A 72,089-nucleotide genomic window follows, 5' to 3' on the forward strand; every position below is an offset into this window, starting at 1 on the left:
ACACATACAGTTTTTCTGAATTGCTAGAACATATTTCTCGAAACCATAACCCACTTTGTCGAAACGTTAAACACAAAACAAAATCTTCAAACTACATTTAGAGAACATCTGACTCTTCTGGCAAAATCTAACAATTGCCTCAAAACCATTTTATCTGTGCTCAAAATCAAACAATGCTCTCAGATCATACACACAGCGAGTCAAAATTATAAACACTGACTACAGATCGTTCATTAGACACTACATCAAAAAATGGAGAACGCAGAATCCAAAGCATGCAGTTACAGAAAAAAAGTATATTGTAACAAAGCAAACATTTTGCAATTACGTAAAAAAGTATATAGTATGACAACTTACAGTAGAAAAGTGAATAAACTGTATACTGTATGCACTGCAAGTATAGTATTGTACTGAATATTGTATAGTATTGAATGTCTGTATACTTGCACTTGCATACTGTGAAAAGACAGTGACCCAGCTGCAAAAGCCAAAAAGGTTACAGTAACAAACTCTAAATGAAAAGCATGTTACAGTCACTCAGAAGAGTTGTGCAACTGCAGAATCAAGGTGAGAGAGAGAGATTGGTTCTGCTTCAGCATCATGTCTTCATGTTGGTCCGGCCGGAGGAGTTTCTCCACGTCTCAGACAAAATCATCTCTGCAGGCAAAGGGAAAACCCCTAAAGCAGATCCAGTCTTGACAACATTCTCCACACCTTGCTCTTCCTCGTCCTCCTCCTCTTACACACATACTTTTCCTCCTCTCCCTCTTATATTGTTTCCATCCATTGTTGGTATCAACATTTAGTGCAACATTTTGAGTCAATTTTGGGACTCTGAACTGACTTGCATTGTGTACAGTTGGTTTGACCACATAATTAGAAATAAGTGTGAACAATTTTGAGACGTTGTGTGTAAACGATGACAACTGTGTTGTAACTTGTGTTTAATTTTTGCCTGTCTGTGTTTAGCGTTTTGAAACATAAGTGCATCACACAGTGCAAATGTGTTTATAGTGAGAATATGTTTAGAGTTTTGAAAAAAGAGTGCATGAGATTTGCAAACAGTGTTTTAACTACCTGAACTTGTTTAATGTGTTACAGAAAGAGTGATTTAATCTACAAATTGGTTTAAGCTATTGAGAATTTGGTTCACAGAATGGGATTTAGTGTTTCAGCAATTCAGAAAAAAACTGTAATAGCCTACACTTCGGCTATTCCAGAAGAACATGTCGTTACATCAAATAGGCTACCAGCACTAGCCAACCGACAATCCCGTGCTTATAACACCCTCTAGTGGTGAATAGGTGAAGCGCTTCATAATGTTGTCTAAAACTCGTCTCACTCATCTAAAAACAGGCTTTAACCTCACGTGTTGCATAGTTACATTTAAAGAGGACTTACTGTTAAATTCAGCTGCCAATACACGAGCTCGACCTTATTTAATCCTGCAAATGTCAACACATCTTTCACGAAATGAGACAAATCTCCACAAAAAGAAACAAAACACTCCATGAGGGCAGTAGAGTATGTTCATTAGCAAAAGTGTCATTGTGTGCACTAAATGAGAACGTTTAATAGATGTTTTACAATTAAATCTTACCGTTTGTTTGGTAAAATGAGTTGCTTGAGTCGAGCAGCCGAGCTGGCGTGCGGCTTGATTGACGATGTCATAAAATGGAGACCTTCTATTAACGCGCTAAAAGTTTCCGCCAAAATGGCATATTTACCAGTTAATACGACAAAACGGTGGAAAACCAATATCAAAAAAATAATTGCCGGTACATAAAAATCACAAATTTGCTAAAGCTTCTTTAACTGACTGAGATCATCTCATTATCCGAAATTAATTGATTATGTTTTTTATCATGCAGCATGACGTATCGAATATATTTTGATTTGTTTTCTATTCTATCAGGTTCTCCGAACTGTCCTCCTGATTAATTGGGTGTTTAAAAATCGATTAAAAAAATTAAAAATGTTGATTCTGCTATTTGCTGCCTTTTGAACTATTTCAACCTGTAGCCTACTAGGCTACAATAGATGAGAACAGTCAGTGTGTCACTTCAACAATCGCAAAATAGGCTACTCCTATGTTCACAATAAGAATAATCTTAAACTTGCACTTTGCTCACAAAAAAAAAAAAAAAGAAAAAAAAGCTAGGCCTATAAGGTAAGATAATAGCCGTTTCTCAATACCAAGTACGCAAAGTTCGAACTTGAGTCCTTGGTAGTTCGGACTTGACAAGTTCGACTCAGGAGAACGAACTCCCGAGGACGGGAGGGCGCAAGTCCGATAATTCTGAAATGGAACAGAACAGCGGTGTAGGCTACTTGATAGTGTCACTCGGCTCGCTCTGGCTACTCCGGTTATCTCTTTATGTAGGCTATATCTAGGCTACGAATAAAACAAAATATATTATAAACCACCACTCTGCCTCTTTTCATTTTCATTAAAAAAAATCTTAAACATAATGGCCACACAAATGTGGTTCAGGCAACGCAATTGATTATCTTCACTGCATATTTATAACATCACGAAATATAAAACACAACCCTGACTCTTTTTGTTTTCATTTTAAAAATATGATGAATAAAAAAAAACATTATAATATTGATCATTAAAACTAACATTTAGCAAAAAGAGACAGGGTTGTGTCATTTAATTTTATTATACAATGAAGAGAATGTAGGCAACATGTAGGCTATAATAAAATATTTTATATGTTTTAAATATATAAAATAAAATGACATAACCTTTTTTTGTTAAATGTCAGTTTTAATGATTAATAATAGCCATTCTAAAAGTATAAGTAGCCTAAAAGGTATAAGAAGCTATACAATAATAAAGCCAACGATTCAGTCAAACATAAGTCAGCTCTCTAGGCTACAACGTTAAGTTAAATAGACTAACGTTAAATAAAGCTATGAAACTTCACTTTGCCCTCAGCTAAAATGTTTTGCCAGGGAACAAATTATAGATTAATGATACAAATAAAATAAATAAATCGCCCGTTAGATATACACAAGACGATTTATATCTCATGTTAAACCACTAGACTAGAGACATCCGAGCCAGCAGCAAGTCAGCAGCACTAGCCGAGGAAAGGCTGTTTTCAGCGGGGTACGAGCGCCGAGCGTCCGATTGCCTGGTTCTCACAACTCCGAAAACGTCAGATCAAATTTTCAAATAGGCGCTATCTTTATAAATAAACCAAAGATTTGATCTTTAAACAACTACATTCTCGCCTGAAATACTCTTAAAACTACATTTCGTGACACAATTATAGCAGTATTTTTAAATTACGCGGGGTTTCTCCTCTGCTATTGACACTTGCTGGTTGGTGTGAGATGCATTCTGGGATACCTGGCTGTCTCAAGTTCGCACAAGTCACCTCTCAATGCATCCTCGGTAAAAGAGGCGGGTCAAGAACACATCCGGGGATTTGAACTGGACTTGGCTAGATGTGAACTTTGAATTGGAACAGTACTAGGGCAGCAACTGATGACGTTTCACAAGTCCACAAGAACACAAGTACAGACAAGAACGCATATTGAGAAACGGCTATTGTCTCTCTTTGTTATGACAGTCTTAAATTAATAATAAAAAAAAAACACTTAACAAATAAACTGGCCACTTTATTAGGTACACCTAGCTAGTATTGGATTGGACCCCCTTTTGACTTTAGAACTGCCTTAATTATTGTGGCATAGATTCAACAAGAAACATTCCTCAGAGATTTTGGTCCATATTGACATGATAGCATCAACCAATTGTTGCATATTTGTTGGCTGCACATCCAACACTATCTCACGACCAATTCGTACGAGTGATAAAAAAGTGGCTAATTCGTACAAATTCGTATGACCTCACTCGTACGAATTTGTACGATTTGTCTAAACCCACGTGATGGGTAGGTTTAGGGGTGGGGTCAGGGGTAGGTCATTCGTATGAATTCATACGAATTGGGCAATTCGTAAAATATGTACGATTTAGCAAAAATCGTACGAATTCGTACGAGTGAGGTCGTATGAATTCGTACGAATTAGCCACCTCGTAGAATTCGTACGAATTGCCGTGAGATCAGGCTGGCACATCCATGATGCGAATCTCCTGTTCCACCACATCCCAAAGGTGCTCTATTGGATTGAGATCTGGAGACTGTGGAGGCCATTTGGGTAACCAGTTTAAAGAAACCAGTTTGAGATGATTTGTGCTTTATGACGGTGTGTTATCTTGCTGGAAGTAGCCATCAGAAGATGTGTACACTGTGGTCATAAAGGGATGGACATGGATAGCAACAATACTCAGTTCAATACTGGCTGTGGCGCTTAAATGATGCTCAGTGTGTCCTAAGAGGCCCAAAGTGTGTCCTAAGAGGCCCAAAGTGTGCCAAGAAAATATCCTCACACCATTATACCACCACCAGCAGCCGGAACCATTGATGCAAGGCAGGATGGATTCATGCTTTCAAATGGATGAATGTTGCAGCAGAAACTGAGACTCAGACCACGCAACGTTTTTCCAATCTTCTATTGTCCAATTTTGGTGAGCCTGTGTGAATTGTAGCTTCCATTTCCTGTTCTTAGCTGACAGGAGTGGCACCAGTGTGTTCTTCTGCTGTAGCCCATCTGCTTCAAGGTTTAATGTGTTGTGTGTTGTTCAGAGATGCTCCTCTGCAGACCTCGGTTGTAACAAGGTTGTTTTCTATCAGCTGGAATCAGTCTGCCCATTCTCCTCTGAAACAAGGCAGTTGCGCCTACATAACTGCTGCTCACTGGATATTTTCTCTTTTTTGGACCATTCTCTGTAAACCCTAGAGATGGTTGTGTGTGAAAATCCCTGTAGATCAACAGTTTCTGAAATACTCAGACCAGCCCGTCTGACACCAACAACCATGCTATACATTCAGAATCAGTTAAATAACATTTCTTCTCCAATTTGATGCTTATTTTCAGCTTCACAAAAGCAGCAACTTTTTCATTACCCTAAGACAGCTCTGGTGAATATAATCTATGGGGAAGGATTTGATCATGTCAATCGGGAGGACAGAGAAGGGTGAGATATGCTCTTCTTGATGGTGTTCAGGTTGCCAGCACTCCTTGAATGATTCATCTGTCCTCATGGTCAGGTTATATGTTTCAGGATATATCATCCGACCATCCCAGGATCCCCTCTGGTTGCATCTATCACACCCAGTATCCAGAAAACTGCTTTACACACTTGACCATAGCTTTTGCTGGAGCATCTCAGGTAACACATCTTACTTGGATGTTTAAGAGTCTGCCTCCTCAGGTCGGACCATCCTGGATTAGTCTTTCAGAGCTGATCTGCCACAATAAACTTTACACTCTCAACACCATCTTTGGTAAAAAGTTTATAGTGGTTCTCGTTTCCAAAGAGTGTCCTTGCAGTATGGAAGTTCTTCATGTCCATGTTATTTAAGGATGTTTAAGAGAGCATTCACAGCATTATGTTTACTTTGAAACACACATGCCCATTCTGTAAGTTGTTCTCTGATCATGGGTGTACTGTCTTGATCGCTCTCAGAACTTGATGGGGCTGGATCTGAAAACGAAAGATTTTCCTCCTCAAAGAGTTGGTTGTGACTAAGACTGTCAGTTTCAAGAATGCTGGCCATCTCAACTGAACTGATAGTTTCTTTGTTGGCTGCCTCTTTTGTGCCCTTGACACTCTAGCCCAGGGTGGCCTCCTACGCTCTTTGGATGTCATCAAGCTATACTGTACTTGTGTCTCTGCCAATAATCCAATAAATTATGTTTTTCAGTGTACTTGTAGATTTAATCTTGATTTAGGCTTGAATCAATGGTCTGCACATTCTTCACCTAACTGTGACGCTAGGAATAAGTTCATGAAGTGAACCACATCATTCTACAAACAAGAAGGTGAATTATTATTGTGATTTGGCCCAAAAGCTATTGCACTGGGGCGCCTGTTGTTTTTACATTTGCACAGTATTCAACCCTAGACCTCATTTTAATTAAACGTCGTTCTCCAGCAACGAAACCCAGTACACTAATAAAGGATCTTGCCAGGACGTCGCCAGTTTTACTATACAAAAGTTGGTGTTTTGAGGTGTAAACGACATGCCAGATAGTTGTTGTGCAATTGGATGCACTAACCGCAGATGAGATAAGCAACCTTCACAGTATACACGTCTGTGCAAATTACCATCAAAGGTAATTTCAACATTTGTTTGAATACAATGGGTGTATGATCATGTAATTAATCGTGTCTTTAAGTTACTGTAGTTTTGTCAATCAACACCACCAGTATTCACCAGCTGGTTCGGCAAGTCAGCTCAGCTGTTTGTGTTATGAGTCTAACTGTACGTTCACACCGCCGCCGGCGAGAGCGGTAAAATTCATTGAAAATGAATGATTTCCAGGCACTTTGACGCTCTCGCCGGTGGCGGTGTGAACGCACAGTAACAGCTGTCGTCTTTTGCTAACAATAACAGAAGTGTGTGATAGGTTGTTTTGAGGTTTGCGATATCTATGGTTTTCAATGAGAACCAGAGATGACCCAACAGTAGAGCTAACGTTAGATTATTTACGGAGGAATTATTACTGCTCGATTATCTTTAAAAAAAAAAACTTGTCTGCTTTACACAATTTAGCTACCTTGGAGTTAATCCTAGTCCATAGTTATGCAGCTAGCTCGCTAACAGACTTGATAGCTACTAGAAAGTCCTGGAACTACAGGACTCAACGTTGAAAATACCCGCTTGTTGCCCGCCAGGTATCCGTGGTAGTCACGTGACTGCAAAGTATGAATACGTGAACTAAGCAACTGCTAGGGGGCCCCCAAACGGGACTCACGGGACACTGCACTTATTCACAATCACAAAAGTTTATTATTTGCATTTGCTTTAAAGCCTTGCCAGTTAAACATTTCATTCGCGTGCTGTTCTGACATGTGTTTTTTTTTTTCTGAGCACCGAGCGCACGCACACTAAAAACCTGTCAAACAGCGCCCGATTACTGGACTTAAATTGCGTCTGATTGTGCAAATACATGTCAAATACACACAGGGTTTACATAGTTGGTTATGTCTAAAGTGAAAGTTATCAGTTGCGTCTGTCACTTTGTTAGAAGCGGAACAGGAGCCTATAGTATATGGATAGTTAAAGGGATAGTTCACCCCAAAATTCTGCCATTATTTACTCACTCTCCATGTATCAATTTCGTTCTTCTGCTGAACACAAAATAGGATATTTTGAAGAATGTAACCAAACAGTTGCTGGTCCCCATTGACTTCTGTGGTGGATTTTAATTAATCAACTTTAAATTAATCTAACTAATCTAAAATTAACTAACATTTGTTTTTCTTGCAGGAATAACATTCATATGCTTTTAATGTTTCCAAACTCTTTGGGGAAAAACTTGTGACTTTGAGTGTATGTCTATGGGTATTAATACAGAAAGGGGAACTGAAACTAGACATGACTAGTTCGCAAAAACCTTGTGATAAGTAATCAGAGTTTGCTTATGCCAGTGACAGAGGGAAAAGGTTGGGGCTTTTGAACCAATTGAACCAATCATATTGAAGGTGACATGTTAGTCTTATTTGTTTTCTTGATTCTATACAAACTGTTGTATATGTGTTTTTCGGTGGGATTCTCAATGGAATTTGTCTGAGATCCTCCGGCCTTGCTTCTTGGGAGAGATTCCCTGAGAACTGCTCGGGAAGATCTCCTGGCCGTGATTAAAGCATTTAAAGGACATTTGCAGGTCTGTTTGTCGATTTATTCCTGCGCAGGAAGCTAGTTTAGGGAAGCAAGTTAGTTAGAAACTCGGCCAGTTGTCGACTGAAGACGCAAGAGCCAGAGAGTTAAGGTATTGGTGTCGAGAGCAGACGCCAGAGAGTTTAAGGTATTGGTGTCGAGAGCAGACGCCAGAGAGTTTAAGGTATTGGTGTCGAGTGTAGACGCCAGAGATATTAAGATCAGGTGGGTGTCGAGTGCAGACGCCCCAGGAGTTAGGTTTAGGGAAAATATCCACGACACTTCCATATAGGAAAAAAATAAATACTATGGAAATCAATGGGGTCCATCAACTGTTTGGTTACACATTCGTCAAAATATCTTCTTTTGTGTTCAGCAGAAGAAATAAATTGATACATGGAGAGTAAATAATGAGAGAATTTTCATGGGTGAACCCTTTAATGTTAATACATTTATTATTGTTATCTTGTTACAGGGCCATATGATCTGTTCATTTTATGTATTAATTAAGTATTTAATTTAATATTGTCCGTTTTGTAATGAAATTATTTTTTATATACAATAAGATACTGTTTATTTAAAGTTATTTAGTTAATTGTTCTGCACATTTGCTCGTATTTTTTTTATTTTATTTTTATTTTTACCAAAAGCAATTTAAGTGGTTAACTAGTTTACAGTAAATGCATTGTTTGCTGGTTTATTTAGTACACCACATTGAGTATACCACTTAATACTGTAAGACTTTGAATATTAAAGTGCAAATTTAGACCTGGCCACTCTTGTGGGTTTGCTACTGTTACAATTGAAACCGTAGAAGGGTAAAAACATGCCAGCTGCCAGACATGATGTAAGCAACACAGCTACAACTAATAAAATTGATAATGGGTGTGTTTTGTAGTCTGTGAATAATCAAGCACTGACAATAGTCAGTCATATTGGTGACACCATGGGCCCCCACATAAAATTCTGCTTAGAGTCCCATAAAGGCTTAGGCCGGCCATGACTATAGCCTTTGGATAGCTATAACATGGTCATTTAAAAATGGGCATGGCATAATATACCCAAAAAACGTATAAATCTTAAACGAAAACTAAAAACTTCACGAAATCAGATGAACATATGCAACATGATTCTACACAAGCATGCAAACTTTTATGGAGATCTGACAATAGGTGGCATTATAGGCTAACTGTCAAAAAGCTTTAAAAAACAGATGTTCCATAGTAAATTGCCTGTATTGGCTATAAATGACATTTTCCATCTCTAGGTGGTTACAGGCTTGCTAAATAAAACATAATACCTTTTTTATGCATATGCTTTTAAAGGCCTTAAAGAATGCTTGAACCCTGATAATTGATACGTGTAGCTATATTTATTTTTAAATTTGTATCATTAGATATTCGAATAACTTGAAACCCAGTAGTCTACTTGCATTTAAAAAGTGTAATCCGGCAATTTCACTCCAAAAAAAATCCTGTTGTTACTAGCATGCAATGAATTCATGGGGTTTGCAAGGCTGCGAAGGATCCAACTGTTGTATCCTTTATTGCTCGGGAAACAAAGGATGCATTTCACGGCCGCATTTGAAGGAGCCTTCAACGCGCTGCTGTGACGCAATCGGCTTTGAATACGGCCTTCGAAGGATGCGATTCATGCTGAAAGAAACGATCAAAATCAAATATTTTAGCTCTATTTGTCAACATACAGTATATTGTGCATATATTTTTTATTTTTCAGCCACATACAAACCCATTATTTTAGTTGTCCTATCAGCGGGGATGCACTATGCTCTTTGGTTTTAGTTTTGGTTTGTTTGATTATATAGGTCCATGCCTTTCAGCTAACAATTATATCCTGTATTTGTATTTTGCACCCCTGCCTGTCAGTGGTAGCCTACAATGCTGCTATTGCTAATAAAACTAAAATCCCTTACATTCTTTTTCCCCCTCTGCAATGCAAACTAGATATTGATGGAAAAACTCAGACAACATTCTCCAACCAGTCAAACCTTCACCTTCTTGCATCATGTCACATATATATATATATAAACACTGAGAATAGCTCACTTCCTGAAAAAAGCAAGAGAATTGAAACCACAAAAGAGTAGAGATGTCTCTCTTAGACCACATAAACAGGTCACGAACCTAAGGAAATAAGCAACAACATTTGAGTTCAACACTCAAATTAAAAGGAATTAGAGGTCACTGATGTGAAACAAGTGGAAAATAATAATACTTTTTTTAGGTTTTAGTGTTTAAACCTTTTTAATTCACCATTTAAAAACACGAATGACATGAAACTGCGTGCATAAGAGTCAAACCAAACCTGCTGGTTAACCGAGGATGCTCGATGCTGCAGCTTATAAGCGCGGTAAAGACAGTTGTCAGACTTAGCAGCCGTTTGGGCGGATGACACCTATTGGTCCAGCAGCATAACGCCATGGGGGGCGGATTCTCATTGGGTGAACGCTGCTTAATCCGAAAGCTGAACATTCTATAACATCTTCAACCTAAACGTTTTTTCGTGGATTTACGGAGAGACAAACTAATGCTCGCGAACGTGAAATGCATTGACAGATCTGTCTGAAATGGAGAAGTCGTCTAAATCCTCAGTAGCGTGACAACGTGAGTAGCTTTCATGACATTTCCATGTTGAGACAGGGATGAATGAAGAACACCATGTGAGATTAACTATAACTGGGTATAGGATACAGTAAAGCAGCACTGGCCAGACAGTATACCAAACCACAGCGAGCCATATGGCTGATAAAACGCTCAGACATTAGTGCAGTGCAGACGACAAAGACTCATAAATGAGTCTGGACTGCGTATTTCCTCCACATGTCTCCAGTATGCCAGTGCGGAGGCACATGATCATAAACACAAACCGCACTTCATGAGGCATGGGCATCCTAAAATATAGCTATTATTGTTATAGCGTTTAACAGTATCTTTTTTTGCAATCGACCAGCGGTGATTTGTGAAGTGTTATGTCACGAAACCTACAGTGAATGGCAAATTGTCTATGTTAACAGCGTGATGTTTAATGATCAACAAGCTTTACCAAGGGAGCGCCACTATACAGTGTATTTCTAACCGTTTGTTCCTCTGAACAGCGCAACCATGTTCAGATATTTGAGGACAAAATTGTGCGATGTCCGAATCACGAACAAAACGTTATTTTATGTCGAATCTTGGCTCGTTTAAACTGGACTATGTTGGTGACGCATAGAACCGTTAAATCGTTTTTGAAACGAACTGTTCGAAAGAATCGATTCGCCGAGATGAGCCGGAATTCCCATCACTATCCACTAAAATAATTCTGCTTTCTTGTGTTCTCGAACAACGATGCAACGTGAAAACATCCGTGTTATGGGTCATATTGTTCGTATGTGGTATTTAAACGACATAACAGTACTGTGTAACATGAATGACTGGTAATTGGGATTAAGTATTCAAATCCACTTATTTTCCAGTCCTGGAAATCACATGGAAAATGAAAAAACTACCGGTAGTTTGGTACCAAGTCGATGCTGAATTTTTTTTTTTTTTTTTTTTTTTTTTTGTACAATAACCAATTTTTCTTCAGAAGTAGGCCTAGTCATTTTTTAAAGGCTACATGATAATATTTTAATGTATTATATACTTATATATATAATAATTCATTGACTTTATTTAATATTTTTATTTTCATATTATAGTTAAATAAACTAGCCTATTTAAATGGCTCATATTAATTGATTTTATAGTTAATGGTTAATAATAGTAATGGCCATAAACTGTATGTCTTTTAAATATTTAATGGAGAGAGGGAATATATATGGCAATCCTTGTCTTTTATTCCCAACGTAGTGAAATTGAAAATGTCCTGGAAAAGTCTTGGAAAATGATTCCTCAAGTTGTTTTAAACATGAATGAGTTTCTTTTTTCTGTTGAACACAAAATAAGATTCTCATTCACAGTTCCATCCTGGTGGAATGATCTTCCCACCCTCATCCGGAATGCAGTATCCCTGATAACATTCAAAAGACAACTGAAAACTCATCTCTTCTGTGAGCACTTAACCTCATTAAAAAACAAAAACAAAATTCTTTCCTTTTCCTTTAATTCTCCCTTGTCTGGCTAATGCTACTCTGAACAATGCCTGAACTTTGTATCTTGAGCACTTCTTGAGTTGTTTTTGTCTCTTCAAGATGACTCGCTTAATTTAGTCCTCATTTGTAAGTCGCTTTGGACAAAGGCGTCTGCTAAATGAGTAAATGTAAATGTAAGATATTTTGAAGAATATATTGGTAACCAAACAGTTTGTTCCCCCATTGACTTCCATAGTATTTTTTTCTAACCAGCAACTGAACAAAGAATCTCATACATGTTTAAGTAAATGATGACAGAATTTTAATTTTGGGGTAAACTATCCTCTTATTATTTGGTCATTTTTGGGAAACCAAAATAATAACATTCTAAGAATTAGGGCTGGCTATTGCAAACAATTTGGCGATTCGGTTCGATTCTTATTTATATAGTTTCGATTCGATTTCGATTCGATTCAATATCGATTAGTTTTCAGTATTTTATTTAAAATGTTAATTTTGTAGACATGGAATCCATATTTCAATATAAATGCTGATAACTGAAACCCTCCTTCTTAGCTATATACTGAAATACACATTTGCATTAACAGGGCCCACACAATTATGTTTAATTCATTTTTACTTTTACTTTGAGTAACAAACATTGTAACAGATTTAAATAATAAATATGCACATACAATGAATGCACACAATGTAGGCACAAACTGTCCAGTGCACATTACTGTAAAAAAAAAACAATTTTGTAAATGTGCAACATTGAAAAAACAGCTCATAAAGCCCTTGTCTCTGGACATTGCGTATACATACTAACTGAATACATAACTAACAGTTCTTTAACAAGAATTCATAAATATGCACATACAGTGCACACAAGGTAATTAGCACAAACTGCACAATGCTCATTACTGTAAAAAAACACCTGAAATTCATTAACACCTTGAAACGTTTAAGAAATAAAACAAATTTTAAAACACGCTCAGAGCCCTTGTCTGCTAACCCTAACCCAAACATACTAACTGTTCATAAATATAACGGTCCTACAACAATTTTTTATTGCCAAATTTTTCAGCAAGAAGAATAGCTGGTCAACATGGTCTGACTTAAGGCAGCTCATTTGCGCTGTGATTACATCACCAGCAGTTGAAAAAACTCTCTCCGCAGGAACACTTGTTTCAGGCACACAGAGATATCGCTTTGCTTGTTGTGCTAATAGAGGATACTCTTCTGCATGCATCTTCCACCAGATTAGTGGGTTTTCAGAGAGAAGGACTGGTTTCACTTCCCTGTACCTTGCCACTTCCCTCTTTACAATTTCAATGAGAGTTTTCTTTGATGCTGGGGCCGCTGCTTTGTAGACTGGTCCAAGGAGATCCATCAGTGCAGATGTTTTTGGCTTCTTTGCGATGTGGGGGCTTCTGCATCTCTTACATCATCAGGAGGACCCAAGGAGTTCACCGCAAACACCATCAGTTCCTAGTTGCTTAAAGATAAAATAATTTAAAATGACATTTAAAATATAATGATAATAAATGATCACAAAGAAAATACCATCTGCAAGTTCTGATCAAAATAAACCGAAAACATTATTTCCATTACATTATGTCACGATCCTCTTCAGACAAGAAGGGAAGGGCCTTAAAACGAGGATCTAGTGCTGATGCTGTATACAATGTTTCCTTCAGGCCAGCATATCTTCAATAAATCTTCAGCATATAAATTCAAAATGACTTAAATCAGTTTTGACCATTGCGGTAATTGTTTTTTTTAAAAAAATACTGAACTTAGTTTTGAAGTTTCAGAAATGTGACTTATTGTACAAAGTATTTAAAATATTTGGAAATATTTATAGTTAGTAAAATGTTACAGCACTCTCCTTTCTACATTCAAATTTTGATGTTGATAAATAGTTCATAGTCAGTTATATGATTACCCTTTATCACAGTCACTCTTCAAGCACTTCAAGCCTTGAACACACTCTTCTCCTCCATCTTCCAACAGTAATGATTAAGTGAAATATGAATCGCCTGACATATTGCGAATGTGATGCAACTAAGAGATTAAATTAATTTGAAATCCCTATTGACTCTTTGTGCCCCTCCTCCTCCCACTATACTACCTCCTCTATTAATCTGTAAACCAGTTTAGACTGTATGACCACTGGTAATCAGCTTTTTACCTTTCAGCCTTTTAGTCATTATGAAAAGACACTGTCAAGGAGCCATAACACGTTTCCAGGGTTCACAGAAGTGGAAGTCGACATAGATGCATGGTACATTTCTATAGTGGTGATGAATGGAAATTTTAGATTAACACATTAGATGGAACACATACAGTATTCATTCACTAGGCCTACTAGGGGTTTTCCCTCAATACACCCCTAATTACTGCTTATTTGATGAGGGAACACATATTCACTATTAACTAGGGGTTTTCCCTCAATAAATTCCTTATTACTGCTTATTGATATAGTAAGTAAATTAGTTGTTGTAGTGGTTATGTTTAATAGGTCAGGTTAAGGGATGTAGAATATGGTCATGCTGAATAAGGCATTAATATGTGTATTATAAGTACGGCTGCATGATTAATCAAAATTAAACTGAAATCACAAATTGGCTCAGTGCGATCAGATTTTTTCTTTTTTTTTCTTTACATTTTTAATTCAATAAATATATGCACTTAGTGAAGAGCGGCTCTGTGATCAGTTGTAAATGCTGCTCTATCTCTGAAAGCACTGTGGTGTATGGTGTAAAAGAAAAAAAATATTGGCTATGATTATTATTGTTCAGGGCTAGAAATGTACTTTTTTGCTTGGTATATATATCAGGGCTCGACATTAAGCCTTGTCATGTGCAAGTAAATCGGTCATTCAATTGTCCGCATAAAAAAAGTTGCTTGTCTGGAAAAAATAGGATATTTGTGTTGTAAATATAATTTATTCTGAAGCAATATTCTCATCAGTTTTCTATCAGCTTTTCTGTCATATATTTGTGATATATGCAGATGTAAATATACATATATGCCCGTTCATTTTAAATTCTTAAATTTGATCAATAAATTCACTTAGAAAAATAAGACACTATAGGGCTGTTACCAGTCAAATTAAATAATTTACATGGAAAAATTTGAATTGTATTTAATAATTTTATGAGATTGTTTTAAATATATTTTGAATATACAAATAAGAAATGTTGGAAAGAATGATACTTTTAAACTTGTTTATTGTTACTTTGTTACTTACTATTAAATGCTGATTATTACTTACAGATGTATCTAAATATTCATTGTTTTTATATTTTTATTATTCATTTTATTCTTTATAAAAATAAAAGCATTTTTATCCATCACATCTTCATCTGACTGGATCTCACTGCAAGTTTGAGTCGCTTATAATGTGCATTTGAATGTGCATCTTCCAAAACTTGTCATGCGAATGTGCGAAGCGTTCATAAACCTGTTATCCAACAAAAGACAACATTTAATAACATGCTTTTACTCCAAACTCATTTCATATGTTTGAAATAACTTCCTTTTCGTGAACTGATGTGGCTTCTTGTCATAGAATTAGGTAGACAATATATTATTTTATAGTATTTATTTACAGTGATAAAGGCTATGTTGATTAGCAATGCGTTTGCATTATAAATACATTTTAATATTATGAAAAGACCCAAGAAGGCTTTGCCTTAGTCCACATTAGGGTTTTCCTGGAATGTCATAAATTAGTTTACTTCTGTGAGGCAAAAAAATAATAATGACTTCTCTTAGGCATATGTGGAATTTCTGCGTGAGGGCGCCCTCCGGCTTCCAGTATGAATGAAACAGATGTGTGTTTAGTGCTCGGTAATGCTCACTCCACACTATTTTGGGTAAAAAATAGGAAAAATAATCATTTTCTCCAAAGAAATGTATATGATAAATTATATGATAATGGATGAAAATGTTTTTCTCCAGTGTACAGAAATGTACTGGAGTTTTTTTTTTTTCATATTTCAAATTAAAAACATGGACATGCATTTTGCATACCTCCAGACCTTTCTAATGATTTATAGTCCTAGAGTCCTGTTACATGTTAACAATCAAATGTTAACAATTAATAATAATCACAATAATTATTAGTAGTCATATTAGTTTATAAGCTCAAATTATTATTATAAAAAATATAAGCAAATTGTGCATCCCTACAAACAAGCACATCAAACCTGGTGTTTTATTTCTTTTACTAAACACACACACAGGAAAAAAAAATAGGTGAGATTGATTAACAGTGGTCAGAAGAGAGAAAGATGTCAAAGTGCGTCACTCCCTCGGCCATTGTATTTAATACACCCACACAGTAGCGTTAACTAGATTTTGGTCAGTTAGTTAGCATAGTGTTATAAATGAACATTAAAGTTTTTTAAAATGAAACTATGAAAAAATGCTAGATTTACAATATTAATAACTGAAAAGTCTGTGAAAAAATACTCTATTTTGCAACTTCTTTTTTCAGATGTTTCATTGATATCACAGTGGTATTAATTATGATATAAGCTTATACCTTGCTGCACTTCTTATGAGGATATGATAATTTGCAGTTGTTATATTTAAATCAATATCTACCTATCAGTAACAATAATTTTTGTAATTCAGAGATGATGTCAGGAAGTGTGGTCTTGTAACTATAGAAAAGGTCTGTTGCTGCTTGTGAAGGTCTGGTAATGATGACTGTGCGTTTATAAGATCTGAATGATGGAAAGAAGTTGTGGTGTCTGTGGTGATATGCTGTGAGACACTTCAGCTTCTACTAAATTGGAAACCCAATTCTACTTTTGAAGAAAGTCCTTCTCCTTTTGTAATTCTCTTTACTGACATGTCATCTGATACTAATTTCTCAACTGTAGCTCACTGTCATTGGCTATAATATAGAGTAATATCAAATAATTCTAGAATATTCTAATATATAATATAGCTTTTTTAGTCAGTAATAACAACAAACCAAACTTTCCAGTTAAATCAGAACCAGCGGATCTGTATAAGCAACTGATATAGTCTTCTGTTGCCATAATGGAATCTGTTAGTGAATGAAAATTTAAACTATTTTTTTTATAGTTAAATTATAACAAAATTACTAAAACTTTAAGTAAAATTCAAATGAAAAAAAAAAAAAAAAAAATTAAACTATAACAGTATCTCAATGATACTAAATTTACACTAAATAAATGTATGAACTGGTTGTTTGAAACCTACTGACAAAACACTGATAGAGAAAACCGATACTACTGTGTGTGTATATATATATATATATATATATATATATATATATATATATATATATATATATATATAATTTCTAATAGGAAAACAAAAAACAAGTAAATATTTCTGTATTGAAAATTAAATAAATAAAAAATTACATTTTCCAGAGTAGACTTTTACAGTATGTTACAGTCCGGGCCAATTCCGGCCAAAGGCTTGAATTGAATGTGGTCACATGGCAATCTAAGCAAATGATGTTACTGTATTGTTATGACAGTCTGTTAACCCACATTGCCCAGTGCCAGAGGCGAAACCTGGAGTGCTGAGAAGCTGATTGGCTGCTACTGTAGGTCATTCATTCCACTTGGTTACACCTAGGTTTATAGCTAAATGATGAGAAAAGCCCCTGGAGATATGGGACATTTAGTCTGCTGCACACATGATACCAAGAGAACTACATATACAACACACATGTAGTAAATGAAAATCATCTATCTATCCATCCAACCAAACAGGTTCAGGTCAGGTGATATGTACTGTATAGTGTAAAGGACTTGGCATAGTTTTGTAGCTAATAATTTAAAATGGTTTCCTGGTTTGCATGCATGCTTTTACCCGGTACCCGTATCTATGCAGGATGTAGTGAGATGTCTCTGCTGGGTCAGAGACTTCCCTTGTCTGGCCCCATCACATCACTTCATCCCACAAGGCCATGCAGCAAAGCCCTGGTGAGACAGGGCTCAGCGAAAGCTAGAAAGATCATGGAAGAAGGTAGAGAAAAAAAAGGGGGGCATATTGACTTGGTGGCTGATTTCTAGAAAACCACATTTTGGTTAAGGTGTTGGGCTGGCTAACTCACAAAACGTTCACTTGTTTTTCTAGCATCTGATTCTGTAGGCTGTTTAACTGACATCTCCTTACTGATACTGAGTTTTGTATTGTGCCTCAGTATGGGCTGGTTTTTATAGCTCTCCAGTCAGTGATAGTGCAGGATAACAGCAATAGGTTGATCAGCTTTGCCATAATTTCAGAGAGATGAACCTGTTGTATGGAGCTTTATTCGCTGGAGAAAACATGCTTGCAATTTTAGTTATCAGGTTCTTAAAGGGTAACTCTCGCCAAAATGCAACCTAGGGTCTTTTTGTTAATCTACCCGAGGCAAACTTTCGTTTAAAAGCATAATTAGAATGGAAACGGCACTTTTAAGTTTGACCGTATTTTCATTTTCGGTCAAATTGCCTTTTGAATGGGAGTGCTTGGGGCACTACTATGATAGCATCAAAAAAGGAGGCACGACACAACATGAAACTTTTTTGCTCAAAGTATCACCAGGGGCGTTAACTAGATTTTGGTCAGTTAGCATAGTGTTATTAAATGAACATTAAAGTTTTTAAAAATGAAACTATAAAAAAAATGCTAGATTTACAATATTAAAGGTGCTCTAAGTGATGTCATGCATTTTTTAGGCCCAAACTTTTTTTGTCACTTCCAGCAAACATCTCCTCACTATCCGCTAGCTGCCTGTCCCCTGAACACACTGTAAAAAAATGCGGTCTCTGTAGACAGCCCAGGCTCCACAAACGGCAAGAAAAACAAACTGGCCCAGCCTGGACCACGAAACATAACAGTGTTCCAGCCAATAACCGACAAGAATGAATTGGGATGGGATGAGGAGGAGGGAGGGTCGAGCTAGCCTCCGTTTTCTTTGACAATACTTCGAAGTGAGAATGTCACCCGACATCGCTTAGAGCACCTTTAATAACTGAAAAGTCTGTGAAAAAAGACTTTATTTTGCAACTTCTTTTTTTCAGATGTTTCATTGATATCACAGTGGTATTAAATATGATTTAAGCTTATACCTTACCTTGCTGCACTTCCTATTATGATGTATGAAAATTGGCAGTTATTATATTGAAAAATCTATATAAAATCAATATCTCCCTATTAATAACAATAATTTTTGTAATTCAGAGATGATGTCAGGAAGTGTGGTCTTGTATCTATAGAAAAGGTCTGTTGCTGCTTGTGAGGGTCTGGTAATGATGACTGTGCGTTTATAAGATCTGAATGATGGAAAGAAGTTGTGGTGTCTGTGGTGATATGCTGTGAGACACTTCAGCTTCTACTAAATTGGAAACCCACATCCTTCTCATTTTGTAATTCTCTGTACTGACTAGGGATGTGTATTTTTAAGGTTTTAACGGTATTACTACTCTTACCGATACTGCTTATCAATCCGGTACTTTAACAGTATTATTATCGGTTCTTTTTGTTATATTAAAAAAAGGAAAACATTTTAGAACATTATTAATATTGCTTTATATTTTGAAATGTAAAATAAATATCTATAGCAAAAGAAAAAGCAATGCTTTAACAAAACAAACAGCATCTATTGTGTCGATTTTGGTGCTTTTAAGCTTTTTATTATCAAATGCATCCCACAATTTAGCAACAGTATAGACTGCATTTTGACGTTAAACGCAAGACAGAATGCAGCTATAGTTTTTAATGGTTTTACCTCAAATATCTTCATTGGAAGCCAAAATCGAAATCTAATATAAAATCAGACTAATATCACAGATCTAAAGTGTAACCAGGCTACGTTTGAATGTTTAGTTCTGTCCTCCATCGTCACTCATTAAGCAGGGGCTGTCGTGTTGTGTGCGCTGTGGCTCCGCGTGAGAGAAATCTCTCTCTCTCCTGACTGCTATTTGCAAAAATGCATCACAGACAAATGGTTCAATATTATTATAGAAGTGGCTGGCGATATTAAATTTGCAAGATAATGTCTTTATAGCAATAATAAATAGCACGTGTACTTTCTTAATTTTTCCAGTACCGACAGCAGAACCGATACCGTCTGAGCTTATCAATCCAGCGGTCTTTCATAATTCATCATCGGGGCCTGTTTAACCCTTATGGGTCTAAGGTGTTTTTGGGGTCCTTGAGATGTTTTGACATACCCTGACATATGTGCTTTTTTCAGCTGCTTATAAATTGCAAAGGTGTCATTACACTCTATTCAACAAACAGGGCTTTAGATAACATTGCTCATTGTCATTTAGTCTAACATGATGTCCTAAAATAACTAAAAAATTTTCAAAAATCAATCAAAATGATATACTGTAGAAAAAAAAATAAAAATTACTAAAACTTTAAAGGGGTCATATAATGTCATTTTTGTACAAGCTAATATGATTCTTTAGGGTCTAAATTAAAAGTTTGTAATATACTTTTATTAAAAATCCTCATTAGCAGAGGCGGACAAAGTACACAGCTTCATTACTTGAGTAAAAGTACAGATACCCCTTGCTAAATTTTACTCAAGTACAAGTAAAAGTACTACAGTCAGATGTCTACTTAAGTAAAAGTACTGAAGTACTTGTTTTTAAAAGTACTTGAGTACCAAGAGTACAAGAGTACATTTTCTAAATATTGCATTACTACTGCCATAGTGCTTACATTTATGTACAGAAACGTCCTACATGGAGTTATGAAAAATGTTAATGTTAATACTAGGGGTGGAACGGTACACAGAAGTCACTGTTCGGTTCATACCTCAGTTCAGACATCACGGTTCGGTACGAGTTCGGTACAATGGAGGGAAAAGCAAAACAAAAATGCAGAAGGCAATTTTTTTTTTATTGTGCATGTCTCAGGCTGTACCACCTAGTGTCATACAGTCTCTCCCCTGAGCTAGCTGCAACAGCCTGCCCTGAAGTGTGTAAAGTAAGATGTAAACAAAATAAGACAATCAGCTATAAAACTGAAAATAAAGCATCTCTTATTTATGTGCGGACGCACGAGCGCGAGGGTGCGCGCGGCAAAAATGTCGTCATTGTGGTGTGGGCTGTCATGCGCGTTGGGTGTGCAAGGCCACATTTTGCTTGGGGTGTGCAGTGCACGGCTTTTAGCGCACGGCTCCGCATCCGAAGACGCACGACTTCGAGCCGAATCTGGCCGAGCATGTACATCTCACAGCACCGGCACCCAGTTCTTGCGTCTAAATTAGTTGCTTACATTGACAAAATGAGCCTACAATAGCAGACATCAGCCCTTTAAATAAAAATAAATGGCCATGTTTTATGTTCACAAAACTAAATAAAAATGTTTAGAAATTATGTAAGATAACGTTAATTTAGTTGTAGGTTACGTTCGCATATCCATTTTTTTTTTTCTAATGTCACAAGGAATAATCTGGTTTACTGCTTTACACGATTATTTTGCTGTGTGGTTTTGGTGTACTAAAGTGTTGTTTTACTAAAATAAACATTCACGAGTGTAGCCTACCTTACTTCAAACCGCTGATTCCTGATGGTTTAGAGGACAATTACACCCTGTCGCACCCTGTCGTTTATACACCGGCGAGCGCTAAGTATAAATGCCTCGTCCATTTGGGGAGGCGCGCGCACGGTCAGCGGAGGCTCGCGCTGCGGAGGCAGGCGAAAGTATAAACCATAGACAGTATAAGAAGGTATAAACAAACCTAGCTTAAGGCGGGGCTACAGATTAGGTGTCCCTAAAGAACCCGCGTATCTAACAGTAGTTCCGCATTACATTAATTAATTTGCACGCGAGTTTTATTTATTTTTATACCGTATTCTCCGTGTAAATTCATGTACCGAACCGTGACGCCCGTACCGATTCGGTTCAATACGAATACATGTAGCCTACCGTTCCACCCCTAGTTAATACCTTGGAGAATGTAAAGAAATTGAAAGTAAAATCAAGTCATTTTCATCTTTTTACCATGCTGCTTTATTTAACATTTTCACTTGCCCACAAGGCAATAGCACAATGGCAACGCTCTGACAAACCTCTGCTAGAGTTTTAATGGATTTTTTGCACCCACATATGAACCCGACTGTGTTAAACACACCGCATACTCAAGAACATCAACGCAAATGCTCAGCTTACATTAATGTGTAATATCAGAAAAGAAAATTCAGCTAACAATTGTGTGTACATGTGAGTTTCTCTTTTTTTCATCAATCAAATCACAGGGTTCCAGACTGCGACCAAATATGCGACCATTTTATTGAGAATGTGCGAGTTCAAATTGTATGTGGTGGCATTTGTGCGAGTGCATGGTCATGTACTACTCAGTTAAATTCACGCATGAATTTTCCTGCATTGAACTTGTTTTAGCGCCCACCAAAGTGAATTTTTGTCCCGCCAAAGTCTTATTTGATCGGTGAGTAAAGTAGATGAACTGCCGCTTGTGACAGGGCGCATGTTTAACTGAAATAACGAGCAGAGAGAGAGAGAGAGAGCCGGTCGCGCGCGCAGACACACTCGGTCTCTCTCGCGCACTGTCGCTCGCTTTTTCTTTTTTCCTTTTTTTTTATTTATTATTTTTTTAGAAGAAGTAACGGGTACTCACGGTTATGGATAGAAATGTAGCGGAGTAAAGAGTACAATATTTGCCTCTCAAATGTACTTGAGTAAAGTCATGAGTACTCCCCAAAAATGATACTCGAGTAAAGTACAGATCCCTCAAAATTGTACTTAAGTACTGTACTCAAGTAAATGTACTCCGTTACTGTCCGGCTCTGCTCATTAGTATTGTAAGAAAACACTCATTTTACCTGGTCAAAAACAGCTCTGTTTTCAGCACGCCGTTTAAGTGCATGTGTCTTTAAATGATAATGAGCTTTGCTCACCCCGCCCCTCTGTTTTGTGCGTACACCGTTTGTAATAATAACACAATAACCATAACGCGTTGTTCATTATAAATGTGGGATTATGAATTATATTGGGAACGTCGTACATAGAAAACATGCCGTAATGTACCCTGAGTGTAAACCTTAGCCGCATTCATCGTGAAGCATGCTAGCGATTTGCAAAGATTAATATAAAGATTAATATAAAGGTTAATAAAACGTTACACTCACTTCTTCTTCTGGAGGTGCAGCAGGAACACGAATAGTTGGTACCGATCCTTTTTCAGGAGCAGCTTCTTAGCAAAACCAGCTTTATAACCAGGGGTGCACATAACATTTTTGGTCTTGTTCTCAGGGGAGAACCTGGGGTTGTTGCTTGGTCCTCACATTTTCAAATGCATTTTTTCCTTAACCCACCTCACGGGAGGAACAAATTAGAGGGATGCATGGATAATGTGACATGATTCACATGAACTTTAATTTCAACTGAAAATTAAGAGAAGAAGTGCAACAGAATGTCTGATCTTTAAAACCTTGTAACTTTCAAAATAACATAATTGTTTCAAGCTCTGGAAATTAAATGTGCAAATATCTGCTTCTCTAACTCTGAAAACCAAAGAAATGACAACTTTAAAGCGCTTACTAGAGTTACTATCTTAAAGCACTGAAGGTTCTGTTATCTTACGCAATGTCATCATCATCATCTTCATCGTTATCATCTTCACTCTCGTTCTGACTGTCTTCCTCTATTTCACAAACAGCAGTGGATGTGGATGCACCAGGCCTACTCCTTTCTCCCTGGTTCAGCCTGCGACTAGCTGTCTGCATCCACAAGTCAACAGCTGCTTTCGGGTCAAAGGTCTCCGTGGTGAACTTAGAGAACAGAATGTGCATTAGACATGAGAGGCGGGAGTCCGATAGGCGGGATCTGTACTTGTTTTTTATGATATTCAATTGTGAAAATCCCCTTTCACATGCTGCACTGCTCAAGGGCAGTGTAAGAGACAAGAGAAGGACCTTCTGAATGTTGGAGTAACTGTCAGGATTGCTTGTCTTCACTACATTGACCAGGTCATGCACAGAAGAGGCTGCCAAACGTTTTCCAGCTTGCTTTAAACGCATCCACTCTCTTAAAGTGGAATCTCTGTCAATAAACAAGTTGGCCTCATATTTCTCAAGGATGTTACTGAGAGTTGTGTTGCCAAAACTGTGGAGATCTTTCATTTCAAGAGGCCAAGTTGTAGGATCAAAAATCAAAAACTGATCACATGATTTTAGGGATTCATATCTGCATTCAAACTCATGAATAAGAGCTCTCAATACATTGATTTTGTCCCTGTCAGCATCAGCATGTGACCCAGTCTCTTTCCTGTACTTGCCTTCACTCTCCATCAGTAGAGTAAACTGTCCAACAGCAACCATGAGCTCCTCTTTGCATTCACCAATTGTTAGTTTCTCTTACCTGAGGGAGGTGACCTGTAAAATGTTTCCAATATCTAGAATGTTGGCCAGGAAACAACAAAAACGCTCTGTACAGATATGTTTCAGGCTCATGTCATCACTTGTTGCCACTTGAATCTGGATGGCTGGTAACATTCTCCATATTTTCAAAAGAGTCTCCTGTCTCCACGCAGACCATCTGATATTGTGAAACTTTCCTAATTTGGCAAAAGCTATGCCTTTCTCCTCACATATGACCTTTAGCTGTGCAATCCGTTTTGCACCCCCTTTCTTTAAGTAAAATCTTAGCAACTGGACTACGGATTGATTAAATGACTCACAGTATGGGACTGCGCGATCAGCCGACTTGGCGCAGTTCTCCAGGGTGTGGGCGGTGCACAGAATATGCACAAGGGAATCCCCGATGTCCACCATCTGACGTAATTTTGGAACGACCCCGTTGTAAATTCCAACGTTGATGGCGGCTCCGTCCGTGCGAGACCAGCTTTGTCTTCCACTCCGTTAAACTGCACGCGTGGAACAGTTGCTCAAGTCCATCCACTATATCCTGTGCTGTTCGATTGGTGCCAAGATTAATTAATCCAAGGAAATCTGAGCTGAAATGTCCGTTGCTGGAAACAGAAACAATGTACACGATTTCCTGTTCCGTTTTTGTTATATCTTCGGATCCATCGAAGAGCACACCCCAAAATTCAGCTGCTTGCAGTTTTTCTCTCAAATCTGAAGTTATTGTCTGTGCGATGCACTGGATGATGCGGCTCCCCCCTTCTCGAGAATGATACGCGTTCCCGACATTAACTCCAAGCCTCTTCAGAAGCGGAATATCTTCCTCATATGAACGCATGGGACGTCCATGTTTCGCTTTGTGAAAGGCTAAAAGAAAAACATTACACAGTGCCCGATGTTGTTCTTCATTCAGTTTTCCTTTCCATTTGTCGAGTGGACCACTGGGCCTCTGGTCCTGGCTGCTTCTGTTTTCATTATCAATTGCTTGAACTATCTTCTGGTGCTCTCTGCTATTGGCATGTTTATCAAACGCTGGGTGATTGAAATTTTTGGTACCTGTATAAAAAGCGCCGGTTTTGTCCGCCAGAGTGGGATTTCCACGGCATATTTTGCACCACATCTCTGTGCGTTCAACATTTGTCTGAAGCCAACTGACCTCCTGCAGCCACTTTTCAGAGAACACGCGCTTCTTTTGCGGTTCAGACTCAGTCTGGCATTTCTTTGGAGGTGGAGGGACACCAAAATAAGTGCTTAATGGAGCTTGCTTCTTGGACATTTTGACGTTCTGAGGCCTATCAAATCTTAGGTACGCAAATGAGGGTTGCGGCAATTCATCTGGTACGCATTGTTTAATTGGGTCGCGCATGCGCACCTGCGCACCACTTATGTGCATCCCTGTTTATAACGTTACTGACCCTCATTTGTAAAGCAGTCTGGTGTGTGAAATGATTCGCGCAAACATGAAAGCATTGACGTTGATCGTGGGGAATATTCCCTTCGAAAACCAACTCAGCCACTGCGTCTTCAGCGGTTCGGATTTAGGAACATCAAAATGACTGCTGTGTTTCTTATTACACCCAAGAACAGAACACCACAATCGCTTAGATGCCATTCTGCTCATAGACAGTGCTCCAGCATATCAACAATGACTGCGCCGGTCCGCGCGGACTATGATTGACAGCTCGCTCACGAGCGAGGGCGGGTCTGTGTTGAAACGCTGCTGTCAATCAACAATCGTGGGAGGGGCGTCGATTTTGTGACGTCACAAAATCGAACGGCTAGATTTCAGATGGGGGAAAACATATAAGACGATTAAAAAAAAAACACTGGATGGATTTTTATCATTTTATGATGGTTGTGTACAGGCACTGTCAACACACATTTCAGTACAATCAACTTGTAAAAGTGCATGTACCATTATATGACCCCTTTAAGTAAAATTCAAATGAAAAATAAAAACAAAAAAATAATTAAACTATAACAGTATCTCAATGATACTAAATTAACACTAAATAAATTTAGTGTTTGAACTGGTTGTTTGAAACCAAAACACTGATAGAGAAAACCGATACTACTGTATATATATATATATATAATTTCTACTAGGGGAAAAAAAAGTCAATATTTCTGTATTAAACATTTTTATAAATAAAAAAATGTAATTTTCCAGAGTAGACTTTTACAGTATGTTACAGTCCGGGTCAAAGGCTGGAATTGAATGTGGTCACATGGCAATCTAAGCAAATGTTGTTACTGCATTGTTATGACAGTCTGTTAACCCACATTGCCCAGTGCCAGAGGCGAAAGCTGGAGTGCTGAGAAGCTGATTGGCTGCTACTGTAGGTCATTCATTCCACTTGGTTACACCTAGGTTTATAGCTAAATGATGAGAAAAGCCCCTGGAGATATGGGACATTTAGTCTGCTGCACACATGATACCAAGAGAACTACATATACAACACACATGTAGTAAATGAAAATCATCTATCTATCCATCCAACCAAACAGGTTCAGGTCAGGTGATATGTACTGTATAGTGTAAATGACTTGGCATAGTTTTGTAGCTAATAATTTAAAATGGTTTCCTGGTTTGCATGCATGCTTTTACCCGGTACCCGTATCTATGCAGGATGTAGTGAGATGTCTCTGCTGGGTCAGAGACTTCCCTTGTCTGGCCCCATCACATCACTTCATCCCACAAGTCCATGCAGCAAAGCCCTGGTGAGACAGGGCTCAGCGAAAGCTAGAAAGATCATGGAAGAAGGTAGAGAGAAAAAAGGGGGCATATTGACTTGGTGGCTGATTTCTAGAAAACCACATTTTGGTTAAGGTGTTGGGCTGGCTAACTCACAAAACTTTCACTTGTTTTTCTAGCATCTGATTCTGTAGGCTGTTTAACTGACATCTCCTTACTGATACTGAGTTTTGTATTGAGCCTCAGAGCTGTTTTTTATAGCTCTCCAGTCAGTGATAGTGCAAGATAACAGCAACTCTGATAGGTTGACTTGCTTTGCCATAATTTCAGAGAGATGAACCTGTTGTATGGAGCTTTATTCGCAGGAGAAAACGTGCTTGCAATTTCAGTTATTAGGTTTGTGATTGTCACATTCTTAATTCACTGTTTTCAAAAAAAGTTTTATCAGAATGATTATCTTAAGTTTAAATCACAATTTTCTTGCACTATACTGTACTGTCTATAGCAGTGGTTCTCAAACCTGTCCTGGCGTACCCCCAACACTGCACGTTTTCTTTGTCTCCCTAATCAAACACACCTGATCCAACTCATAAGCTCATTAACCCATGTGATAATGAGCTGATGAGTTGAATCAGGTGTGTTTGATTAGGGAGACAAAGAAAACGTGCAGTGTTGGGGGTACGCCAGGACAGGTTTGAGAACCACTGGTCTATAGGGTTCATGGTGTGCTGCTGTTAATCTAAAGCAACCTTGATTAATCTGATGATTTGTACATACATGCACATAAAACGCTGCAATAAAGCGAATGACTTCGTTTCTCCGCATATTATATTGGAGAATATAATAAACCGTCTTTATTAAATCTAACAGGTAACACTCAGGAGATCACTGGTGGAAATAAACACAACCAAGTATAACATAGATGCAAACACGAATGATGTCGGACCAAGAACAGAATGAACTGAAGGTGTATATATACAAGGGCGTAATCAAGGGAAAACAGAACAGGTGTGGTACTAAATTAACAACCATTGAGACTAACTAGGAACACAGGCAAATGACAACAGGGAAAACCAAACCAAAACACAATGAAACTAAGCATAACCCTTACACCCAGCAGCTGAATGAGCTATTACACAACTTATAAAAATAGACGTTTGTGTGAATGCTTATTCACCAGATACCGCTTCCTTCCTAGAAATCCTTAGTGAAAGTGGCGTTCTCTTGATCTTGCTTTGTTTCCTTGGTTTTTTTTTTCTCTGTAATTCATATCTCACCGTATGACCATCCAGCACGGTTCAAAGAAAAGGGAAGGAACCTGCATTCCACAACAAACACATGTTCCCACCCTGAGACTCTCACTGATGTTATCCTTCCCTCCGTTTGATCACATGTTTAAAATTAGAAATGAAAGAGTTCATAGAACACAATAACAAATAATTACGCTTTTTTATTAATCTCATTGTAACAAAGCATGAACTACAGACCTCTTTTGAAGACAACTGAAAAAAATTCACTCACACAGCCTCAGCTGCACCACCAATACTCTTAATGTTAAAGTCACTCCACAACTTTTCAACCATGTGTTCATTATTCATAGATGCATGCAAATGAGTCAGAGTCAGATATGAAAACCAGGGATTGCAATGACATGGTCATTCATTTTGCTTATGTTAAACTTTAATATTTCTAAACTGAGAGCTTAACCAAGAAACCGTGATGACACCCGTCTGCCCCATTCTAATGTTTGGCTTCACTGCATGATTTAGGCTACGTCTACATTAATCTGGATACATTTGAAAACTGTGTTTTCATCTTAAAACGCTCCCTGTCCACACTTGCGTCTTAAAGCATATTCCAGAAGTTGCTCATCCACATTGAAACGTCTGTAAATGCTTGAATCACCTTACTGCGCATGTGTAAAACATACTAAAGATGATAGTATGATCATAGTATTTGCAAGATGATACAGAGAGAGATGACATAATAAAGTTCACAATGCGGGTGTAACCATAGATATCTATGGGTACAATATGTGTCACATGACTAAACGTGTCAAATACCTCCATTTTCATAGTCCACATACAACACGAAAATGGCGTTTATTAAATGTATCCACTTGGGAGAGCATTTTCAAAAAGATCAGTCTTCGTTGACCAAAACGCCATCTCAATGTGGACAGAAGGCCAAAACGAAGAGAAAAACATGCGTTTTCAAATGAAAACGTATTAGTGTGGACAAGGCCTTAGATGAAGAGCTTGTACAGTTAACAAACTCTGATTTCATCTCATTGTATCAATAATTGTAATGCCTCTCTATATGTGGAGAGTGTTATTGGAAAAAAACCCTGAATGTGTCAAGGCTGTTAGCTTTCCCATTCACCTATATTCTCGGCTGGCACAGGACTCATGTTCATGCTCAGTTCCACATCCGGGTTGTGTGTTTGTTTTTGTTTTAGCCAATCACCTGAAACATAAGACAAAGTATTATATTTGTGGTAGGGTACAGTGTTAGCAGAGCAAGTACAAATTTGTCCGGGCCTACTGGTCCTGATCTTTGGCCATGCTGGACAAACACATTCATGCAGTGTGAGTGAAGTGTAATGAGTTAAGAAGAGACATCTGTGATGCATTAGGTGCTGATTATCATTCCAGGTAGATACAGTGCACAGGACTGTGTCAGTGCTGCTTGAGTCATAGATGTGAAGGAGTGAGAGGCTGGAGTAACGCCCATTTGGGACTGTCTTGCTTGTTCCTTGTTCTCTTCTCTTTTCTTCTTTCATACACAATCAAACCCTCAGACCCTTTTAGATCAATGAAGCGTGATCTGAGGCACAGAGGTAGGCAAAGTGACTTTTTTTGTTATTATTTCAGTGTGACCATTGTAATGCAGGGGCTGTAATATGTGATACATTTGTAAACAAATCTCATGTTTTTTAACATTCACGTCATGAGTTTTATTTCCAGGGAATGCAGGTACTGATAAAACTTTATTGCTCTGGAACGGACTTTAGATAAAAGTGTCCGCCAAGTTTGCATTTCTCTTTCTCTTTGTGCACGGATGCAGTTCTATTGACTAGAGTGATCTTTGTTCTATCATTTTACAATGTCATTGCTTGAACACAAAGCATAAAATTATGTTATTATATAAAATCTGAATCTGAGTAGACTGGCCAGGTTCATTTGCACTTACAGGAACTTTTTATTCAATGCATTGTTCACATTATCTAGGCAAAACTAAAATGTTAATATATTACAATATAACATTTTATTTATACCTGTTGTATTATAATAATACAATAAAATACAATGTCTAAAATGGAATGTACACATACTATAACCAATACACAGGCAGGTCTAGATCTAAAGATCTAGTGTGTGTTTGCGTGAATTTAAAGTATTTTAAGAAACAAGCTGAGATTAAATTGAGCTTAGGGTTAAAGACAAAGAAGACTGAAAATCTCTTAATGGTTTTACGCAGGTAAAACTTGCCTAAAATAGCACATTACGTTTGTACGCCTGCGCTTTTTAATGGCACCGTTGCATTCTCAGCGTCGTTTCTTTTGTTAACACTTGAGCCAAGGATAAGGATAATGATATTGAGTTGGTGTAATTAGATCTTTTTTTCCTTCTAATTCTTTAATTTGAACTTTTAAGTCTGGCTCTTAAAGACAATAAGGGCAAATTTGAGCTTGTGGTGTCCTTCCACATATTTTATCACATGTAAAGTGTTTGTGTCATATATATGCATGATTCTCAGATTTGAAAAATGCTATCTTTTGCAAGCGAATGACTGCTGTCCAGCTGCTGACTGCTGTTCTTGACTCTTTAGAACCACTTAGGTTAGGTGTCCATAATTCCACAATCCTTTCTGTGAATGTGCAGCTCTGCTGTATTAAAGAATAAACTGAAAATGCCCAATCATATGAATATTTGGTACGGCTCTTTTGGTTTGGCATGCATGTCTACCCAATGAATGCAGCACACGTGTACCAATGCATGCGTAGAATGTAATTTTAACGTAATTCCCCCCCATGGGACAATCCAGTTTATAGATTTTCTTTAATGTTGCGAATGCATCTGAAAAATAATGAAGGGCGCAGAGTTAGCTGCTGTGAGAAAATTGCAGCTAAGCGGAACAAATGGATTTATAAGCATACAGGTTAATGCATTTGAGACATGTTTTCTTCAGCGCATAACTTGCGTCTTTCAGATGCATCCTTATCTGTAAACAAACAAAACAAAAGCATTGATGTGTCCAAAAATACCTCAAATAGACACAAAAAAGATTGATATTAATGAACATAATACAATGTCAAAAATCTCTATTTTCCAGAGAAACAAAATTAGATCAGTTAACCTCAAAACTGTTTTGACTAAATCCCACAAATATTGATTTTCAGCTGAAATGACACAATAAAAAATAGTGTAGCCTGTCATCAAAAGCGCTGAGGTGAGATTTTGTGCCATCTATGGTCAGGAGAAAACAATTAAGGTGTGTTCGAGGTCATCTTGTTACTATGTTACCCTAATGCGGTTACAAGGTGTGTATAATTTTAACTATGTTATTAAATAACTCCACTAACAGTAGCTGCTGTTCAGTTTGCATACTGCTGCTTTCCTTCTACTCTCTCTTTCTTCTCTTCATTATAGCTCCAGGTGAAGTGTTGCCAGATATCACAAAAAAAGGCTAAACAAACCGCTTAATATCACTGTTTTGCTCTATGTATTTTGGGACTCTTAGTTTGAAGTTCTTTCTGTTCTGTTTTGCCTAGTTTCTCTTTTCCTGTTTAGTTCCTGTTTTCTTAGTTGTCATAGTTATTCATTGTTTAATTAATTAGAGTCTCACCTGTCTCTTATTGCTACTGTGTATTTAAACCCTCAGTTGTCTTCTGTTCTTTGTCTTGTGTTAACATTTCGTGTTGGTATGTATCTTTGTTTGGCTCGTAGTGTTTATTAAATGTTATTTCATTGTTTATCTGTGTCAAGCCTTATTGTTGTGGATAATCAAGGCAAGTCAGTGTGACGCGATATAATAAACAGACGTGGCAAAACTGTACCGGGGAACAAATCAAAACAATATAGCTAGTATTACCAATTTCCTGAAAAAATAAAAGGCAGGAAATGTAATTATTATGAATAAAATAGTCCAATATAAAATATTCAGATTAGTGCTGCACGATTAATCGTATCGCAATCGCAATCGCGATGTCAAGCCTACGCGATTATATGACGCAAAATGCTGCGATTTTATAATAAATAAACAAATTAGCGCTGTTAACGCACTTATAGCAAATGCTTTTAAACCATTCATGCGCGATAAGACATAAAAGAACGAGCTGCCTGTGAATGTCCTCCTGACACACACACACACACACACACACACACAGATAGACGCGCGCCAGTATCAAATTCTCTTTCGCGGTAGAACGAACAACACACATGTATGCCAAAATGAACGCGCTGCCTGTGAACGTCCTGACAGTGACAGACAGAAAGACTCGCGCTAATATCGTGCGTGCGCACAAAACAGCATGACAGAATACAGTTCTTTTTCGAGCTTGAACGAACAATAACACACACAATTATGCCAAAATGTCTTTTTGTCGAGTGTCTTAATAACATAAGAGTAGTCTTATGATGAACATGAAGAGTTGTGATGACTCGTGAAAGAATGAGGCGCGTGTGAGATCCGCGTCTCTGACAGCGGCTGGTCTTAAAGGGACAGTACACAGTAGCCACTAATTACATCTGTCCTAAAGTTCATCTTTTTTTCTTTTTTTTTTCTTTTTTTTTATTATTATTATTTTTCTTTACCCCTGACATGTATGGTTATATGTACTTTTGTATGTAAATTATGTTTTGTTCTTGTTAAAATGCAATAAAAAAAAAATCTGTCACTAAAGGGAACAGAGAAAAACACTCACTGCTCTTAACTAAAGAACTTTTTTCTTTAGGCTGATTATCACTAATCTGTGTGTGCATTTATTTTCCTTGAGAACCAAGCAAGTTGACTCATGAAACCATTTTTTTATTATATCGCAAATCGCAATATTGACCTCAATTATCGCAATATGACATTTTTCCCAAATCGTGCAGCCCTAATTCAGATATTATAAGTTGATTTGAAAAATAACAATTCAACAACTTTAAAGTTGAATTGCACCTGTGAGTTGTATTTTATATCAATCAATTTGGGGCACAGGTTTTCTTATATATAAGGAGGGGGCTTCAAGGAGAATAAATTAAATAAAGTTTAAGAACAAGTTTAGAATCAAATCAAAATTTTTCAGAACAGAAATTCGATATTTTATCGAAGTGTGACGCTAAGAAACTATTTTTAAGCAATTCGTGCCCCCAAAAAGGTTTTTTTTTTTTTATCAAATGGTGGCCCCAAGAATCGATTTTTATTGAATCGTGATCACAAGAATAGATTTTAATCGAATTGTGACCCCAAGAAACGACACAGCTATTGTTTACAAGCTGTTTTAAGGATGTAGCTCAGCTGAAACACTGATTGAGTGATTACATGAGACATGATAGGCTACATTTCAGTAAGTTGTACTGTATCTTTCAGGATACTTTCTAATGTTCATTCAGGTTTGTTTCGTGAACTGATAGTAAAGAGGAAGAGATGATCGGTTTACGTGCCGCTTGAACTGAGGCGTTCTGTCACGCCACATTATAGAGGCACGAAACGGCATACAATTGACAGAATTTGAGACTTTGTTTCATATCAAAAGTAACATGCTCTATCTTGTGTCATCTTTGATCCGCAAAGTTTTTTCACTGCGTGAGAATATGGATGTGGTGCATATGTGGTGTTAGAAAAGTGTCAATTGCGTGGGTCTCACGCTGTACGCTTTACTTTACTTCTCTAGTTTGCATAGTTCTACTCAGATCAGGAATATTTTAAAATACTCCTAACGGTCCTGTGGGCTACTGTAGGTCATTGCACTCTGAAGAAGGTGAAGGAAAGGTTCTGCCAAAAAACAAGAGTGCAGTGTGTGTCTGGCATGCTTGGTGTTTGTCCCCAAAAGAGTGTTTTGTGGAACAAGGATGGCATGCAGAACTAATCCCAGCTCATTAGAGTTTTTGGGGTCCGTTTGGACATCACAGTTCACTTCACTGAATAAAGAGAAAAGTCTTTAATTTTATCACTTTCGATTTGTTTTTGGAGCTTAACAAGTTGATGATTAACTGAAGTTGGCTACAAACTTATTGAGTATCTCTTTCTCCCTCTTCTTTGCAGAATTAAGTTTTCCAAGAGCTGTATGACTTCACTTTAAACTCTAAGAAACTCTGTAAAGTGATTATTGTCCACATAGAACAGAAACAGTGTTTCCTGTGGAAAAGTTTTGTTTTCTTATTCTTCACAAAGTCTGTCACAGCGCCCCCTTTTTGGGGCCATGCCCCACCTGTTAAACAATGACACTTCCTTCAGCTCCAAGCAAGAGCTTTTGGTCCTACATGACAGTCCACTGGGACCCGGTCCAGACAACCCCAGCCCCGTGGAGTCCCAGGACTCTGTGCCTGGCAGCCCATCTGGAGATGCACTCACTGTGTTCCACAATACAGGCAAACTGGGGCTTGAGCTCACAGAGCCACCCATTGAGCTGAAGTTTGTCCCAACGGACTCCGAAAATCTGTGTGGATGGGGAGCACTGAGCCCACGGTGTATCCAGACCTTCAACACCCCACGCTGGTTTCTCTTCTTCCTCTGTGTGGCCTCCTTCCTCCAGGGCATGATCATCAATGGCTTCATCAACACCGTCATCACCTCCATCGAGAGACGCTTTGATCTGCGGAGCTACCAGGTCAATTTGTTTGTAAATATAAATGTCAAGTTAGTGTGGCATAAAATATTGGTACCATATTGCTTATATGCATTATATATTTTATAATGCATACGTTTATATGCATGAGATTTTTAAATGTATTAGTATCGATTGATGTTGAATATTTATCAACTATGAAATGTTACTGTTCTCTTGGCCATTCACTGTTTTAAAGGATGTTCAGTCAGCATTTTAAAATATTGATTTGACACCCAACACTTTTGTAGTATAGTACTTTCTAGATGAAAAACATTGCTTAACCTTAGGTCAAATCCCAATTTCATACTTCTACTAATTGTGCTAATGATGATAAAGTGAACTTCCGTTCAAAAGTTTGGGATTGGTAAGATTTTTAGATTTTTATAAGTCTTTTGCATTTATTTGATCAAAAATATACAGTAAAACAGTAATATTGTGAAACATTATTACAATTTAAAATAACTGGCAACTGGTTTCTATTTTAATCTATTTTAAAATGGAATGTATTCCTGTAATGCAAGCTGAATTGTCAGCATCATTACTCCAGTCTTCAGGGTCACATGATCCTTCAGAAATCATTCTAATATGCTGATTTGGTGCTCAAGAAACATTTCTTATTGTCATCATATTTGAAAACAGTTGTGGTGCTTAATATTTTTATGGAGACAGTGTAAAAAAACATTTCTGAATTATTTGATGAATAGAACGTTCAAAAGAACAGTATTTACTGTAATTTTTGATCAATTTAGTGCATTCTTGCTTTATTTTTTCCCCCTTTTTATTTTTTAACATACATTACAAACCCCAAACTTTTGAACAGTAATGTATGTATTCTTAAAATTTCATAGAAGTATTTGAAACCAATCATCTTGTATGTCGTAATGGGTTGTAGGTAATAATAGTCGAAAAGTATGCATGGCCCAAAAGAAACTTGTGGAATAGATTGTATTCAAATTGTGATTCAGCCTTGGTATCCATTGCTAGTTTGAAAGTGTACATCGCAGCATTATTAACACAATATGTTATTTGTTTTGCCATTACAGGCGGGACTCATCGCGAGCTCCTACGACATTGCTGCTTGTGTGTGCCTGACATTCGTGAGCTACTTTGGTGGTACGGGTCATAAGCCTCGATGGCTGGGCTGGGGTGTGCTCATCATGGCAATGGGGTCTCTGGTCTTTGCCCTGCCCCATTTCACCACACCACCCTATGAGGTGAAAGTACCACAGCGCATGGGATTGTGCTCGGCCAATCACACAGAGGCATGTGTCGGTGAGGAAGGTGGGCTGTCAGCGTACCGCTACGTCTTTATGCTGGGCCAGTTTCTTCATGGGGTCGGTGCAACCCCTTTGTACACCCTCGGGGTCACCTACCTAGATGAGAATGTCAAGTCAAACTACGCACCTGTATACATAGGTGAGTGTGATGACGCCATGAAAAACATAAAACATATACTTTATACAGACTGATATTAGATATTTTATTCTGTTTGCCCATTTCCCCTATTTTGAAAATTAGATTACATTTTTCTGTCATCTAAAATGAACTTATAACAAAATATTAAAACACTAATTTAATAACACTGTTAAATGTAATCTTTAGCAATTCTCCAAAGTAATATACATTTTTCCTACGGTACATTGCGTACATTTTTCTCATTTATTTAGAAAGAATAGTGCAGCATTTTATTACTGTATGGCCCTATATATTATTGTTATATGATTCAAATGAAATATGGGGAAATTTGGATTAATAAATAAAAAGTAGGTCTTTACAATTAATTAAAAAAGAAATTATGACAAATATATTATTATCGTTTTGTAAAATATACTTAAAGTAATTAAAAAAAAGAAAATATTTATTAAAATATTTAAGAAACGTCACACAATCAACAGAATTTACAAAATGACAGAATACCTCTGCTGTGCAGCTCCTCATGTGAAATGTTTATTTGTACTTGTTACTAAAATTTTTGATGATAAATTAGGAAAAATTAAAATAGTGTTTGGGACAAACACTGTAAAACAGATTTCATAGGGCACCATTTTGTAAAAATGTAATACAATTATTAATTCAGTTGATTAGACATGCTTTTTGATTATTAAAATTAAAGGTGAACTAAGTAACTTTTTTACCTTAACCGAACAGCTTCGGAGTCATTGGAATATTTATATGACTTTTTTCGGGTTGAATGGTGGTCGTGTCGCACCCCCCAAGTGCCGGTGAGCCGAAAAACCACCCTTGCAACTTTGGGCTCAGCGTCAGGAAGTATCGCGTCACGTGATATCAGGTCTCGAGATGTAACGAATTGCTTTATGGCACTGCACACATACACTATCTAAACATTTATATGCTAGCCTTCTGTGTATCATACATACCTTAGTGGACATGGCACCCGCGAGCAAAAAGCGAGAAAACAGCGAAGAAATCGGCAAAGCTGCATAGTTCTGCTTTAAATAAAAGTATTAAAGAGGAATCCAGAGATTCAGAAAAATTACAATCAGAATTTGGAAAGAAATAACACAGAATTTACTCACATGTAATAAAGATTTCTCAGGGTTCTAATATTGGTGCATGCCCATTAATTGATTGGACATGATTTCATCAGAGGGTGTGTGCAAATGTGTAGCTAAATGTATTCAAGCACTCAGAATCCATATTCTTTAAAAAAAGAAAAACAACACCAAAAAAATCAATTGTCTTATAGTTTACATGGAAAAACACTCAAAAATTCATATTTGCCCTCACTGAACCCTGTCATTTTGTCTAACTCAGGCTTTGACACACCTACTCACTTTTCTTTTGTCGTTATCAGTGAGCCCCACTAGTTTCCACCTCAGACATAAATAAAACCTCATTCCATTGTTTTTCTCCCCACCGTCCACTTATCAAAGGCCATTGCATTGAGGCTACCCTGCTTGCCCCCACTCCAGACATAGGCACCGGAACTTTCAAACTGCATCTTACTGTACCTATTGATTGAAAACAAACATGAATCAGTGTGAAGTCTGTGAACTCAGAGCAGCTTTTATATGACTCAAGGGGCAATGGAGAGAGCCACAGAGACTTGATGTGCTGCTTTTGTTTTCTCAGGGATCTTCTACACAGCCGCCATTGTAGGACCTGCGGCCGGATACTTGCTGGGAGGATTCTTTCTCAACATTTACACAGAGATTGACCAAACGTAAGTGGCTAAGTAGCAGTTCACCCAGAAAAGAAATTCATAATTTACTCATCCTCATGACTTTTTTTTAGGAAAAAAAAAACAGTTATTTTATATTTATCTTCAATTCGATGTAGAGAGCACCTATATTATATTTTTGTCCAAAGGCCAAAAGGCTGTTAATTTTCATGCCATGGCTGATAACTGTTCAGTATTAAAACTCTATACTATTTTGTCTAAATAAATTTTTAAAAAAAAACTAAAAACTAAAATCAATCATTGTAAATGCTACAAATCAATTTAGGCATCACACATTTATAATGTACATGTGTAGTGTATGAAAATTTTAAAAAAAAAGATTTTAAGATGCAAGATTATATAGCTAGGATTGATTTGGACCTTATGACTTCCATGATGCAGAATACAAACTGAAATCTTGCATGAAAAAACAAACATATATTTTTCTATAGTTGTATTAGCAGTAAAACTTTCCAATGCTAAAATCTCACTCTTTCCCTCAGGACAGAGCTGACTCCTGAAAACCCACTGTGGGTGGGAGCTTGGTGGATTGGTTTCCTGGCAGGAGGAGCAGCAGCTCTGGTTATCGCTCTGCCTATACTGGGTTACCCACGCCAGCTACCAGGTGCTACCCATAAGCACAGAAGTCAAGTGACTGCAGTACAGTGCAGTATAGTACTAGTGTGAATAACTGTCTCACTTTCTTTATCTTGCAGGCTCTCAGCGATATGTGGCCATGCGTGTCTCAGAGGCCCACCAGCTGAAGGATGGCAGTCAGGTCACTGCATCTGATCCTCAGTTTGGAAAAACAGTAAAGGACATGCCCAGGTATGAACTTATGACAGAAGAGAGGAAGTGAGCTAAAAAGTGGTTTCCCTGCTGGTTTTTCAATCGTATTGAAAGCCATACCAGATTTTACCACCTTTTAACATAAGTGTGCTGCCATGTTTATATTTAGAAACTTGGTTGATGGGAAGGAGCTGAGGCTGTAGTTTTCTAGTTTGCCGAGTTCAGCGAATTCAGATGGGCGATGGGTCCCTAGATAATTTTCTTGAGATTGAGGATTAGCACTTTTTCAAATTAGCACTTTTCACTGTCACTTTACTCTTAAAGAGCCAACAAACTGCCACATATGAGTTATTGGGTTGTCGTTTTTCACTTGGTGTGCTAGTTTTTATTTGGCCACAAGTTTCCACTAGATATCACTAAAACCTCCTTCAGTTGTTATCCTGTCCTCCATTCAGTTTTCAAAGGCCATTGAAAGACAAATGCTGCATTTCACCTATGAGTCTTTCGAAAGAAATACAAGACAAAAGCACAAATCAATGCTATCAATTGATGCTGTTGTATGTTATCCATAAATGGTCATCCACAGAATTTAAATAATGTGTATTTGCAACGCATTCTCATCCTAGGGCGTCATATACTGGCGCTTTTGACATTTCGTCTACATCGAACGCACATGGCACCCTTTAGCGTCATATGACACGCACAGAGCTTTGTTCGGTTATGGGTAGGTTTAGGTCTGGGGTAGGGTTAGGGTTAGACCGCTAGGAGGTGCCTTCTGGCCCATATCTATCGGCGTCTCATATTGACGCTAAAGGGTGCCATGTGCGTTCGATGTAGACGAAATGTCAAAAGCGTCAGTATATGATGCCTTGGGATGAGAACGGGCTGGTATTTGCTACACGATCTAGTAGCACTATCTAGTGGATTTTGTTTTTAAAGCGCTCAAGTCATTTGCACATACTCCGCACTGTCCATGCGGTCACAAAAATTGGGCTGCACGGTATAAGTCCGCAGACCCTCCTGATGACAAAAGTTACGTCACGCAGATGGCTGAAGTATACTTTGGGCTTGAATGAAAACAAGGTTTTAGAAAATAACGCTCCACGGAAACGGCATTGGTAAAAGTTTCAAACGACATACTACTGACAGTTGATTTCGGCAAGTGTACTGTGTAAGTGGAGTGCAGCATTTGACACATTTGGCTACGCTGTTCTTATCCCATGTTTGGAGCATTGTGTGGGCATTCAGGGGAATTCTCTTAAATAGTTTGTCTTATTTAAAAATTACAAATTTTTAGTATTGGTGAATTCTCTTTGGGTGCAGCTCCTTTCACTTGTGGTGTCCCTCAAGGCTCCGTTCTTGGTCTGATTTTATTCTCCTTGTGTGAGCTTCCTTTAGGGTCTATATTTTAAGAAACACAGTATCTCTTTGCAATGTTTCCATGACACTCAAACCTATCTGTCCCTGGGATCCAACAAGAGGGATTTGAATATTCTTTTGGCTCGTTTTGCTGATGTCCACTTGTGTCATGTTTCTATCCCATTCCCCCTTGCTCTACCTATAAAATCCATCTATAAAAAGTAGAGAGCATCGTAACACCATGGTAACTGTGACAACTGAATGAGTAGAGGAGTCATTTTTCTCTCTCCCTCTTTTTTTTCTATAGGTCAATGCTGCTTCTTTTGAAAAACCCTACCTTCATCTTTTTGTGTCTTGCTGGTGCCACAGAGGCCACTCTCATAGCTGGGATGTCCACGTTTGGCCCCAAATTTCTGGAGTCTCAGTTTAGCCTGAGTGCTTCAGAGGCAGCAACCTGGTTTGGTAAAAATCACAATTAAATGCAATGCCAAACCCTCTTGCTCAAATTACTCTTAGAATATAACAAACAACTACATACATTGAGTTGTTTTTAACTCCATCTTCTCATTCCAGGGTATATGGTGGTACCAGCTGGTGGAGGTGGCACCTTCCTGGGCGGCTTCATTGTAAAGAAGCTGAACCTTCGTTGCCGTGGGATCATCCGTTTCTGCATGCTGTGTGCACTGGTCAGCCTAATGGCTATCTTCATATTTTTGGTACACTGTCCTAATGTGCCCATGGCAGGAGTAACTACCCCATACTACAGCAACTTCACACACAACTACAGTGCCCTCTACCTGCAGACAGAAATCCACAAAAGCAGGTACTGAACACTTTGAACTCATTACAGATCTGCAAACAATATAAACTGCAATAAAAAACGTAATATTTGTATTTATTACAGCATGAGATCAAAACCATACCTCATCAGTTTGAGATTGTTTTAAAATAAATGCATCAACAAAATTAACTATTTAGCACATTTATTATTTAATGAAACAATGCACCGTCCCGTTTCCCATTAGTCTTGCTTTCCTGACCGCCTGTCCTATAAAGTGAAGAGGGGAAAATTAAATTAATTAATTGATGTGAATATACATCTTTGTTTTTGAATAAACATATGTTTTTTCTTCTCCCTCAATACTGGGAAATGCTATAGAGACATATAATGCTATATTTGCCTCGCTGGTTATATATATATATATATATATATATATATATATATCCTGAAGACGTTTTAATTTGACATTTGTGTTATCTTGCATTGGCAACAAAGCTTAAAGGTAGGGGTGTAACGGTACGTGTATTCGTACCGAACCGTTTCGGTACAGGGCTTTCGGTTCGGTGCACGTGTGTACCGAATGACCAAATGCAATATTTTGTGTGCGGAACATAGGTACATTTTCGTGTTTCCACACGAACATATTAAGTGGCGGAAGTCTCCGCGTTCAGCGCAAATCCCGCCCTGCAGCTGATTCTAAAGGTTTACCAGTTTTACCCGTCGTCACTCTAACCTAAACCAATGAAATCGACTGCAGGGCGAAAAAAAAGTTTTTCCGCTCCGTGTGCGCCGCCGCACTCTCCGTTCCGCGCGCGCGCGCGCGTGTGTGTGTGTGTGTGTGTGTGTGTGTGTGTGTGTGTGTGTGTGTGTGTGTCTGCGCCATGGTCTGCGCGCTGCGCTCTCTGCTCAATGTTCAATGTTCGACTCCGTGTTTGCGCTGCGTTTTCTGCTCTGTCGTTAACGGCCCAAACACTCCAATCATGTACCGATCACGCACTGGAAAAGCAAAGTCCGCTCAAATAAGGTGAAATTTCTCAGTACTAGTGGACTTCTGTTTGCTGAGCTGGTATAGTCATGCTGGCAACAATGGTAAAATGACCTGCTCTGATCACATGCTCTGGTAATAATAGCTTTGTAGGAATATATTTTATTTTGATAATTAGTAAAAAAAAAAAAGAAAAAGAAAAAAAAAATCTTAAATTGATTGTTGATTGATTATTGAAAAATAATAATACATTGATATATATGTTTAATATTATTTTAATATAGGGCTATTTTCTGTTCCTTTTTTTCCCCGGTGTTTCATTTAATTAGGTGATTATAAGTTTAATTATTGATGATTACAAGCTTGGAGGAATTGCAATTAATTACAGCAAATTGTGCAATTAAAGTTCATTTTTTTTCCCAGTCTTAATTTTTAAATATGAGCAGGCCTACAAGCTGGGATTGGTAATGCTAAACTGTAATCATAGTTATTTATTTATATTTTTCATTAAATTTATTATGTGATATTGGTTTGAGACAGAGTATTTTATTTAGTGGAGAACTTTGCAGCAGTATTTTATTTCTTATTCTTTTTTTTATTTTATATATATTTTATTATATTAAAAAGTGTTTAAAAAAGTGTAAACAAATTGTTAAAAAAGTTTATAGTAATAAACAACCTGCAGTTTAATGTTTGCATTTCTTTTCCTTACTGTACCGAAAATAAACCGAACCGTGACTTTAAAACCGAGGTACGTACCGAACCGTGATTTTTGCGTACCGTTACACCCCTACTTAAAGGTGCAGTATGCGATTTTTCTAAATCATTGTTGAACACTGTTGATATTTGAAATCAACCCAAACAAACACACCCCTTCTTTCATTGCTCTGCCCCCCAAATTGCTCCCTCAAATGCATGAACACGCAATGCAAGAGTTTCTCTTTTATCATGGCAAAAGCAAAGAAAAATAAAGCGAAGATGTCAAACGAACGATAAGGGAGCACAAAAGATGAACATACAGTACACAACAGTATATACAAGCAAGAGTCCGTTGTTAGTCTCCAGCTGCACACACTCAAAACCAATGTTTCTCACGTATGGAGCAGAAACAACGCAACCTCTGTGTCCGATTTCAGGCCTTCCCATTTTGGTTTCTTGAGTGCTGGAAAGATTTTTTTATATTAACGTGGGTCCTAAAGCTCTTGCCTGACCATATCCCCTTCTATTTACATTGATATTCCTCTTATCTTTTCTATTTTGTAATGTCTCTCAGCCATCTCTCTTTTCTTCAAATCTCCCTCTTGCTCATCTTTCTCTCTTCTCCCATCATTAGTGGACACGCCCCCTACTGCTGATTGGCTACAAGGTTGTTGTTGTGCGTCCGAGCATTTTTCAAAAAACGCTTACTACACCTTTAAAGACTTTATATACCAAGACTTTGCACTTTACTATTACTATGAATGGGAGAGAGTGCAACGTGCAGTATGGCGGCATAAGTCCCTCCTTCTAAAATAGCCAATATTTTGCTCAAATGAAAGTGCATGGTCGACCAAGAAATATACATGGTCATTACATGGTCATTTGTGGTGTTTGCTGTGACTAAATCTGGATCAAACCTCAATGATTAACTGTAATAAATCAATGAATAATCAAACAGTTTTTATTATGAATTTCACTGGATTAGCTTTTAAGAGAAGCTTCTTGTTGTACTAGTTTTTATAATGTACAGTAAAGAGTGTGTTCATTTTTTTGGCCAACAGGGAACTATATGAGGTACTATGCCGGTTGACATTTTCTTGATTTGTGCTAATGTAAAAGTGCAATAATCTTCTAAATTTCTAAAATGACAATATTCATGATTATAATTTTTAGCACAATAATCATGATTGTCAGTTTTACTATTATCATGCAGCCCTGCCTGTAGGTATTAACCTTTTCAGTCAAGTCTAAAATGCCGTGTGAGTGATTTATTACACAGATAATGGTCTAAATTAATATCCAGAGTAGGAAAGGGGGGATTGACTGACAGTGTTTTATTGACTGGTTGAGGTGAAACAAAATTTAGAACATTTTCTCTCTCCCTTCAGCTTCTCAGATCTGCGCAATCTGACCGTAAGCTGTAACATTGGATGTCACTGTGCTGAGGAGTTGTTTAACCCTGTGTGTGGTGCGAATGGAGTGATGTATTTCTCTCCCTGCCACGCCGGCTGCAGCTCCCTCAACCACACGAACAGCCCCAGAGGCAGACAGGTACACAAACACTCTCTCAGTGCCACGTACATGCATTTAACAACACGATCAGTCAATTAACTCGACATAACTGCATACATTTTGTAAGGAAACTTAATTAAAGGGTAAAGGTAACTTATCCTCCCAAATTTGATCTTGTACTATGAAGGAATACTGTAAGTTTCAGAACGTAACACTAAACTGAGATAGAAATTAGTCACGATAACTAGATTTGGCATAAAAATGTTTACACTCTCTGAATAAAAATGAGTTTTATTCTTGATTATGAATTTTTCGTGTTGGTGTGTGTGTTTACACATTTATAGGTGTTCTCTGGCTGCAGCTGTGTGGTAGGGAATATATCATGGGGAGAACAAGGTTTTGCTGAAGAAGGGAGGTGTGTGTCGTCCTGCAATCACATGCCAGCCTTCCTCACCTTCCTCTTCGTCATCATCTTCTTCACTTTCCTCTGCAGCATTCCTGCACTTACTGCCACACTCAGGTATGACACTGCATATACTACCATTCAAAAGTTTGGGGTCAGTAAGATTTTTTTGTAAGAAAAACTTTTATTAAGCAAGGATGCCTTAAATGTTCAAGAATATTTCAATTTCAAATAAAGGCTGTTATTTTGAACTTTCTGTTCATCAAAGAATCCTGAACAAATAAATCACGGCTTCCACAAAAATATGAAGCTGCACAACTGTTTTCAACATTGATAACAGTAAATGTTTCTTGAGCATCAAATCATGATATTAGAATGATTTCTGAAGGATCATGTGACACTGAAGACTGGAGTAATGATGCTGAAAATTCAGCTTTGCATCACAGGAATAAATTACATTTGAAAATATATTCACATAGAAAACATTTATATTAAAATGTAATAATATTTCACAATATTACTGTTTTTACTTTATTTTTATCAAATAAATGCCACCTTGGCGAGCATAAGAGACTTTAAAAACAAAACAAAAAAAACATTCTATTGGCTTTTCAATGGTAGTTTAGACTAAAAATGCAAAATAAACGTTATGTCATGTGACCACAATGCAGCATACTACTGTTTCAAATGTATTGTGCAATAATGCCTACTCTTTCACTTTACATTTGGAAAAAATCATTCTAAGTAATAGCTAGTAAGTAGTAAGCTAGTTTTTCATTCCAAATAGACAGTAGGATCTCTAATGGTATACATTAAAGGGATAGGTCACTTTGAAATTAAATTTTGGTATGTTTTAGCTTACCTCAAGGGCATCCAAGATGTAGGTGTCTTTGTTTCCACAGTAGTTTCAATTTTGATATTTTTAAGTCAAACCGTTCTTGTCTGTCAGTCATATAATGCAGGTCTATGGTCACTGTCTCAAAGAGCATACACAGAGTCCAAATTAAACAATTCCCCATCGTAAGTACACATTGATGGCCTAAGACACGAAACTAGCAGTTTGTGTGAGAAAACGAACAGTATTTATATCGTTTTTACCTCTTGTACACAACCACATCCAAGTGATCTGAGGGCGCGCGCGCTTCCTGGTGTGTGACGTGTGCCCGCGTTCTGGCTTAGTCTGCGCAAGCGCCGGAAAGTGTACAAGAGGTAAAAACGATATAAATACTGTTCGTTTTCTCACATAAACCGCTCGTTTCGTGTCTTAGGCCATCAATGTGTACTTACGATGGGGAATTGTTTAATTTGGACTTCTCTGTGCATGCTCATTGATGTGGTGACCATAGACCTGCATTATAGGACTGACAGACAAGAACGGTTTGACCTAAAAATATCAAAATTGAAACTACTGCGGAAACAAAGACACCTACATCTTGGATGCCCTTGAGGTAAGCTAAAACATACTAAAATTTAATTTCAAAGTGAACTATCCCTTTAAAATGCAGATGTTTGTCATTAATGTAACTGTCGTCTCCTGCAGGTGTGTTCCTGACAGTCAGAGATCGTTTGGGCTTGGGATCCAGTGGATCGTAGTAAGGACTCTCGGTGGGATCCCAGGCCCCATAGCGTTCGGCTCAGTGATTGACATCTCCTGTCTGCTGTGGGAGGAGCAGTGTGGGGAATACGGCTCCTGTTATCTGTACCACAACTCAGCCATGAGCCAGTACTCGCTCATTGCAGGCATCATCTACAAGGTAGAGAAAAACACTTGAAAATATGTGGAAATTATGAAAATAAGGTTCCCTGAGAAACCAATACCGACTCATTCCATATTAAATACACTTTAGCTTGTATGAAACTCTTAAAACTGACTTTTCAGTGGTACATTGACGAGACAAATAGATTTTTGGTCTCCACTTGATGTGTTATACTTGTGTTAAACTCTTAGTCTCGTCAATGTTCTACCGGAGGCCAATAAGTCTGAGACCACAAGTGAAAATGCTTACATTTAGCATTTTTCTAATTTAATACAAATGTTTTCGAATCGTTACAAATTATATTATCAGCTTAACAATTTGAGTGAAAGGCTGAATTGAAAAATTAACAAATGCCATAATGTCTTAATATTTGTCACCATTTTTGTGACATAGAAGTGATCTAGAAACAAAATCTTTAAAAAAATAAAGAAATAAACTATATATGCAGTAAACTACTGTTGGTCTGTAAGAATTTTAAATGTTTTTGAAAGAAGTGTCTCATTTATTTAATAAAGAGAATACAGTTTATTCCTATCATGTCAAAGCTGAATTTTCATTATCATTACTCCAGTCTTCAATGTCACATGATCCTTCAGAAATCATTCTAATATGCTGATTTGCTGCTCAAGAAACATTTTTGATTATTATCAATGTTGTAAACAGATGTGCTGCTTCATATTTTCGTGGAAAACGAGATAATTTTTTTCAGGATTCTTTGCTGCATAGAAAGTTCAAAAGAACAGCATTTATTTGAAATATAAATCTTTGTATCATTTTAAATGATACTGTCACATAAATATTTTTATTTTCGCGTTTAAATCAGATTTTTAATCCTGGATTTTTAATGCGGCCTCCCCATTGAAGCCTATTGTTTATAATCAATAGCCCCTCACTTTTAGATCAGGTTCACATCAATCGCAGAAACCTTGTCAAACGAACCTAAGGGCAATCTAATCTAAACTCTATCTCTCTTTTTCTCAGGTTTTAGGCACTTTTTTCTTCTTTCTGGCCAGCATGCTCTACCAGCCGCCCCCCGAGTCTCCCCAGAGCAGCTGTGAGAGCACAGATGTGGCAGGGCATGACAGTGGGGGGAAGAACAGAGACCTGCCAATCAAAGACATCCCCCCTGAGATCATCTCCAATCCGCATGCCAAATTATGACCTCAGTCGAGTCTACAAAAAGCACCTCACCTCAAATTGTGTGTATGCTTCTGTGTGTGTGTATAAGGTCAACACCATCACTGTTCACTGTGCCCCGTCCCTCCGGGAGTACATTGTTCCAACATTCATCTATGATATATTCTCATATACTCTCATTGCCCACCAGCCTAAAACTCCTGAGAACTGAAAGCATCTATGTCACAATGAATGACCAAAGGTCAGAGGTGAAATCAGAGCATACAGTATGAGTTATATAAACAGAACCCACCAAAAGCAAACATAATCTTAATTTAAGAATAGATTATGCATATAAACTAAAATTATTTGTATAATTTAAGCATAAAAATTAGAGCCTTTTTGCAAGGAAAAAGCCATGAAAAGAGCACTTAATATAAATGTAACGGTAATAGAGAATTACAGCAAATGTGGAGAAATTATGACAAAGTGTTAAGCTGTTATATTAAAGATAGTGTATTGAAATGCTGCTCAGTTATTCATAAAGAAAAACTGAGTTACAAACTGTGCCTTTAAAGTATTTTTCATAATTCAGCACAGTTAGAAAGAGATATTGCAGAAAAACAAAAAATACCCTACTGACAAACCCTTAAATCTCTCTAAATTGCACTTTAAACTAACTTCACTGATATAAATTTACATCTGAACCATTCACAGTAGTGTTATTATACCAAGTTTTGTCATGCAGCACCATTTTACGTTCTAGTCCATAGTAACGCATGTAAAACTTGTGATTCATAGATTCTGAATATTTTTACCATTTTAAAATGTGCCAAAATACTGTAGCGCAGGACAGGGAGGCTTCAAAGTGTGAGGTCACACAGAGATGCAAGTGAGAGTTGAAGGGGGAGCAGGTTTACAAAAGGAACTTTTTGCAACTGAATGCCATGTTGCGATATCCCACCCGAGTTGGGATATTCCTGAAAAGCACTTCACTTTGAGATTACACTAAAAATGATTCTTGCACTGATTTTCAGGATGAGATATTAAAAGACAATTTTTTGGTTGTTCATAAAGTAACAGAGCAAGAAGGATTTTTTTTTCTCTTTGTATGTAGGATTTTTTTCTGGTTGAACATTGAAGTACCACAAGCTGCTTAAATCCAAATATAAGAAGCCTAAACTAATATCTAATTTGCTTATATCAAGTGCTATTAAAGACATCTCACCAATGATACTATATGTTGAGGTTTTTTTATTTGTTATTAAATGAATTTGTAAGGATTCATGTTGTATCAGAACTCTATTATTATTATTTTTTTTTCCTGATGTGATGGATTTTGATGGATTACATTGACTGTCTGATGGCAAACCCTGAATGACAATGATGCACTCAGAAATTTAAGATTTGCACAATGAAACTAAACATGCAACAACAAAGATATTTGTATTGAATTTGTGTTGGTTCATGTGCATTTTTTATCCCAATGACTGAAAGAAATGTGTATTGTGTCACAAAAGGAGTTTGTGAGTGGGCCTGTTTTTGTCTTCATTGATATTTATTTGACTTTCTTTTTTTTACCACTGTGTTTCTAATCACTTGCAATGTAATTAGTTTTGGTACTTTCTTTGTCAAGTAATTTTTAAGCTGAAGTTTCGATAAAAGTTTTGAGTAACAACCAAAAAAGCAAAGTGTCATATTTTGTTCCTGTCTATACCTGTATATGCACACACACACATATTCTATGCAAAGTCTCATGCACAAATGACACAAATATCCTTATTTGATTAGTGAACTAGAAAGCGCACAATCATAACATTTCTTTGTTTTAAAAAAATCAATACAAATGCTTAAAAATCCTTTGTAAAAAACCTTTATAAAAATCTTTTTAACATTTACTCTCCCTATCCAGTATGGAAATTATGTTTAATGGAGGCTAGCTAGTAAGAACTGTGCATGTATGATAATAAAACATATTGACGTAGTCCAAACACAAAGGATACATTTGTAAAATGAGATTAAGCATAATGAAAATACAAAATGCTCAAGAATTGCGTTGCTTTTGCTCATTAAATTGAACAAACAGCAAAGATCACTTTAGAGTTTACTCACATGCGTCTGGTCATTGTGCTATGTGTTGGTGCCACTAGATGTCACTAGCTATACATTGTAAATTTGTCTCGCCAACTGAAATGACAAGAAGCCATTCTTAGAAAAAAAAGAGAAAGTAATAATAATACAAGATATGGTTAGTTCAGCAGCATGCAACACTTTAACATTATGCTCTGAAGATATGTTCAAACGAAAGAATTTCTGCTGGAAAATGTCATTGTGAAATGTCACAGAATGTGGAATTATCAGATTATCAAATCTACAATTTATATCTTGATTTGAGTTGTAAAACGTAAAGCAAAATGTTAAAGCAAAAGATAAGAATTTAGAGTGGAATGTTATATGGACAAACGGATTTTTTTTTTTTTTTTTTTTTTATGTGGCGGAAATGGGCTTCCATACTATTAATAGATAAAGTAAATATTTTTGTAGTGATACATATTATACAGTAATACATAAGTATTTTTGCAGGTGATGTCAAAGGGGATAGAGAGGTTTTGTGGCAGTTGAGAAAAACGTGTTTATTATTAGCAACAGACCAAACATTGGCTGGAAAGGCAGGGTTTGAATTGACATTCTAATGGACGGTAATCATGCAAGGTAACAAATCAGAAGACAGGAAATACACAACATTGCTGTTAGTCATGGATCCTCCTCATACTGTAAAATAAGATTAGTTTACCATGATTAGATTAGTTTACCATGATTAGATAAGTTTACCATGATTTGATTTGTCTGCATCAAACAACCTCATGAATCTTAGTGCAGCTAAATCATTTCAATTCACATTTATGATTTATTTGTATAGCGCTCTTCACAATACATAATGTTTCAAAGCAGCTTTACAGAAAATGCATGTGTCTACATTACAATTTAGAGTAATCTGTTATTGTGTCCAAGTACACTTACAAATCACACAGTTAGCATTTAAGGTGAAACATAATGAGCTCATTTAAGTCATTATTGAGTTGAAGCACTTCAGAGCCCTTTGAAACTGCACTGATTTGAACTTCAACATTCTGGTTAGCATTGAAGTCCATTGTGTGTAGAAAAATCCTGAAATATTTTCCTCAAAAAACTTCATTTCTTTTGGACATCTTGGATGGCATTGGGGTGAGTAAATTATCAGGAAATTTTCATTTTGAGGTGAACTAATCCTTTAAGAGAGTAAGTTGCTATGGCTACTTACATACCCTGGAAGTTACAGAGCCGAAAGTTGAGGTTATCTGCTTACCTACATACCGGGTATGCCACTTAACCTGCTTTCTGGAATACCCCCCAGATATGGTAAACGGGAGCTCAGGCATGTTTGCTTGACGTAAGACAACCAATGAGGTTCAGTCTCGTGTTACGCCTCACTTTTGTGCTTCTAACAATGAGGTTCATTCTCATTGTGTAACGCAGCACGTTTGAGCTTCAGCAAGAACCAATGAGATTCATTCTCGTGTTACGCAGCACGTTTGAGCTTCTGCAAGAACCAATGAGATTCATTCTCGTGTTACGCAGCACGTTTGAGCTTCAGCAAGAACCAATGAGATTCATTCTCGTGTTACGCCTCACGTTTGAGCTTCTAACAATGAGGTTCATTCTTGTGTTACGCAGCACGTTTGAGCTTCTAACAATGAGGTTCATTCTCCTGTTACGCAGCACGTTTGAGCTTCTAACAATGAGGTTCATTCTCCTGTTACGCAGCACGTTTGAGCTTCTAACAATGAGGTTCATTCTCCTGTTACGCAGCACGTTTGAGCTTCTAACAATGAGGTTCATTCTCCTGTTACGCAGCACGTTTGAGCTTCTAACAATGAGGTTCATTCTCATTGTGTTACGCAGCACGTTTGAGCTTCAGCAAGAACCAGTGAGATTCAGACTCGTGTTACACCTCACGTTTGAGCTTCTAACAATGAAGTTCATTCTCATTGTGTAACGCAGCATGTTTGAGCTTCAGCAAGAACCAATGAGATTCATTCTCGTGTTACGCAGCACGTTTGAGCTTCCACAAAAAATAGTGATGTTTGTTCTTGCGTCTCAAGCAGGTTTGGTTGAGCTTCTGGTTATGTTCGCTGATCAATGTTTACATTTTAATGTTAAATGTTGCAATTTAAAAGAACTGTTTTCTATTTGAATCTATTTTAAAATGTAATTTATTCCTGTGATGACAAATTTGAATTTTCAGCATCATTACTTCAGTGTTCAGTGTCACATGATCTGCTGCTCAGGAAACATTTCTTATTATTATCAATGTTGAAAACAGTTGTGTTGATTTTTGTGGAAACTGGTTTTTTTTTTAGGATTCTAAAGGTAAAAAAAAAACAGCACATATGTAGCAACGTAAAAGTCTACTGCCACTTTTGATCTATTTAATGCATCCTAACTGAATAAAAGTATTAATTTCTTCCATCTTACTGACTCTAAATGTTTGAACAGTAGTGTTTAGTGTGTCCATAGCATGGATATAACACAGGGAGATTCAAGAGCTAAAAGGAGATCCAGAAGAATGAGAATATAAATGAACAGTATGCGAAAAACTGAAACATTTCTCACAGGTATCATGATAGAGCTGAAACATTAGCCTGAAGGCACAAAGTCACATACACAAACACACACTCACGCACAATCAGATAAGATCCCTCTGTGTGTGTTAGGGGATTGAGGCTGACATCTAACTGTCCTAACCCCTTGACCACCTCACAAAATGGAGTCATTTTTTTTAGATAATTCACTCAGCCATCTGTTTTACCGACTGTGTAAACTGTCCTTGCTGTTGCTGGAGGAGAGCGGAGAGCGGAGAGCAGGGGTGATTGAACAGATATCAGCCCCTCTCCCTCAATGAGACGATGAGGCTTTTAAGACAGCACTTATAGAATGGAATATAGAGTAAACATCAAACAGAGAAGCAGCAGATTATTTCCTTTAAACAAGCAGGAGAGTTTTCCAATTTCCCAGCAGAATTGTTTAAATCTATTAACTGTAGTAAAGACGTCACAGGTGAATTCAAATCTTCCTTGAAACGGGAATGTGAAATACAATTATCAGTGTTTTGTTCTTAACATTTCTGTCACATTTCTAGTAGGATGGATGGATGGATGGATGGATGGATAGGTAAAGTAGTTAAGTAGTTAAATACAATGAAATTCAATAAAGCTGAAGATGCGCATATATAGCCTACACACAAACACCCATTTCATATGGCCGCTCTTAAAGCAGCTTTTGTTAGAAATTAGATATCTCTGGTGGCTGTGAAGCTGACTGTGAAGGTCAGGTCTTTCATGTCAGTCTCACACAGAGCAACCTCTCCATATGTCACTGAGTGATCAAGATTAGAGAGTGTCAAGAAGACAGTCGGTTCCCCTCTGACACCCTCTCTCTCTCACACAAACACACATGCGCACACACACACACACACACACACACACACACACACACACACACACACACACACACACACACACACACACACACACACACACACACACACACACACACACACACACACACACACACCCCTATATCAACATAAACAAATCAATTGAACAAACAGGCATTGCATTTCTATGAAAAAAATCGTAACATTTAACATTATGCAGATGTAAGTGGAAGTATACGCGATCAAAAAACAAAGTCTATAGATTATACTTGTTAACTTATGCACTGTAAATCTCCATTTAAAGTCACACATTCTGTGATTATGCAAACTGACCCCTGGTTTCACAGACATGGCTTATAGTCCTAGACTAAAATGCATGTTTGAGCTGGTTTAACTGAAAGCAACTTGCACTGACATTTCTTAAAATATATCAGTGCCATTGTTTTGTCTCAAGATGCACACCGGTAATGTTTTTTTTCGAATGCATGTTTATAAAAGCTACTTAATTTGTTCTAATTGAACTAAGGCTTAATCCTGGCTTGATGAAAGCCCTGACTGTGAAACCAGGACTAATAATCACAGAGACTAAAACTTTTGTTGTACTGAACTTTTTGTTGTACTGAACTTTTTGTAGTACCCCCCCCAGTGCAGAAACTTTAATTGTGGATTACATAAAATTATCTACATTAAAATTGACAAGATTTTGAAATGGCCACCATGATTCAGTGTGACCATGATGAAGCTCTTCATTTGTTAGTTAAAAAAAAAGTCATTATGGTGTTTCTAGAAGATTGTCCATCAAAACAGGAAGTCTATAACAACAAAACAAAATGGGATGGAACAACATGTCTAGATCTGTGAAAGCCATATTACAGACAAGATGTGATCTTAACATGAGAGATCTAGAGCAGGAGAGACAAAGAAAAGCTGAGAGGCCTCGTCTAATCTGTGTGACTAAAATCACTTCTTGGATGAGAGTGTGAACTCCTTTCCACAGAGACTGACAATCACTAACACAGGAGGCACAACAACATAACAAGAGGGGAAAAATGGGATCGGAAGATGACGACAGTTACTCACAAAGCATGTCAAAAATGTTTGAAGAGTAAAAACAGTAAAGGATGGTTTTTTTTTTTTTTTTTTTTTTTTGTGTGCAAATATCAACCTCCTGAGACCCAGAAAAAACTTTTTTTTTTTTTTTTTTTTTTCATGTCATCACATTATTAAGAGCATAAATTATATTTCATTCATATGTCCTCTGTAGTGGACACCATGACTCAGTTGTTTAAAAAATAAAATGACATGAAATTAAATGTATAGGCAAAAACAATGGGATTTTTTTTTTCAGTCACCAATAAATTTGGGGGTTTCAGGATTTTTTTTTAACCAAAATTTGTATAAAGATGATTCTCAACTATGTTATAAAAGATATAACGGAATGAATTGACACACCATTTTAATTTATGCAATATGTGGGTAAAATGGCCATACATTTAATATTCCCATTCAATGCAATGTACTGTATCCAATGTGCACATTAATGTGTTCTTGGAGCAACATTTAATGAAAAAAGAAGTGTAATAATCGGAGTAATAATTAGCAACATTTTTATAATAATATCTAATATTTCATAGGAATATTGATGTATAATTTATTTTCATATTCACTTGTTGTGTCTCCCAAAATGCCTGATAAACCTGATTTAAGTCCTGATGTCCTCTACAGTGGACATGTATGAAATCAATGCCCTGTTCTGTAACAGAAAGTCATTTTTTGATTTGAAACCCAATAACGTTTTCCTGAGATGTTGGTTTATGAAATACATTTTGAAAAGTAGTCCGATTTAAATTATAATTACAATCTATTATCATATTTCCATAAGAGTGCTACATTTGATCACTAAATTAATGTCAGACATTTTTAAAGACCAAGGAGAAGTTGTTTTCATGGTGAAACCTCCAAACATTTGGTATCTCTGAAAAGCCCTGAATGTGCTCTTTACAGGACACCCAGGTTGTGACATGTGACATGGTGTCAGATAAATTCACTAAAATATAATGTCCACTACAGTGGACAAAAGTCTATTCCTGGGCCTAGGAGGAAATATTAAAGTAGAAATCTCTCTTCATCTCTTCTGTGAAGTCAGTAACACTGTGACACTGATTTCTCGCATGGCTTCTTTCGCACCTGCGCAACTCCAATCGACACCAAGCGCCTACAGTCGACACTTAATATCTATATTGTGGGCATCTACAGTCGACACTTAATCATCTTTATACTATAGCTTTGCGTCTACAGTCGACAACTGGCTTCGAGTTCGGACGACGTCTCGTCCCTTTCCCTATGACACTATCAAAGTGTCTAAGCTTCACTAACTAACTTGCTGCGCAGCATTAACTAGACAGACTGCAGACAATGCCTTTGAATATGCTTTAATCACGACCGGAGGATCTCAGACAGATTTCAGAGAGAATCCCACCAGCAAAAAGAATACAACAGTTTTTATAGAATAGGAGCATAGCAAAAGTGACATGATACATTACATAATAATGTCCCTACAATTTGATTGGTTTCTTCTGTTACTAGGTAGAAGCAAACTTAGATCTCAAATCACTGTCATGAGTCATGTCATGAGACTATTCTAGACTGTTATATTTTTGATATTATCTAGTCAGCATCTCAGAATTTTCCGCTGGCAGAGTACATTTTGTTGTTGATGGATGTTGGGGCATGTGTTGGTGGGACCCCGCGATAACGACAGGACAACAGGACAGGTAGTTTGCCATTAAGAGGGGATAAAAGCGATTGAGACCAGATAGAGGAATCTAATTACTGCAAGCTGCTGATGGATATCTGTAGACCTCTTTTGTTAATTTTGCTTTCAAACAAAGCTGAACAAAACAGTTCATACCCATTGAAAGGCACAAAATGAGAGCTTGTGAAGTAGAAATATTCACGTAACTCCACTTCTTCCCCAAACCTTGTGAGCTGTTTAGGCAAGTGTGCTGCTGCTTCAGAAAGACAACAGCGTAATTATGCTTGTCGGCATGGGAATTCGCCCTATCTATATTCAAAATACATTTCAATGAATAATATTTCATGCATGTTTTATTCTTTTTTATTTATTGCATTTTAATCAAAATGCTATAACTTTATCTTCCCATGAAATGACTCGCATTCAGATCTGCCTCCATCTTTTCAACAGCCAATGGATTGAGCCAAGTCCTGCCCTAGATGAGATTAAAAAAATGTATAATAAAAGTATATTTCATTTATAGTTACAAAAAATATCAATACAGATGTATTCAGTTGAATTATTTTACACATTATTTGTGCATTCTTAAGTGTATTTTCTGTGTAAAGGGCAGTATAATTCAAGAACAATAACTGTTAACGATAACTATAACTGTAAAGAACTATAACAATATCACAGAGGCACAATATTATTGGAATCACTTTCAGAACATTTTTATATCAACAATAAAAACACTGACGGTCAATCAGAATTCAAACTACATTACAGAGCCCGAGCATTTGAAGCATCATAACTTCAATGTTCACTTCTAATAAACAGAATGATATCGTCTGTTGGTGTGGACGCTAGTTATCTTTATAGTTATTGTTCTTGGTGTGAATGGGCCTCAAGTACTGTAATACTGCCAGTCAATCATAAACTGTAAAAAATGATATGATAAATACGTTATAGCAACATAATTTTTTTTTTAAAGTAATACAAGATTCAACTTATTTTTTTCAAGTCAGTTTAATGTACTTTAAATTGAAATGACTTAAACATTCAAGTTGATTGACAGCAACTTTTTTTTGTTACATTGTAGATGACCTCTAAATAAAAAATAAATTTAAAAAAGCCTTTTTATAGAATGAGTTGTAAAGTTGTCCAAATTGTAATTTTTTATGTTACTCTTGTTCTTGGAAAAAGTTATTTGGCACAATGTTTCGACTTTTTTCTAAACAGTCCTTCTTTTGTATAATTTAAACATCACGTAAAAGACAGGGTTTACCATTTATGGTAATGACAGGAGTTACACAGACAAAGAAAGTAAGCAATACTATCACACTAATCTCATGTTATATCATGAAGAATGTTTAAATCTTTTGGCCAGGCTTTAAAAACAACTTAACTTGTATTGAAACTCTTTGAATTTCACAAGGAAATCAGAAAGAGAGAGAGCCTGTCAATAACTTTTCTTAAAAGAGCTCTTTATTTGCACTCTGAGCAGGACTCCAAACAGACAAAAGCTCATTCTTTTTTCGAGTTAATTAACTTCAGCAGAACATTATAGATAATTCTTCCAATCACAATATGCAAACTGCGACAGACATGCAGAAGAAGGTCAAGAGGCTCCGAAACAAATAACTAGATGACTGGAAGACAGAGAGAGATAGAGAGAGAAAGGAATGTGATGAGATGAGTGTTTGTGTGTGTGCGCTAATGAGTTTTTCAATGCGTTCATATGTATGGTTGAAAAACCTCAGGTAATAAATTGTTGGTAAAGAGATTAAATTCTGGGCAGAACTGGGTTCTGGGTGTTATTACTTTGAAAGAGGCCTCAAGAGTGAGTGTCATTAACAGAACAGGCACAGAGAATCACCTCTCACATCAAGACTGCTCACATCCTCAAATCAAAGTAAAGACACAGAGCATGACTCAGAGCACAACTCTATTCAATGTGGCATCTATAAATAGAAAGTCTTTTGAATGGAACAAGATGGCAGAAATTGATGTCCATTTCAAAATTTCATGGGTAAGATTCCTTCTAAATTTTACCTCATGAAATCATCATGCAAACCGTAGGGCTGCAGTGGGTATTTTGGGATATTTTAAGCACATCAAATGTTTCGGAGAAGATTATATGGCGGAAAGAAACTGCAATCATATCTGGGTTTTTTTTGTTTTTTTGGCATCACATCATCTCATGTCCGAGTGGGATGGATATTTAATTCATGAAGTTCGAATTTAATTAATCAAACCCTAAAATGTTGAATTTAATTTCAAATCAGAATGAGAGAAAGATGGATTTAATGAATTGGTATAACAGAAGTGAAAAAAAAAAACATAATTTATCTTGACTAATTATGCCTAATTGACTAATACTGATATGCAGAATACATTTTGTTTCTGATTAGACCCATTTCTATAAATTACGTTCAGCACTGTCAAAACTATATACAAGGCATCAAAACAAATGTATTTTTTGATACAGCACCACAACATTTTTCCACATTGTTTTCAGAAGAGTGTAAAGACCAGAGAGCAAGGACACCGACAAGGTTGTTTTTCTTTCCTTTTATACAGCTTGTTCTCATCTTGTGCCCTGTTTTCACTATGTGCTTCCAAATCTCTACTATTACTAACACTTGTAAATCACATCTCACGTAGGAGGCAGTGCAATCCTTACAACCTGCAAACTTTCCATGTGTCTTCTAGTACATTACTTTCTTTTCCTGTTGGTCTCTGGAATTGCCAGTCTGCTGTAAACAAAGCAGATTTCATTACATCTATTACTAGTCATTCAGGTCTCAGCTTCATGGCCTTGACCTTGACCTGGATCAGACCAGAGGGCACTGCCACACCTGCAGCCCTTTCCACAAACTTCACTTTTTCACACACCCCTCGGCTGACTGGAGGTACTAGTCTGCTCATCTCCAATGAATGGTAATTTAATCCTTTACCATCTCTGTGTGACAACAGCTCATTTGAATCGCATGCAATTACTATTACCAGTCCTAAAAATCCACTGTTGTACGATAGATCCGATAGATCCCACTGACCTTGTTTTGTATCAGTCCATCCTCTCTTCCTTCTCTGATAATGTCACTACTACTAAAATGACTTACTACCACAACAAAATTAACAATTCCTCTGATTCTCGCATGCTTTTCAAAACCTTCTCCTCTCTTATTAACCCTCCTCCTCCTCCTCCTTCATCAACTCTAACAGCTAACACCTTTGCCACATTATTCATAAATAAAACCACCACCATCTGCAGTCTATTTTCCACACCACAATTTGACATGTGCATCTTAACAGCTAACACACACATTCTGCCTTCCTTCTCACCGCTCTCGGAGGCAGAAGTCTCCAAACTCCTTTCCAGTCACCCTACTACCTGTCCACTTGATCCTATCCCCACTCATCTCCTTCAAGCCATTTCTTCTTCAGTTGTACCCACACTCACTCATGTCATCAACACCTCTCTTCACACTGGTACTTTCCCCACAGCATTTAAGGAGGTTCGGGTAACCCCACTTCTTAAGAAACCCACTCTAAATACGAGTCGTCTTCAAACAAGTCTTTCTTGCGCAGAACAACCTCCTGGACAAAAATCAGTCTGGTTTCAAAAGCGGCCACTCAACTGAGACTGCATTGCTCTTGGTTATTGAAGCTCTGAGATTGGCAAGAACAGCTTCCAAATAATCAGTACTCATCTTGCTGGATCTGTTTGCTGCTTTTGACACAGTTAACCACCAGATCCTTCTGTCATCTGTCAAGACAAGGGGCATCTCATCAACCACACTCCAATGGTTCAAGTCTTGCCTCTCAGGTAGGTCCTTCAGGGTGTTGTGGAGAGGTGATGTCGCAACATCTAGGTACAGGGGTGCCTCAGGGCTCAGTGCTCGGACCACTTCTCTTCTTCATCTACATGTCATCACTAGGATCTGTCATTCAGAAACATGTTTTTTCTTATCACTGATATACTGATGACACACAACTCTACCTCTCATTCCAACCAGAGAATCTGATGGTAGCTGCTCGCATTTTAGCCTGCCTGACAGACATTTCTTGCTGGATGAAGGACAACCACCTTCAACTAAACCCTTCGAAGACAGAGCTTCTAATGGTCCCGGCCAACCCAACACTACACCACAACTTCTCCATTCGGCTAGGTTAGTCAACCATAACTCCATCCAGGACAGCCAGGAACCTTGGAGTTGTGATTGATGATCAGTTGAACTTCACAGACCACATTGCAAGAAATGCCGGTCTTGCAGATTTGCCTTATACAACATTAGGAGAATCAGGCCCTTCCTATCGGAGAATGCTACTACCATTCCTTGTCCAAGCGCTTGTTCTATCCAGACTGGACTATTGTAATGCTCTCTTGGCAGGCCTTCCAGCAACTGATCCAGAATGCTGCAGCAAGAGTGGTCTTTAACGAGCCAAAGAGAGCACGTCACACCTCTCCTCATAAACTTGCACTGGTTGCCAATAGCTGCTTGCATCAAATTCAAGGCACTGATGTTTGCCTACAGAACAACCACTGGTTCTGCACCCCTATACCTAAACTCACTACTTCAGACCTGTGTGCACTTCAGAAGCTTGCGTTCTGCAAGTGAACGGCGCCTTGTGGTTCCATCTCAAATAGGCACAAAATCACTTTCACGGACCTTTACCTGGTGGAATGATCTGCCTATCTCAACCCAAGCTGCTGAGTCCGTAGCCATCTTCAAGAAACTGCTCAAGACGCATTTCTTTCTGCAACACTTGACCCATTAATACTAACACTTACTATTCTATATCTATTCTAACACCTTGCTACGTGTTCTGTGCTAGACTAACTGGGGCTGGTCACAGCACTTGCATATTGCTGCCCTATTATTAGTTTGTAAGTTTGGATTGGTTGTTTTGGATAAAAGCATCTGCTAAATGATTAAATGTAAATGTAAATGTGGATGAACATATTTACATTGAATCTATTGATTACATATTGAGTAAATTGAAATATTTTATATGATGCTATTTTATATGTTATTGTATTTAAATGTATAAATGTATGTATAAATAAATAAAGAATAAAGTTAATTTATTATATATATATATTTATTATATATAAATTATTAAATATCATAAAAAAAATTTATATAGTAATATTATTCATTTATTTGGATTTAACTCTGTTTTAATTACTCTAAATTATATACAAACTTTTGCATCTGCTTTGCAACCTCAATTCAAATTCTGTTAATTTCAGGAATTGAACTAAAACTGCATTAGCATTCTCAATTAAATTCTGAGTGCTGGCTTTGTGTCAAAAAAAAAATGCCTCATAAATATAGTCTGGTGTGATATAAAAGGTAGAAAGGCAAGAGGAAAAAAAAAAACCTTTTGTGCAAGAAAGTAATAGGGAGAATATGTCAGACAATTAATATACCCTGTAAAGCAGTTTATAATCACCTCTGCTCCATCTCCTCCCTCTGTAGCTGACATCTGAGTGTTGGGTTTGTTTCTCCGATTTCATGCAGCACAATCCATTTCATTATCTCTCTTCTAGCAGATGTCATTGGGAAAAAAAACTGAATTACATTGTAAACAAACAAAAACTCATAAATATTTATTACACATCCATTATTGTGTATTGCTTTTATGGGTGATTTGTGTTTCTGTCTTCCTCCATCTTTCTTCTCACATCCATGTGGGTATTGTGACTCGAACCACTCAGGTTGTTTGATTGATGAGCTCCATTTATTTCTTCACAATTGCTAAGCAGGGCAATAGTGTTCAATATTCTCTCACCTTTTTTCTCTCCAAACTCTGTTGCCAGATTCATTTGGAGTTTGTACCTGTGAGAAACAGATTAGGCATCTGACCAACATCAGTATGGCACAGACTCAAACGGAGGCTGCATTCCCCTGATGGATCCTCCCACTCTGAAACACTGCAAAACAGTTTAACAGCTTGAAAGCTTACCAATGGCTGAAAGCTAAAATTACATTTCCAGAGAAGTTGATGCCAATTCCAGTTTGAAGTAAATCAAGATATTTGTACTTTATAGATATTTAGTTCTTTAAAAGGGAAAGAGAGCTATGTGAACAAGTCAGCAACCCCTACTGTAGGTTATGAGTTTGTTTCCCAGTGAAGGCATGAATTAAATCTATACTTTTATTACAGTGTATTGCTTTGGATAATAGTGGCTGCCACATGCATAAATGTGGTGCAGTAAAGAGAAAATAACAACAACAAGTGATATCCATTTAATAAGTTTCTTGCATAAGAAATAAGGTGAGCAACTGAATCTCCTGAAAAAAACTTCCTTGTAATCTCACATATCCCATCTAGATGTGTTTTTATCTAATTCAAAAACGTTTTTAATGGAAACAAACCAGAAATAAAATTTCAATATTTGATGAAAAATGAAAAGTAGAAATGTTGCCTTAGCAATTAAGTGAAATAACATGAGTGTAAGTTGAAGTATACTAAAATTACTGAATCTAAAACTGAAATAAAAAATATATATATTAAAAACCAAAAACTAATATAAAAGTGACAGAAGTACCTGAAATAAAAACAAAAATAAAATGATGAACAAAAACTGATCAGCTAATTCAAAATGAATTCTACAATACTATATAAATCATTCTAAAATAACACTAATTCAGAGTTTCAGAAGTGATTTCAACAATGTCTTAATGATACAAGTCTCTTGCCAAGATACCAGTCTGCAATTAAAAGTCAGATTTCAAAATAAACTAAAAGATTTCTTATTATATTCCCCTATCTGAGCTATGCTATATCCACATTCATTTTATGAATTTGTGCTGGTTCTATTTTTATTTCTTGTAGGAAATTTTAGGAGAAAGACCTGAGACAAAGTTGATACTTCAATAATACATAATTAAGAACTCCCGAGAGATAAAGAGCAACCTTTGAGCGGAAATATTTAATCGTCGCAACATCAATCTCACTTTTTGCAAAAAGCAACAAGTGTTTGTACACTGTAAACAAATATATGATCAATAAGTTATGACAACATATGTTTTTACATTTCTTGAACTGATAACAAAATAAGTTAAGCAATTTTCAGCAAAAATTATGTTGTACAAGATTCAACTCATTTTTAAGTCAGTTTAATGTGATTTAGGTTGAAATGATAACTTGTAACATCCAAGTTGATTGTACTTAAAAATGTAAGGCACCAACTTTTTTTTTTACAGAATTTAACATGCATGTGAACATGCAAGCCCAAAGACCAAGACCAACAAGTAAGCCAACGCATACGGCACATCTGATTCTGGCATTTGCGATCCATGGATGAATAACCTGTCATCTGAAGGGACAGAAAAGCATCATGAGTCATGCTGCTGGAGGTACGTCATTTCATTGACTGCTCCGAGCATCACAGATTGCTGCTTCTGGACCTCCTGTGTCACAGCCTTTCTCTGAGGCAGAAGAGTCACGTAATTGGATCAAGTGATGAGATCAATCACTGCTGTGTGAGAGCTGCTAACAGAAACACACACAAACAAAAGCACTCATGCTCATGCAGTAACACCATGTTTAAATCAATCAAATCGTCTCAAAATGAAAGAGAGAGAAAGAGAAGAAATGAGCGAGAAGAAATCAGAGATAGAAAAAGAGAGACTGGTTAAGGGCACTGCAAAGTGACAGTTCAATTCTGATGTACAAACAATATATGCCATTAAATTGTAAAAAAAAATATTATTAAAGCAATTTCAAATTTGAATATGTGGCAATGAGCATGAAGAAGAAAAAAAATAATAAGTTCAAGAATTCCTACATTGCAAAATAAAAAAACAAATAAATACATTCTTAATCAGTATAGTTTTCCAGTTAAAAAAAAAAACACACACAAACAAACTAACTAAACATCTTTACATTCCCTTAAAACAACCATACAAAAATGTTACATAACTAGTAAATCCAGAAGCTTTTATAGCTTTAACAGATTTTTTTCTTCTTTTTTTTTTCTTTTTTTTCCCTTTTTTTAAGCATAAATCTAACTTGCATGTTTAAGCCAATTTAACATTTTAAATAACCGTTTGTCGGGTCTTGGTGACAGTTTGTTGCTTTCTATCAGTGCAATGTGAATGAGCATTTAGTTTGAAGAACAATTAAAGGTGTGGTATAATGCCCTTTTCACAAGATGTAAAATAAGTATTTGATGTCCCCAGAGTGTGTATGTGAAGTTTTAGCTCAAAAAACCCCTTCAACAGCTTGCACTCACACAAACATGCACTGAAAATTTCAAAAACCTTTAGCCTTTTATGTTCAAACCGGATTCAGACAAAGATGGAGAGACTCAAGAAGAAGTGACAACATGTAGAATGCAACAGGACATATCTGAATGGTTAGTTGATGAATTTATGAAGCTTATGTGTAGTTATCTTCTAGTCATTGATTAGCATATTCTGTCTTGATAATCTATAAATCGTGTTCAGGGGGCGGGGTTTATGTAAATTCCAGGGTTGGTGATGTCACTAACCCTGGAGGAATGTCATGTAGTTCCTACCAGCCGTTTGTTGTAGTCCTTAAAAAGCAATTTCTTTAAAAGAAAATATCACCCTTTGCTTTGAACTTTGAGCGTCGTAACTTTGTAGATGTTGTTTATGCTCAAACAGCAACATTACACACTAACTAAAGTTTAAAAAAAGTGAAATCATAATCAACCACCCCTTTAAATAACCTTTGTTAAAAGTTTAAGGTTCTTCATGGAACCATCAATGCCAACAAAGAACCTTTATTTTCAAGAGTGTTCCTCTTTTAAAAGCTCCAGATGCAAATATTGATCCAACAGCCTTTCAACTCAGCTGATTAATCGGCTCATTTTACAGATATAATGTATAGGATGGGTTCGAAGCTCTCTAAGTTGAAAACAACACATAATGATTTTCATGAATCTTTTTGATTTTAACCTGCATGCCTCAGAGCAGCTTTAATGGATATGCCATTATCAAGAAAAGCAGCAGTACGAGTAAACAGAACACACTGCTGGCTGCTAGTGTGTTACTGTAATACAATTTGCTGTACAAATCACATTTTCACTCATTAATTCTTCAGAAGAGGTGGAAGCTTTGTTGCAGTGGTAGCACACATACTTGCTGGCTGCGCATAATGGGGCATTAACTCTGACAGACATTTGTAGCCATCAAGCAGCAACAGGGTGTTCATTAATTTTCAATGAGAATTTGGAGATTTGAAGCCAAAAAATAAAAGAGTTGAATGCTTAAACCTTGGGTCTAGAAACTAGAAAAAAAGAGGTTCACTCATGAGAGAAATGTCTGTTCTTGGGTTTTTTTCATTATATGATAACGAAATGCCAGATTCCCCTCCTCCCTTAATTTTTCTGTATAGCACACACATGTAAACAAGCACAAATGTAATGTACCTTATAATGTATGTGTGTGTGTGTGTGTGTGTGTGTGTGTGTGTGTGTGTGTGTGTGTGTGTGTGTGTGTGTGTGTGTGTGTGTGTGTGTGTGTGTGTGTGTGTGTGTGTGTGTGTGTGTGTGTGTGTGTGTGTGTGTGTGTGTGTAAGGTAAATATTGGACATAAATAAATTCTCTTCTTTGGAAGCCTGAATCAATTGAGCTATTAGAGTCCAGACGAACCTATGAGATTCATATGGACATTGTTAGTCATTCTTCACCTTCCATTGTTGATGTTTTATATGTAACGTGAAATTGGTCTTTTACTAAGCACATCAAGTCGACCTTTATGTTTTTATCCTTTATGAATCAACAAAAGTACGTGGGAAGAAAGATACAAGGCATGAAAGGAAAGCGAGATATTAGGATGAAAGAGAAAAACAGCTGAGTGTGGGGATGACAAAGAAACTCAAAATGAGCTTTTCATTCTTATTCTCTCTTATTTTTTTCCCTCTTTCTCTCAGTGATTGCTCTGTTCTTATCATCATTCATTTACAATGGTCCTTCTCTTTGGACAATACCAACATCTTCTGTTTTACGCTCCCAAAAAGAGCTTTTTAAAAGGGCTCTTTCACCCAGGGTTAAGGATCTCCTTATAAAACCTCAAAGTCACACAATTGCCACTTGAACACCGAACCCACTCATTTAACCCCCTTTTGATTATTCATAGTTGTTATGAGGATGAGGATGAGGATGAGGATGGGATGAGATTGGGGGGGGGGGGGGGGGGGTTTGGGGGGGGTCGTAGATGAGGTCCATCTATCGACAAGTTTCAGCATGATGTAATATGTAAATTACTCTGATACTAGTTTTAGAAAGTGATCTACATATTAATATATTCCCTTACCTGTCCAACTTGGGAATTGCTAAGTATTTTCTCCAACATCATATCTTTCCATCTTGTGTATGCCATATCGATGTGTAGGGGAGAGCGGGACACAACGTAACGCTACTTGGGGTTCAGAGTATTTATTTTTTCCCACATTCATTTCCCTCATGTCTAGTACAATTATGTATATATCATATACACTCACCTAAAGGATTATTAGGAACACCTGTTCAATTTCTCATTAATGCAATTATCTAATCAACCAATCACATGGCAGTTGCTTCAAATGCATTTAGGGGTGTGGTCCTGGTCAAGACAATCTCCTGAACTCCAAACTGAATGTCAGAATGGGAAAGAAAGGTGATTTAAGCAATTTTGAGCGTGGCATGGTTGTTGGTGCCAGACGCATTTTCACGCACAACCATTTCTAGGGTTTACAAAGAATGGTGTGAAAAGGGAAAAACATCCAGTATGCAGCAGTCCTGTGGCCGAAAATGCCTTGTTGATGCTAGAGGTCAGAGGAGAATGGGCCGACTGATTCAAGCTGATAGAAGAGCAACTTTGACTGAAATAATCACTCGTTACAACCGAGGTATGCAGCAAAGCATTTGTGAAGCCACAACACGCACAACCTTGAGGCGGATGGGCTACAACAGCAGAAGACCCCACCGGGTACCACTCATCTCCACTACAAATAGGAAAAAGAGGCTACAATTTGCACGAGCTCACCAAAATTGGACAGTTGAAGACTGGAAAAATGTTGCCTGGTCTGATGAGTCTCGATTTCTGTTGAGACATTCAGATGGTAGAGTCAGAATTTGGCGTAAACAGAATGAGAACATGGATCCATCATGCCTTGTTACCACTGTGCAGGCTGGTGGTGGTGGTGTAAAGGTGTGGGGGATGTTTTCTTGGCACACTTTAGGCCCCTTAGTGCCAATTGGGCATCGTTTAAATGCCATGGCCTACCTGAGCACTGTTTCTGACCATGTCCATATGACCACCATGTACCCATCCTCTGATGGCTACTTCCAGCAGGATAATGCACCATGTCACAAAGCTCGAATCATTTCAAATTGGTTTCTTGAACATGACAATGAGTTCACTGTACTAAAATGGCCCCCACAGTCACCAGATCTCAACCCAATAGAGCATCTTTGGGATGTGGTGGAACGGGAGCTTCGTGCCCTGGATGTGCATCCCACAAATCTCCATCAACTGCAAGATGCTATCCTATCAATATGGGCCAACATTTCTAAAGAATGCTTTCAGCACCTTGTTGAATCAATGCCACGTAGAATTAAGGCAGTTCTGAAGGCAAAAAGGGGTCAAACACAGTATTAGTATGGTGTTCCTAATAATCCTTTAGGTGAGTGTATAATATAAAATAATGCCATTTTTTAATAATTAAAAAAAAAAAATTTTTTTGTTTGACAACAAACACACCGGAAAACACAGCTATTACAACATAGTTCAAAACATAATAATAATTAATCATTTCTGAACATTGACTCTCAGTCTTTATTCTCTTTTTTCTCATGTTTTCTCAATAGAATTCATAAAAGTATAGAATAGAATAGCATTGTTCTAATAGGAGCTCATTTTAACGCAGTGTTACAAATGCTTCACCTGCGCAACTAGGATTTAAACCCGGCGAATGTCTTCTGCTAGTTAGCGAAGCATTAAAGAACTATATCAACTGTTAAATAACAGATTGGAGATTAAAATTATATCAGATTTGTCTAATTTTAAATAAACACAAAAAATAGAGATGAAAAATTAACATACAGTAAGTAAGAAGTTTACTTTTGCTATGGTTAATTAAATGTTCAGTGATATCTTCCAAAGATAATTTAATTTTTGCGCAATTTTTTCTCTATGTAGTGTTGATATGGCAACTAGTAAAGACATTAGGTTGCATCATGCTAGCATGTGTGGAAGTATTTAAAACAAGGGTGTTATAACTAGCCCTGCGTTAAGTTGTGCACAACTCTCCCCTATGTTTGTTTTTTTGTCTTTGTCAGACTTTCTGTCTTCAGACCTTTTCTGCTTCTTTGGCCAATGACTTCTACTGAATGTGCCTATATCCAAAGAACAGACAAATATTGCTAGTTTCTTCATGTATTTGTGCTTCATTTGTGAAAATAGTTCCAAACGAAGTCAAAGCACAGTGTCTCAACCAGCCTGATCTCACGGCAATTCGTACGAATTCTACGAGGTGGCTAATTCGTACGAATTCATACGACCTCACTCGTACGAATTCGTACGATTTTTGCTAAATCGTACATATTTTACGAATTGCCCAATTCGTATGAATTCATACGAATGACCAACCCCTGACCCCGCCCCTAAACCTACCCATCACGTGGGTTTAGACAAATCGTACAAATTCGTACGAGTGAGGTCGTACGAATTCGTACGAATTAGCCACTTTTTTATCACTCGTACGAATTCGTACGAATTGGTCATGAGATAGCGTTGTCTCAACAGACAACTGTGGTGTTCCATTCCTGAATGAATCAGTGGTTTTAAACTAAACCCATTCAAACGAAACAGAATGTTTCACTGTTGAATGAATGCTGATTAGCAAATCCATGCCTATTCACATTTTTAAAACATAATGAAATATTGTACAAAGTGTACCTGTTCAGTCATGTTCCCTGCACAAATGCTTCGTTCGAGATGTCTTTGTCCTGCACAGTTCTCTTTGAGCATTACATGGTAGATGTAATTCTCTGAAGGGTACTAACTGTCCCTAAGTGACCATTAAACATAAAGTGCCTTTCCTCAGGAGTACAAGCACTCTACACCACACTCCAAACATCTGGAGATCAACACATCTACCAGCACATGAAGTGCAATCAGCAGAGCAGAAAAAAGCAAAAGAAAGTTCAGTCTTGTATCGCTTGTTCAGGACAGAGAGATTTCTGCTGTTAAAAGCAAACTTCTGTGATATTTGCATTGTCTTATCTCAAGCCACAAATATTTATATTATGTGGTTTTATCTTCAAAGACCACCTCATTTCATTTGTCATTACATGCAAATACTTCTATCACAACACACCAGTCAGTAAGTTTCTGTTTTATGCACAGTTCAATATTCAGTTCTATGCACTTCTTAAAATTCAGTCCTCATTCAAAGATAATGCATGATGGAATAAAGGGACATAAAAGAGCATTGTGAGAAATGATTATAGTTTTGACATAGTAGCAGAGCAAAATTTGCAATCTACATAAGAGGGAGAGAGCTGTGTAAAAGTTTTTTAACAACTTGAGTACCAGCATAACAATTTGAGTGAATTGTTGGATTAAAACTATGCGCAATTTGAGAACTTCCATCAGATTTAAAGGAACAGTTCACCCAAAAAGTGATCATTCTGTCATCAAATACTCATCCTCATCTCATTCTAAACCTGCACAACTTTCTTTCCTTTGTGGAACATAATATATACATATACATATAGTATGTAGTACTAGTATCATTTGGCAGTGTGGGCAGGTGCAAACCCTGCTGGAAAATGAAGGAAGCATGAAGTGCTCTGAAAATGTCCTGGTAGACAGCTGCGTTGACTCTGGATTTAATAAAGCACAGTGGACCAAAGTCCTCTTTTCTGATGAGAGCAAATTTTGCATCTCATTTGGAAACCAAGGTCCCAGAGTCTGGAGGAAGAATGGAGAGGCACACAATCCAAGATGCTTGAAGTCCAGTGTGAAGTTTCCACAGTCTGTGTTGGTTTGGGGAGCCATGTCATCGGCTGGTGTTGGTCCACTGTGCTGTCCACTCAACGCAGCCGTCTTTGAGGACATTTCCAGGACATTCAGCAGACAAGCTTCATGGAGATGCTGACTTCATTTTCCAGCAGGATTTGCACCTGCCCACACTGCCAAAATAACCAAAACCTGGTTCAATGACCATGGTATCACTGTGTAATTACTGTGTGATTTCATGTAATATTCAAATTTTTTGAAATCCTGTTTTCGTGGGTTTTATGAGCTGGAAGCCCAAATTATGTACAAATAAACAACTAAATACTTGAAATCGTTTAAGTTGTGGGCCCTGAATAATCTATGGAAGTTTAACGTTTTGAATGGAATTATGGAAAGAAATAAACTTTTCCATGATATTCTAATTTTTTGGAAATGGTCTGTATATATATATATATATACTGTATATATATATGGTATGTCATCAGTTGTTTCCAAGCCCTTTGAAGTTCTCAGCTCCCTCCAGCTATGAAAACCTTACTCAAAGTTCAATCTCTTGCTTCTTACTTCTCTTGACTTGTCATTTTCTGGTCTCTTTATCCTCTTTCTTCCTTTTAGGATGTTGTACAAAAACTGCTTCAAGTTCATGTTCTCAGTGTTCGGCTTGCCATATGTGACCCTGGACCACAAAACCAGTCACATCATGTCACATGGGTATATTTGTTGCTATAGCCAACGATACATTATATGGGTCAAAATTTATCGATTTTTCTTTTATGACAAATATCATTAGGATATTAAGTAAAGATCATGTTCCATTAAAATATTTTGTAAATTTCCTACCGTAAATATATATAAAAAAATTATTGTTGTGAGTGGATGCAGCACAATCGCGAACATAAATGGACAACTTTAAAGGCGATTTTCTCAATGTTTAGATTTTTTTGCACCCTCAGATTCCAGATTTTCAAATAGTTGTATCTCGGCCAAATATTGTCATATCCTGACAAACCATGCATCAACGGAAAGCTTATGTATTAATGTATAAATCTCAATTTAAAAAATTGACACTTGTGACTGGTTTTGTGGTCCAGGGTCACTATTATTTTGATTTTCCGCTGTGATACTTGCCATAAAATAATTGTTAGGAAGAAAGTCCCCCACAAGCTTTCTGATTTACTAAACAAATATTTTTTTATTTGTGTGATTGCTTTCAGAGAGGAGGATTTTTTTCTGCATTCCATTCCAAATCGCATGCAGAATGCTGCCACAAAATACTTCCTACTAAAATAGATTATCGCTGTCTTCTAACAACAGCGGTAGGGCTACACATTTTGTGATCAATCTGTCTAATGAGTTTTCTTATTCAATCAAATGATTTATGGCCAGAAGTTACATGTGTTTTATCAATTTGATGGTTTGGATTGTATCAGTCCACACAAAGGCCAGTTGCAGATCTAATATTAGCATGATGACAGTGATGTAGCTGTAATAATGGAGAAGGTGCTCTGCAGTTTAAAGGAAAGATGCTGTTTGTTTCTGATTTATGAACAGGTGCCGTATAGCACACTAGAAAGGAAGGGAAGTGTCTTGAAGCTGCAATTAGCAAATGAGATTCTCATCCAGAGCATCTAATGCATTTAAATGCTGGTGGAAAAAAATAATCGCAACACTAATTGATCAATCAATCGATCAATCGACCAATCAATCAATCACAAGAATAAGATGAAAATAAGAATAATAATTTTTTTATATATGTTTGCTATGAAATGACAGTGAAAATGTATTTTATTCCATCTGCAATAATTTTTTTTTTTTCATGTCAAGACCCCTGAATTCACCACACTGTTTTCAAGCACACAAACGCATCCTTGACCTATTTCATTAAGCCGGTTTCAGTGGCTACTTTATTCACTTGGTGAAGTAAATGAAGTCACTCCCTCAAATCTCTTGCTCCAAATAAAAGCAGTAAACATTGAGAAGCATTTTAGAGGTGAAATTGCCAGGCTTTTGCTGCCAAACTTTAAACATAAAAACTAAATTAACTGTGGTTGGATTAAAGATAACCTTCTCAGATTTTTTTTAATCTAATAGGCCAAACTACAGTATTCTAATTTAAATGTTCCTTTCATGATATAATCACAGCTGCCTTATTTTTTTCTTTTTTTTTTCACTGAACAATGACAAAAACAAAGGCGTGCTGAAGACAGACGTCAACACCTGCAAACCTCCAGCTTTTACTTGTCACCTGCAGAGTAATTGAAGGGTAGACCTACTGTTTCCTATGGAAGCTTGTTTCCGCCACAAAATAAAAAAATAAAAAGATAATTGCGACTTTTTATCTCACAATTGCGAGTTTACATCTCGCAATTCTGACTTTATTTCTCAGAATTGCGAGATATAAAGTCAGAATTGCGTGAAATAAAAGTCAGAATTCTGAGATATAAAGTCAGAATTCTGAGATATAAAGTCAGAATTGCGAGATATAAAGTCGCAATTGCGTGTTATAAAGTCAGAATTGTGAGATATAAACTATTCTAAGGTAAAAAAAAAAAAAGTCCGTCTTTTTTTTTCCCCTTAGAATTGGACTTTATATCTCAG

The 72,089-nt window shown here is 37.1% G+C and overlaps 1 protein-coding gene across 2 annotated transcripts; it reads left to right on the top strand.

Moving 5' to 3' along the window:
• Positions 1-10,188: 10,188 nt before the first annotated feature.
• slco4a1 (solute carrier organic anion transporter family, member 4A1) lies at positions 10,189-48,970 on the top strand. 2 transcript variants are annotated; one of them, XM_079848126.1, is made up of 12 exons: positions 10,189-10,369; positions 34,147-34,711; positions 35,755-36,127; positions 37,805-37,895; positions 38,396-38,517; positions 38,609-38,720; positions 40,348-40,502; positions 40,614-40,863; positions 43,894-44,056; positions 44,362-44,537; positions 45,961-46,174; positions 47,159-48,970. In XM_079848126.1, exons 2-12 carry the CDS (start codon positions 34,304-34,306, stop codon positions 47,336-47,338), a joined length of 2,244 nt encoding a protein of 747 aa, XP_079704252.1. In that variant the 5' UTR covers positions 10,189-10,369; positions 34,147-34,303; the 3' UTR covers positions 47,339-48,970. The 2 variants fall into 2 exon arrangements, with proteins under 2 accessions (XP_079704252.1, XP_079704253.1); XM_079848127.1 differs by lacking the exon at positions 10,189-10,369 and adding an exon at positions 29,593-29,734.
• The last annotated feature ends 23,119 nt before the right edge of the window (positions 48,971-72,089 follow it).

This window comes from Squalius cephalus (assembly GCF_949319135.1).
Source record: "Squalius cephalus genome assembly, chromosome: 18".
NCBI lineage: Eukaryota > Metazoa > Chordata > Actinopteri > Cypriniformes > Leuciscidae > Squalius > Squalius cephalus.

Excerpts from the sequence above, each read along its gene's own strand:
- slco4a1 (XM_079848126.1), top strand. The coding sequence starts at position 34,304 with ATGCCCCACCTGTTAAACAATGACACTTCCTTCAGCTCCAAGCAAGAG. Across the intron at positions 44,057-44,361 it reads ACAGCCCCAGAGGCAGACAG|GTGTTCTCTGGCTGCAGCTG; the intron begins GTACACAAACAC and ends ACACATTTATAG. Across the intron at positions 46,175-47,158 it reads TTGCAGGCATCATCTACAAG|GTTTTAGGCACTTTTTTCTT; the intron begins GTAGAGAAAAAC and ends TCTTTTTCTCAG.